This window comes from Peromyscus maniculatus, chromosome 11 (genome assembly GCF_049852395.1).
Source record: "Peromyscus maniculatus bairdii isolate BWxNUB_F1_BW_parent chromosome 11, HU_Pman_BW_mat_3.1, whole genome shotgun sequence".
NCBI classification, from domain to species: Eukaryota; Metazoa; Chordata; class Mammalia; order Rodentia; family Cricetidae; genus Peromyscus; species Peromyscus maniculatus.
This window is the reverse complement of record NC_134862.1, coordinates 12,163,220-12,235,308: the sequence shown is the minus strand read 5'-3', so window position 1 is coordinate 12,235,308 and position 72,089 is coordinate 12,163,220.

Sequence of the window (72,089 nt, the reverse complement as noted above, 5' to 3'; positions counted from 1 at the left end):
CAAAAACAACTTTAAAATATAAAAACAAAACACCATCAATTATCTTGCTATTGACTCACTCTATAATTGTAATGCATACTCTATAAATTTGCTGTTCACTTTTTACTATATTATTTCTCAGGCAATTACATTTTACTGCAAATTGGGAGGATTTACTTGATATAATCATTGAGTACAAGTGTAGTGCTAAGTACTTAAATGAGGATGTTATCAAATGAGGCTAATTTTTCTTGTCCTGTTGCAACCAGATTATTTTTAATATGTAAGACTTATTAAAACATAGTTCAGTTATACTGGGAAATTTAAATCAAGCAAGCTTTCACACATAATATCACCTCCCAATATGGTTGACATTTACAAGATGGTAAGTAACATTTTGTGTGCTTATTACTTAAGCAGTTTTGATTTTGTCAATACAAGATAAATTAGCTAAGATCAGGCAAACTATGTTTAGGTATTTGGATTAATCAGGTGCTCCGTCTTGTCTGCAATATTGATAGGAATGTTTAGCAACTGTACCAAGTAGACTGAGTGGCAAAAATGAATACAGATTTTGCTATAAATTGCAAATAAGTACAAAATTAATCTGGTTGACTTAATCAGAACTACAGAATACTATTAGCATTTCAAATCATTTCATTCTGATTTTCAGAGTTCATTGGTAATGTAAAATAGCAATGTCATAAATCATGTTGAAAAATAGCAAAAACTTAAAAAATATTTACTTATTTATTTATCTTTTGAGTGTGTATATATATGCCAAGATGTGTGTGGAGGTCAGAGGATAACTTGAGGGAGCCTGTTCTCTCCTTTCACCATGTGGGTGCTTAGGGATTGAACTGGGGCCAATAGGCTAGATTGTCTGTGCTTTTAATGACCCTGGCTTATATTTCGGAGACTTATTTCAAACACTACTCATGTAGTTAAAAATAACAATTCATCCATCACAAGGATGGCTTGGTATCTGGATTTACATGTTGGTTGATGAGAAGAGAATTAATGTCATCAACTTTCTTCCTGCAAACTTTATTTATTTACTTTTAGATGGAAATTCATGCATCCTATAGAGGCCTAGAACTCACTAAGTAGCAGAGGATAACCTTGAACTTCTGATGCATCTGCTGCTACCCCCCAAGTGCTAGTACTACAAGTGTTTACTACCATGCTGGATGTGTCATTGGAGGTGGCACCCAGGGCTTCCAGCATGCTTGACAAGGGCTTTAATTAACTGAGCTATATTCTCAGACCAACTTAATATCTCTTGATATACCTTACCAAATTTTCACCTTGTCATCCTGTAGGAAGAATATGTTCCCAAATCACCACACAAATATTTGATATTAATTACAAATGTTCAGCAGATAGCTCAGGCTTATTACTAACTAGTTCTTACAATTTAAATTAACTCATTTATATTAATCTATGTGCTGCCCCAAGGCTCATGGCATTTACCTCTCCAGCATGTCTTGTTTATTCTCCACCTGGCTGGTGATTTTCTCTTTCTGACACTGCCCTTCTTCCCAGCCTCCTCGGTGTTTGGTTGTGCCACCTATACTTCATGTCTAGCTTCTTGTCAGTCAGTTTCTTATTAAACCAATCCAAGTGACAAATCTTCACAGTGTACAAAAGGATTATTCCACAATATCATCCCCCTCCCATGTAGACATTATTCTACCATCAACTTCTATGATGTCTGTTTTTCAGATTCTACATATGAGTGAGCTCATGCAATAAGCTTTCAAATATTTTCAAACAGCAGTTAGCTGAATTTATGGATGGAAAATGTCATAAAGGCCAAGTGTATTTTGAGTTAGGTGTCTCAACAATCAGTATCTGTAGCTACACAAAATAGCTTTAAAAAAAAAAAAGCTCATCAAGTCCTAGCATCAAGCTTTTGTGTTACATTTTTTCATTTCCCTCCAATTAGTTCAGCCTTCTACTTTCTTTCTGTAAATGGATTACTCCAATATATATATATGATCATATTCTTCTCTCTTATCTTCTTCCCTGTGGTAATATATTGTGTACCATAATAAAATTTGCCTGAAGATAAAAGAACAGACAAGTCACTAAATTAAATATAGATGCCAGGCAGTGGTGCCACACACCTTTAATCCTAGCACTCAGGAGGCAGAGATCCATCTGGATCTCTGAGTTCAAAGCCATCCCAGATTACATGAGATTGTTTCAGTCTAGGAGAGAAACAGAGCCAGGCAGTATGTATTAATCTCAATACTTGGGAGTCACACACCTTTAATCTCAACACTTGAAATCTCATGCCTTTGCTTGGGAAGCACACCTGCCTTTAATCCCAGCACTACAAAGGAAGTGATATGGAGAAAGGTATATAAGGCATTAGGAGACAGGAACTAAAGGCTTTTTAGCCAAGGAAGCCCTTTGGCTAGAGGCTTTTAGGCTAGAGAGCTTTTCAGGCTGAGGAGTCCTAGAGCTAAGAGGTGGCAGTGACTTGTTCCTTTGTCTCTCTGATCTTTCAGCATTTACCCCAAAATCTGGCTCCCGAATTTTTATTAAAAGATCATTTAGATTTTTTATTACATTTTCCCCTCACTCAAATGAACCCCTCTTTTTCTTTCCAGCAACCCACTCCAAATGCCATGCCCTTTTTGCTTATTTGAAGCCCACTTCATTTATTTGGTGTTTCTCATGAGCATGAGTAGAGTGGGTCATTTACCTGAGCAATAGCAACTTGTCTATGGCTACACAACTAAGAACATCCCGTATCTCAGCAACCACTAACTACTTATTACAATGTGGGGATTAGGGAGGCTCCTTTACAGATCCCTACTTCCTCATGATGGAGTGCTGATAGGGCCACTCTTTCACTCTTGTAGGGTCTTCTGCACATAACAACAGTTGTGGGTTTATTGTTACCCATTGACTTGTAAATAAACTTTGTAACTAAGCATGGTTTGTATAAACATTCAATTCAAATTTCTCCAATGTCCTTAATTATTTTTCTAATTAGGTCATGATTATTATTCAGCTGATTTCGATTTGATCATTTTTTCCTAATATATTTGTAGGAAGAGACAACTTTAACCAGTTCTTCTCATTTCTAACTCCTAAATTTTTCAAAGAACATATTTGCTTTTGGAATAAAAAACACATCCAGTTTTTACCATCATTTACTTGAAGAGTTACTTAGCTAAATCAAGTGAGAAAAAAAAAATCAGTCCAGCATATATTGCACATGGATTGAGATGGAGAATGCTATTCTCTTCCCAGAACTCTGAGGAAAAAAAATCTGGGAGATCTCAAGAAAGACCAGTTTTTAATCTCTGCATCATTAGGACCACATATGGTATAGGGTAAGTGGTGGATCTCTGATACAATCATAGAGCAAGATTTACTATCTATTATGTAAGAAGTTTTGTTCTGAGAAATGGGACAATTCTGAGAAAAAAGACATGCCTGCCTCAGCCTTGGAATTGATTTGATGGAGAAATATCTCAAGATACACAAAGAAGCACAGACACGGGAACTGGTAAAATGGCTTAGCAGTTAAGAGCATTTGTGGCTCTTGCAGGGGGCACAGGTTTGATTCCTAGGACAAGTATTGATTGTCGTCTTTCTGCCTCCATGAGCACTAGATGTGCACGAGGAAACACACATGTAAAATAAAAATAATTACTTTTTAAATTTATAAAAGAAACAGAAATATATTTCTGGTGAAAATATTGCAAGAATGATTAAACATGGATAGTTATGCCTCTACTTCATAGAGACCAGCAGAGAATGAATGCTCTTACATTTTAAGTTACATTTCATTATTTTTGTGGGGGAGCGGGAGACACATCTCAGGTATGTGTGGAATTTCAAAGCATCAGACCTTAATTCTTAAGTGAGATTTGGCCAGAGGGCAGCAAAGCATGATGGGGAGAGAATAGTCAATAGAGAGAGTATAGCAATGTCCAGGCTCTCTGCTGTCCTGTGTTTAGGAAGAAAGAGATCACTGAAGAAAGCGATGTGAATGGAGCCACAGAAGATCTCACAGCCTACAGGGAGGTGGAGTGTTGAATGTGCCTTTTACAGACTTGCTAGCCCCATCAAAATTCTAATGCCATTGCTCACAGGAATAGAAGTAGGCAACCTTAAAATTCATACAGAAGCCTCAAAGCTCAGAGTCTGATGCCTTTAGTGGCTGACAGCAAATCCCAGGAGAGCTCTGTTTTTTCTAGGCTCACTCAGCTTTCTCACTTCCTGTCCAAGCAGACATGATTACAGGGATGACATGGTATAGGAATTCCTAAACATTATGATGCTCAAGCTGTTTCTACAACAAAGGTATCAGCACCTCTTTACACACAGCTGATATTTCCCACTCTTAGTGACTTAATGTCAAACCATAAGAATGGCTGGAGTAGAACAGCTCAACAACTAAGAGCACTTGCGGCTTTTCCAGAGCACCAGAGTCTAGTTCCCAGCATCCATATCAGATGACTCACAATCTATAGCTCTAGCTCCAGGAGATGCAATGCTCTCTTTGGATCTCCATGATGAACTACAGGCATGTGTACAGCCACACACATAAACATAATTTAAAATAAAGTAAGTCACTTTTGTGAATTGCTTACACCTCCCAGCGACACTAAATAGAACAGGGGTTCAAACTACAGGACCAAGGCAGTTTCTAAGTGATTATTCTTTTTATAACTGTTGGGACAGAACAGAGTTTTACTGTAGTCACTTCTGTACTTAGCTGCTGGAAGTTGGTCTATGGTGATATTTTGAGGAAAGAGGCAGAATGATGTACAGGAGCGGTGATAGTACAACCCAGAGAAGGAGGAAATTAACTCTGTAGGGAGTCAACATGGTGCTGGATCAATGTGGCCACCAAATAGATGTGAGCTGCCAGGGCAACTTTTCATATTCTTCAGGCAATAGAGTCTTTTTCCTTGATGATCATATGATACACAATTTTGGCAGATGCCCAATTCAATTAAACAATTTTTATGGCACCCTATGACATCCAGCATATTTTATGATTCCCCATTTCATCATTCATGTGTCTTTTCCAACATGGAGATTTATATGAACTAAACTGGCTTCAACTTTATCCATTTAATCCAGTAGCAGATTGATTTTTGTAAAAATGACCAGTTCTGTCTGCCAAACTCTATACCAAATTCCCAAGCCAAGGTTTGTTGGAAAATATTTTTTACATTGGCCTTTATTTTCTCTGAAGCAGAAAGCAAGAACTTATAAATTTCTCTCTTTTCTCTGCCTCTACTACCATATCTATGGGTTTCCACCACAACTCTTGCAGTTATTGGGATACCAAGAGTGAAGTGGTGGCCATGTGTTCAGCCATGTGATACTTACTAGCTGAGTTCAGTGTGGCATTTATTGTAGTTGAGGTCCTGTACTAAACCAACTAGAAGTCACTTGGGAGCTGGGGAGATGGCTCAGTTGGTAATATGTTCTACCTTGTAATTTGGAGGAGCTGTGTAGATGTAATAAAATATCACCATAGAGCTGTTTTTATCCCCAGAACTTATGTGAAAAGCCAGTTATGATGAGACATACCTATAATTCTACTATTGGTGAGAGGAGGCAGATATAGGAAGACCCCTGGATGCTGATGGCCAGTTTTCCTAGCCTTCAGCGTGATGAAGTCCTAAGCTATTGAGAGATGCTGTCACAGACAAATAATGAAAGATGCAAGAGAAATGATACCCAAGGTTGTTCTCTAATCTCTCCCATGCACTGTACTATACAGACAGAAACACACACACACACACACACACACACACACACACACACACACACACACCTACCTCTGCTTTTCATTGTCACCCCTGTGGCCAAGCTAACACAGTGCATTAAGACTACAGCACATTGTGCATTTTGACCAAGCAGGTAAAGGACACACACGTGCCCACCTGAGACCACTTGCCCTGGATGGGGAGAATAAACCACAGGCAGTGGGATGCCATTATGATAAGCAAATATATGGTGGGGTATGGGGGAGAGAGAGGCAGAATGGTTTGGGTTCTGTAGAGAGAGGCAAATCTGAAGCAATGAAAGTGGTGAGGAATGGGCTGATATGGATGGCCTGCTTGCCAAGGGCCATGTCTGGGTCTGGGTCTCTGTGGCAGGCATGGTTTGTGTTGATGTCCATAGCTCCTGTTAGCATTGAAGGGCATGAGGATGCCTGGAGTCTCAGCCACCATCCATGGCCATGTTAGGGTCTGAGGGATGAGCTACTGCCAAGGCCATGCCAATCAGGTTGGCCTGCACTGCCACCCACAGCCATGGTTTCATCCCGCCAGCACTACTGTAACACGAAGTGCTGAATGGTCTTCTTAAAATAAATAAATAAATAAATAAACCTCAAGCCAGATATTGGGGTAAAAACCTGAGAGATTAGAGAAGTAGGAAAAGCTACAGACAAACTCACCTCATCAACACCTCAGTCTCCAAAGAGATCTACTTCCTGTGTACCCACACCTATATGCCTTTCTGTTCTGCCATCTCATTTTCTCTCTCTGCTTAGCTACATTACTTCCTGTCTGTCTAGACCTCCAGATCTCTATGGTTAGTGCTGGGAAAAAAAGCAGGTGTCTCCATGCCTGGGTCTGTTCTCCAGTGTGGCCTTGAACTCACAGAGATCCAGATGGATCTCTGCCTCCCAAATGATAGAATTAAAGGCATACGCTACCATTGCCTAACTTCTATGTTTAATATAGTGTCTAGCTTTTTCCTCTGATCCTCAAATAAACTTTATTAGGGTGTACAATATTGGGGACATAATACATCACCACACTTCCCCTATTTTGTCTAAAATAAAAAAATAAAAAATTATAAGTAATATAAGAAAAACTATATACAATAAGTATAATAACCATGTACAATATATACAAGCAATAAATACATCAACAATGTCTAGTCCATTTGCATTTGACAAATTCAGAGAAAATATTCCATTATCTTTCCTAGTTTTGTGAATCTGAAGGATTGTATCTAATTTATCTTCTATCCTAGTTTGCATAGCCAAAATTACTTTCGATGTCTTTCAAAGTTACACAACTTACACCTATTTAGTGAGGGTTTTTTTTCTGAATTTCTTAACAGGGAAAACTGTAACTAGAACTATCTAATCTTCAACTTCCTCAGAGACCCGAGAAGGAAATAATATTAACTGAGTAAGGAGGAAGAGCAAACCAGTGACTTCCAAAAAACTTGAGAAATGGCAGAAACAGCTGGCTGCCTGGACAGTCACCCAAGGATTCCCTGCAACGTTGGGGCATCATCTCCGGCCTACAGGCTTAGCATATCTGACAGACTCATCTGCAAAGCAGGATTTTCTAAAGCGCCTTCCTACCTTGTCTTGGCAACTCCCCGACATCTACCCCACCTATGACCTATTGGAGCACATGAAGGGACTGGTCCTAGCCACTTATCTCCATGACTTAGGGCAACAGCAGGATGTCTGAGAGGAGCTTCAGTGAGGGTCCAATGTTGATGGTGTACCAGAAGCTAGAAGCTTTGAACCTGACCAACAATACATTACACAATGGACAATTGCAAGGAAAGCTGTTTGGAACAAAGGGTGTCCTGCATGATATTCAGCAGCTCCTAAGGCCACTAAAATGAATGAGGAGACGATGAAGAGGCGGGAAACACAGAGGAGCCGAGGGGTGAAGTGGCTTTTTTGTTTATTTGTTGCTTTTCTTTTTGTTTGTTGCTTTTTTGTCTTATGTTTTGTTTTTAGTTTATTTCTTAATATTCTTATTTGTGTCTTTTTTATAATTATTAGTTCTTTTTAAGTTTTCCTTTGGGTGGAAGCTACAAAGGTGAAGGGCAGATACAGAGGGACTGGAAAATGAGTGGGATTAGGGCACATGATGTGAAATTGCCAAAGAATGAATAAAAAATTATGTTTAAAACAAACAAATAAAGACTATAGTACATTAATTCAAAGATAAGCTATCATCTTTTTTTAACTTTCTAAATGCAGTGAAAGAGAAATGATTTTAAAAATCCCAGCCAGGACATTTTATTCCTTTGCTCTAACCTCCACTGTTGCATTCTATGCCACAGAAAAAACACAGCGCCTTTGTTGTCCAGGGTACCACACTCCCTGACACTGATCTCACCTTCTCCTCCTCTATTGTGGGGATCATCCACTCACTGTACCTCGGAGGCCTCCCTGCCACTCATATAATCCCTTCCCATCAGGCAAGCTTTATTCTCTCTTCCCTCTGACTGAATTACTTTTTCCTGTATTGTCCACACAGATTACCTTTTCATTTTCTTCCATTTTCATTCCAGTAATGCTTTCTCATGGGGATAGCCCTGCTCATCAGTCTACAGGGGCAGCGACACTTCAGGGCAGCCAACTTAAAAAAGAGAGATAAAGACACTTACCTCAGAATTTAGTTGTTACTTCATCCATCAGTTTGAGTATTATTATTCTAAATAATACTTACACTAGCATTTCAGACCACAATGAATAAGATAATAGTCTTTCACTAGAAGTCTCTCCTGTACAAGTGCCCGGAAAGGATGTCTTTCATTAAAACCATGGATAAGGCATCTCAGAATGTGTTATTATGAACAAATTATGAGACATAAAAATGTGGAGAGAACAGAATGACATACCCCAATTCTGTTCTCCAGTACCATGTCCCTCCTTTCCGCCTCTCTTTCTTTCATGATAGTTTATTCATCCTTGGGCCATCCTGGAATTATTATGGAAGAGTCAAAATTATATGTTCAGAGATACTGAAGGAACTGGGTCAAAGACAAAAAAATGAGAGAATATATGAAAAAGTGGCACTAGCAATGGAATAGGCTTGAGGACTAGAAGCCATGTGTGAAGTGGAAATAACAATGTTAATATTATCAGGAGGGACACCTAACACCAAGTTTTATGACATGAGTTTGATCCCCAAGGTTCACATGATAGGAGAACTGGCTTCTTCTAGTTGTCTTCTGACTTCCACACATCTGCTGTGCTACACACACACACACACACACACACACACACACACACACACACACACACACACACTAAAAATAATATAAAATAAAAATATTAAAGCAAAGAATTGCCAGAGAAGGACAGGCAGGCTTTCTCCTCCTGTAAGTCAGGCACATTATGCAGCATATAGAGCATGCTCAGGCCAGCTTTCAGAGAATAACTGGATGTCTTTCCTCATCTGGGCTTCCTGTAATGAGTAAAATATGTATAAGAAGGGTAGCAATGTACAAATGTGGGAGAAGCAGGTTTGTGCTCTGTAAATGTCCATAAAGGATCCATTGACTCCTGGCCCACTGCCTTGGTCTGTTTCCCTCAGCTCACCAGCCACCGATCTTCTTAGAAGTGCTGGCCTTTTCTTAGGAAACTGTATCTTGAACTTGTGCAGATAACCAGAGCTGCTGTGTGGTCAGGAGTGCAATGGCCATGTCGCATCCACAAGACAGCATTTCACAGTTCTCCTTCCAATACTCTGACTTTTAAATCCTTTATACCATCTCTTCACTGATGTTCAGTCAGCCTTGGTTTATAACAAAAATGGAGTCATGAATGAGGGGGTGATGTGCTGGGTTAATACTGGGGAGTTGGTGGGAGAAATGGATTATATATGATCATATTTTCATTTTCATATATAAAATTTTCACAGAATAAATAATAATAATAATAACAACAACAACAACTCCCCTGGCCCCTCTGTACATTGTCACACTTTCTCCGAAGCCCCTCTCTTGCTTCTGCTCTCCAGCATCTTTGGGGAGCTTGCTTCCATGGACACTAACTAAAAAGGCTTGATTTTCTTCCCCTTTACCATCTCTTTCCTCCAGGTGGCTGACAAGATTTTGAGCTTACCTGTGCTGTAGTTTTTCTCTCAAACTCTATCAAAATGGTCCTTGACTCAGTTTTTAACTTTGTTTATTACAAGACCAAGCAGCCATGGAAGGGATCCTCAAATTCCCCAGCAAGAGTACCAAGGGCTTTGCTGGCTGGTTTGTTTTGTTAACACAATGTGACAGAGGCTTCACTTTGGAGGCTGAGAGAGCCTGATCAGTCTGCTGTGACCACACAGTGAGTGCAGCCTAGAACTCCAGTATGTTCCCATCTGCCCAAGTCCAGAGCCAGAGTTCTAAACACATGGCTGCTCCATTGAAAGAAAGGAACAGAAGTGAATTGTGTGAGACAGCTGACACATGGTTTCTGTGTCCTCATCATCTGAGTGTTGCCATTTGTTGAGATCAGGCTGCCAAATTTCCAATGTGCTGTATTTTCCGTTGGTGAGACAATCTTTCAAAACATGGACTGATTCTCAGTCTTTTAAGTACAGCCATTTTGTAGAGTAAAATGCTAAATGAGACAGGATGGAAAGGAAGGGAGATTTGGGAACAAGAGGTGAGAAAGGAGCCCAAGTCCCCAGAGTGTTGTGGAAACCCCTTACCAGATAACAGTTCTAGCAGATAAAAGCCTGTCAGGTGACTCAGGAGCCATGCTGTGCTCTCATTAAAATTCCTTAGCAACTTTTTGAAGAAAATGATTTTAAAAATCACACTCCTACTTATATTTAAATACAACAGGGACCCCTCCCTTTGAGAAGCCCACACCCATGCATGAGCTCAGGAGTCTTCCTTTGCAAATGCCTTTGTTACTTACTACTCTCTTAAAAGGTATAATCAAATGTACTTTTATGCAATCTTCAACTCTGCTTCATGCTGTTTATTCCAGACACTACTACTACTACTACTACTACTACTACTACTGCTACTACTGTTAGCATCTTGCTCTCACTCTTCTGGGTCTAATGTCTTACATCATCAAGGTGGTGTGGGTGACTGCGTACAGCTGCATGGTCACACAATCTCTGCCTTAAAAAGCTACACAGACCCCCATGCTCTCTCTCTGCGCCTCTGTTTCTGTGTTACCTCTCCTCTCCGCCAGACCTGGCTCTCTCCCCATCCTTTCCCTCCATTAAAGCTCTAAAAACTAATATTGAGTTCTGCCTTTACCATGACTCTTCCACTGACCAAACAGCGCCGTTTATCCTTTTAACTACTATTACTACTACTGCTACTACTATTATATCATGTGTAAGCCAAAAATCTGGTTCAATCTGAGTCAAGTTTCCTAAAAGATTAAAGAGATTTCTCAGGCAAGTGACAAGTGACACGATAGAGCCCTGTCTCAACTGAATAACTTTGAACTGCAATGTAAGCTTATTGTTCTTATTTCTCTGCACTCACTGTGGCCCTGTGAAAGTATCTGCTACACTCAGTCCAAATCAAGACCAGACTTTTGTTTGAAGATCATCAGCTTCAGAATGCGCCACATCTCTCAATATTCTCCTTATGATCATGAGTTTGGCAGTTGTTTACCCTGAAAGAAACTTTTCTATCAAATACTATGAAACTTATGTGTATGGCAAGGAATTTAAATATTTTTCCTTCCCAACCTGCTGGGGATGACATGTAAAATGGCTCATGTGCTGCCAGTAGAGATTGGAGAAAAGGGGACCCGAGATTGAGGCACATTAACCCTCCGTGTGTTCCCCTTGGGATCTTCTGCTTAGCATGCCTCTAGAGGGCCAAGGCAGAAATGCCTACGTGTTCCAAGGTTATGCTTTATGGTGTGCACATGTCATGGCCTCCTCCATATAAATACTTCTTGTAATATTAGTCTTTTTCTTCTATCTGATCTTCATGTTCTGTGTTCCTAGATCAATGGTGATTTCTGTAATACAGGAAATTAATTCAGGAAATTATACAGAGATGACCATCCAGGCTGGGGTTAAGACAGTTATGCTGTTCATGGAAAAGAACCTGCAGCCTGGGGAAGCTTTTCAGGCATGGATAAACTGTACTGAATGTGTGGTCAACTATAGCACATGGTATGATGTGTATCAACACATTAGACTCAAACTGGCCATGATGAATGATTCAGTTTCTGAGGCTATTCCAAGGGCATTGTATAAAACTTGAGAACCTGAGGGGTATTGGATAGAGTAACATATTGATGGGATGATAAACTAAAGTGTGCGAACCTAGAATAGGAGGAAAATAGTGGCCTCCACCAAGAAAGGAAGATGGCAACTTTAATACAGATATTTTTGATTCTTCCTGAAGGAGTGTGGAGACAATGTGACAAATGATGGAGTGATTGCTACAAGCGTTATTGGATTCCTAGATTTAAAACAGCTGTCAAGAAAGGTGAGCTTCCTTTCATAGAAGCTCTTAAAATTAGATTAAATATTCTTTGGAATTGTTGGGATGTAGAAGGACAGAAGTTGCTGACTTGCAGGGATAGATTTCTTGTCTGAGCTCATTGTGGCTCAGGAGTCATGGGGCTTGGTGTTTGCAGAGGGCTGAGGAGGAACTTAGGCGGCTACAGAGTCTTGAGGTTGGAGCAGGCTGTGTTAGAAGGAAATGACTGTCTGGTTCTTTGACCACTGTTCTTATTTTTACCTTTTTTGCAAAATTGCATGTTGCTAGCCTTTGGATCAAGTGCTCAAAAGATTGTATAATCATTAATAATAAAAATAGACTATGCTTGCTTTGGTGTTAATTCTGGGATAGTTCCTGTGTTTAGTAAAAGATGATGAAGAATATATTGGTGATTTTCTAAGAATAATCTGTGGTATCATGAGAACATTTTGTATTGGCTGATTTCCTTTTCTTCCCGTTCCCCCTTTACTTATGATAATAAAAGACTGAGGCTACCAGGGCAAAAGAGAAGCTAAGAGAAATTAGAGAAGCTGAAATTAGAGAGGCTAAGAGAAGCTTGGGAAGCAAAAGAAACTGTAACAAAGAAGCTACTTAGCAACTGCAGAAGCCCGAAGTGACCTGACAGCTTGCACTGTCTCTGAGTCGTTACTGTGCCTTCCAGGTATCCCATTCTTCAGACCCCGGAAACTGCTGGGGCTGGTCCCAGGCAACAACCTTGTGAGACTTTCATGCAAGTGTTTTAATTAATCCTCACCCAGTGAAACCTTAGTTTGCACAAAGGCCCTGCTGCATTTTCAGATTGCAGTGGCTGGGGACTCTTCCTCCTTCATTGCCTCTGTGCCTATTCTTTGAAGCCTAGTCAATCCCAAAAGACTGTGATGTTGGCCCCCCACCAATGGGAAAAGGACTCAGCCACCATTTGCCCTAGAATAAAATCCAAGAGCATTTCTTGTCCTCCTTGCTAGTTCTTCTGTCCTGGTGAGCAACACCCCTTCTCCATCAACAAGTTCACCTTGTTCAGATACTTCAGTTGAGAGTGGTGGGTCTCTTTCCTTGTGATCTCAATCATATTTCTAACAACCCCTTTGCATTTGCCCATGAGATCTTTTCAAATTTCTATTGCAGTGTCCATTTTCAAGTTTAATTTCGGCCAACCTACTGTGTATCCCTCTAGAATATTGTCTGAGATCCTCTTCCAGGGTCCAGTGGTGTTCATTCCCATGTCTCTCTAGCAGCATGCCAATTGTTGGAAACCTATTCTGTGCCATGTCTGGAATCAGCACTTCACATTTGTCATTTTTATCACTGATTGGCACATATTTCCCATTTTGCCCATGAAAAAAATGACTAAGAGCTCAAGCAATTTCCCTATGATCATTGCTCACTTACCAAACTGTATTGTCACAAGTGATCTCCATTTTCAACTTGATTGTATTTGCATTCATTCACCTAAGAGAGAGATGAAGCATGCCTCTGGACGTCTGTGAGCATGTCTACAGAGGATTAACTGAGCAGGTAAGCACATGTCATGACTGTGAGCAGAATGATTTCCACGGGCTAGAAGCACGTACAAAGATGACTCAGTAGGTAGGAGAGCATATTGCTCTTCTAGGAGACTCGAGCTCAGATTCCAGTGTCCGTGTGACAGAATTTACAATAGTCTGTAGCTTTAGCTCCAGGAGACCCAGTGCCCTTTTCTGGCGTCTGTGGGCACTGAAGTAGACATACTCCTACTCAGACACAGACATATATACACACATAAAAGGTAAGCAACATCTTTTTTATAAGGTGGGAGAGGCAAGGAGAAAGCCAGGTGAATAATAAACTCCTTCCTTTTCAGCTCTGTCCCAATGAGTTCCCTCTGACACCATGAGTCAATATAAATGCCTCCTTACATATATTGCTTCTGATAGGTATTCTGTCACAGCAACAAGAAGGTAACAAAAGCAAATATCAATTGCACAGCTGTATTCTCTATGCGTCAGGACAGAGCCAAGATTTAGAAAGTTGATCTTTCTTCTCCTGTATAGTTTACTTCCAGCTGATACAGGTGATATCCCAGGCACTTGCTTTGATTTTTGTTGAACATCTATGCAGGCCCTCAAACCCTGTTGCCAAGAATCTTTGCTCCATCATATACTCACCTCCAAACATATTTCTTTTTCAAAGGAACCAATCCCCATGCTGGTTAGTTCTCAGTTTGACACAAACATAGACAGACTTGGGAAGTGGGGCTCCATTAGAGCAGCCTATGGCCATTTCTGCAAGGCATTTTCTTAATTGCTATTTGATTTATGAGGGCTAAGATCACTGTGGGTTTCCATCCCTTGGCAGAAAGAACTGGACTACATAAGAAAGGTAGCTGAAGAAAGAGAGTGAGCAGTGTTCCTCCATGGTCTGTGTTTCAGTTCCTTCCTCCGGGTTTCTGCCTTCAGCACCTGCTCTGTCTCCCCTTAGTGATAGAGGTTAACTTGGAAGATAAAATAAACTCTTTCCTTCCAAGCTGCTTTTGGTCAGTGTTTTCTCATAGCAACAGAGATACAAATGAGGACAGACCTCAACTGTAGACATAAATGGTGGTGGGGATAAAATTGTCTCAGCAGGGATTAACATGTGAGCTAACCTGACTATTGACAGAGTTATCATAATTTCTGAAAAGGAAAAGAAGAATTCAAATGTGATTTTAGTTGTGTGGTGCCTATCAGCCTGTTTGTCATCAAATATGTTTTTCTTTGTACATTTTTATTCAAAATTCTTCCATCTCTACTTAGTATTAGTCATCATAAAGTTCATATATCCGTAAAGGTCTTTTATTTTCTGAGCCTGTGAGATGGCTCAGTGGGTAACGGCACTGGCCATTATGCCTAACAGCCAGAGTTTGACCCCCGAGAATCGCATGGTAGATGGAAGAAACTAAATCCCACAATTGTCCTCCAAGTGTTTCATGTCTCCTCATACACAAATAAACAAATACATTTTATTTTTTTTAAAAAAGAGGACCTATCTTTGAATTGCATTTTCATTACCCATAAAATTTCTGATGAGTTAATAACCCAATTTCTGCTCTAATTTTCCATATACCTAATTGCTTTGGGAAATATGAACAAGAGGTTTGCATTTCTTTGTCCATGTGCAAATGAGAACTGATTTTAGCGTTGTGGCTCTTTTAGATTAGCAAAGGCAGGAGAATGCAAATAGTAAAGTTTCTAGTCTTTCCAAAAAGAAATGTTCACGGTTGTTCCAAATGAACTCAATACCCCTTACATCCTATTGTATCACAATCTCACTCACATTGCATTCCACTCCTCGTTAACAATAGGACTTTTTGTTATACTTTCCTCAAAAGCCTCTGTCAAGAAAATGCTCAATAATCTCCAAAATCCTGCCCTTTAATTATCTTATTGGATGAACCAAAAGAAAAATGACTTTTAATGAGAAACCAATAAGATGAATAAATGATCAAGAATTGTATTTCTAAAAGTCTCTCCTCAGCTGTATTTTTCCCCACCTTCCACAAAGGATGTGTGCATTAAAGTTCTCCATCAGCTAAAGAGCACCTGGGATTCAGCTAGTAACCACATCCAATTATCAGTGCAGATGATCAGCATGTCTGTAAAGACGCTGAGTTTCGGAGCTAAAATGATTGACATATATAACCAGTGCACAGTCCCAAGGGAGGAAGTCATGCCCTTCCTATGTTTCACTGGGCCCATCTGTCCATATAGCATGGTGGCTGAACATTGATTCAGCACCATACTAACAAGAGAACTCCCAGTCCATGTACTGCTCCAGGCCCCAGAAAAGTCTCATCTTTGGCTTTGGTTACCTGGATGGTTTAACTTCTGCCTGATGCTCCTGGGACCCACATGTGGGAGGAAAGAATTAACTTTGATAAAGTCTGAATCTCACCATTTAAATGAGTAATTAGCTTTGATAACAAATGAGCAAATGGGAAAATAATTGTAAGGTTCTGGATATGTCCTATAATCCCTTGTTTGAGAACCAAATATTGCTTATGTATTTAGGCAGGAAGTTGATTGAAGTGGGACAGTGACAAGACTCCCTCAAATGGAACATCAGGAATAGTAAGTGCCAGATGGGGCAGCTGAGGAAACCGAGTGTACGGAAAACTAAATAATAACAGTCAACCTCACCAAGTCAGTACAAACCATCTTCAGAGGCTCCTATTTCCTGGGAGTATACACAAAGTGCTGTTATCCTTCACACGAGTGAAATCTTCCATCTTAGAGGTGTTTGAACATGTATGAAACCCTAAATTCCTGCATTTCACGCATCTGCTTATAACAGGCTGAATTCTGTGTACAAATGGCCTTCCAAGATGTGCATGTCCCCTTTGGAACTCAAAAAGACCATTTTATGACATTTTTATTATTATTATTATTTTACATTGGGAGAGAGGTTGTGCACATGCTGCTTCCCTTGTGTCAAGGTCAGAGGACATTTTGAAACTTTCGGGACTCAGTTCTTTCCTTCTACCATGTGAGTCCTGGAAATCAAATTCAGTTCTTCATGCTGGGCAGCAAGTGTCTGTACTCGCTGAGTCCTCTTGCCGGCCCACATGCCTCTTTCCTGGAAGTGCCCACCCTGGCGGAGTTGCAAGAAAGGGTCAAAGGAGGAGAAGAGGGATATATTCCTCACAGCCTCTAGGAGTGGGGCTGTCGCTTCTCCACTCACTCTGATCTTTTCTTATTGAGACTGTTTTTATTCCTTGGTTCTATCTGCTTCAGCATCAAAACCCCTGCTGGGTCCCAGCCAGAGGAAACAGAAGACATCCTCATAACACACCCCAAATGAACTATCTAAGGGACCTAAAAAACTTTAACGTTTTCATCAAGACAGTACAATTTTCTAACCTATGTTTATCCAGCAAGCATGCCATGGGTTCACTGATTCCTCCAGGCTTGAGGAGTCTCAGAGGAACTCTAAACCAAGCAACAGGAAATTAGTGGGGCAGGGTTCAGACCACATTTATCTCACAAGAGATACATCTAAGGGCTGTAGGGTGCTTGGCTATGCACTGCTTCTCATTATTTCTCCAGCAGTTTGCAGAGAAGACACCTTCCTGGCTATTAGCATCTTCTACCCTTGAAAATGACAGGCTGGAGTTCATCCTACCCATATGGAAACAGACTGCCTTTTGACTCCGTTACTTGAATGGCAGCCAGTATAACCCTGGGTTTCTGGTTGAAATTCCAATGCAGAGGCGAAGCTATCAACTGAAAGGCAAAACTCTTATCATCTATCTTATTGGTGCTAATGAGCGGAAAGGATTAACAAAATATCAAAACTATATGTATCAGTACATCTAACTGTTGCCTTACCAAGTTAGGAAAGCTTATTTACTAGGAATTTGAAACATAAAAGTAATTATTATAAAATCTTAGTGAATCTGCCCTGTGTATGTGTGCTTGTATTTGTCAAGGTTCTCTAGAGTAAAAGAACTTATAGAATGAATCTATCCACATATATATATACATAATGCCATATATAAATGATATATGTGATTTATAGGAATGACTTACAGGCTGCAGTCCAGCTAATCCAACAAAGGCTGGCTTGTGAATGAAAAGTCCATGAATTCAGTAGCTGTTCAGTCCACAAGGTTGGATGTCTCAGCTGGTCTTCAGTATATGCTGGAATCCCAAAGTAGGCTCTAATGCCAGTGAAGGAATGGGTGAGCTACCAAAGACAGGGCAAGCAGGACAAGAGCAAAAGCTTCCTTCTTCCATGTCCTTTTATAGACTTCCAGCAGAATGTGTGGCCCAAATTAAAAGCATATCTTTCTGTCTCAAGATCCAGATCAAAGGTGTTTGTCTTCCTACATCAAAGGTCAGGATTAGAAGTGGATTCACTCACTTCAAACCAAGAAAAATCTTTCACAGATGTCTCTCCATTTCTGGATTGTAGTTCAGATGCAGTCAAATTAACAACCAAGAAAGGCATCACAGTGCTTATGCAACAGGTAGGACCATCACAGATGAAGTCAGTTTTAATGATAAGGAAAACCAATTTTTCTTCTTTCTAAAATTAGAAGAGACGATAGCATAGTTTTCCTTTACATGCAACTTTCTGTCTTAGATTCTATGGATGGCTGAATATGATCCTGACAGAGTAAGTACCTCACTGGAACAGACAATCCTGTGGAAATCATGCCAGCACAAGTCTCTCCACTGAGGAGGATGACAGTGTTTTTCAGTGGAGGATGAGCTTCTGCAGCAAAGGGAAAGACTATCAAGAAGGGACAGTGGAAATACAACTGCAGCTTATTACTAAGTGCAGATCACCCTGAAATACAGGCTTACACTTGGTTTGAGTAGCAAGTCAAACCAGAAAGAACTAAAAAGGAGCAGTGGGACCATTCCTCTGTCAGAACCAGCTCTGGGGTGTGTGGAACAGAATTGTTCCAAGGTAAAAAAAAAGAGGCATGATCTTTATTAAACTTACTTTGTGATGCTCATGTAATGTTCTGTCCCTGTAATTTGTTCCATATTCTTCTGCATGTAACTGGCCATGGAAAACAACCATTAAGGAAACAGCTGTACTGAACATATACAGATATTTCCCCCTTGTTATTATTTCCTAAACATTGGAAATTCAAAGACTGTTCTCCCATTAAATACTCAGCAAGCCCCACATTGTCAAGCTAAGATCAGATGAAATCCTGCTCACTCAGAGAGGTGTGGCCATACATAGCATTTCATTGCATCAGCCATTACAAGTAGTTCAGAGAGCCTCACAGTGATGATGTATCTATCAGCATGTGAAAATGTATGTCATTTCATGTAAGGGACTTGTGTATCCCAGGCCAGTTGGTTCCAGGGCACAATTCAATGATGAAATGTCATGAAAGGTGGGGAGGAAAGCTCAAGGGTCCACGAAGAGACAGCTAGTGAAGAGTGGAGCCAGGCAGCAGTATGTGGTGCTCAGTGTTGACAAGGTATAGAAGCACCTTGGAAACAAGTGTCTGGACGTGTCTGTGAAGGAGTTTCTAGATTAAGTTCACTGAGGGAGGAAGATCCACCTTGAATGCGAGTGACAGCACGTAAGGAATGGGGTCTGGAACTGCATAAAAAGGAAAGCAGAGATGAGCAGGGGTGTTCCTTTCCCTCTGCTTCCTGATTGCAGGTCCAAGGTGGCCAGCTGCTTCCTTCTCCTGAGCCTGTGTCTTCCCTGCCATGGTGGACCTTACCTTCACACTGTGAGCCAAAGTAAACCCTCCTTCCTTAAGTTGTGTTTGCTGGGTGTTCTGTCACCACAGTGAAAAAGTCACTAATACACTTGGCAGGGCTAGAGATTCCTCAAGTTGTCTCCTAACTATACGGATCAGACCAAAGAGGGCATTAACCGGAAAAAAACACATCGTTAAGTCTGAATACTCTTCTTTAATTTGTTTAGATCACTTTTGAAGATGCTTTTAAATCGATGGATTAAAGAAGAAAACTAAATTCATTTATTCCAATTTACACCATCCTAATTAATACTAGGTAAATAATTATTAATTCATTAATGAATTAATGAGTATAAGTCAGAACTACTTGTCTTATTTGGCTGTGCTGGTGAAGGAACCTAGGGCCTTGGCAAACCAAGCACACAGAGAAAAAAGCATACAACACACACACACACACACACACACACACACACACACACACCAAATACATATACATACACACCAAACATATACACATATACACAAACATGTACACTCCCCACATACACTGCAATGTTGTGTGTGTGTGATGTCTGAATGTATGCATGTGTTATGTATGTACATGTGCATGTAATACTGGTGTGTCTTCTTTCTCTCTACACCTTATTAGATTTTGAGGACAGGGTTTCTCACTGAATTCATACCTCACTGATTGGTGGCTAGGCTGAAAAGCTTTGAGGTACATGGAGCATTCTCACCCACTCCCCCCAAACATCAGGATTATAGACATGTGCCACCATGCCCAGGGCTGTAGACATGTGCCTACCATGCCCAGCTTTTCTGTGCATCCTGTGGTCTGATTCAGGTCCTCATGCTCATATAACAGATACTTTTGTGACCAAGCCATATCCTCAGATCACAGGGTAATTTTAAAAGCATGCATGCCAATAATATATTTCTTTGCATCTATGATGTAGAAGTGTGAAGTAGTGGTTTGTAGTGTGACAGTGATGTCAGTTTATTGCGCTTTATTTTATCTTGTCTTCTCTTTAATTTTTCTCTGTTTTGAGACTATCAAAACTTGAGAGAATTATTCCTTTTTTAAGTATATGAGTGGTCTATTGATTTTTTTATGCTAGCTAAGACATCAGATCCCACTATAGATGATTGTGAACCACCATGTGGTTGCTGAGAATTGAACTTAGGAACCTCTGGAAGGTCAACCAGTGCTCTTAGCTGCTGAGGCATCTTTCTAGCTCTTCTCTTTCTTAAATTTATTTTACATACAGTCCACAGTTTCCCCTCTCTCCTCTCCTCCTGTTCCCTTCCCTCACCTCACTTCTAATCTTCCTATCCACTCTTCTGTCTCCATTCAGAAAGGGGCAGGCCTCCCATGGGAGTCATCAAAGCATGACGCATCAAGTTGAGGCATTACCAAACACCTATCCATGCATCAAGGTTGGGCTAGGTAACTCAGCATGGGGAATGAGCTCCCAAAAGCCAGCTCAAGCACCAGGGACAGGTCTTGATCCCACTGCTAGAAGCCCCATAAACAGACCAAGTTACATAACTGTCACACACATGCAGAGGGCCTAGGTCAGTCCCATGCAGGATCCCTAGCAGTTGGTCCAGAGTCAGTGAGCTCCCACAAGCTCAGGTCAGCTGTCTCTGTGGGTTCCCCTGTCATGACTTTGAGCCCCCTGGCTCATACCATCCTTCCTCTTTCTCTTCTACAGCATTCCCAGAGCTCAGTCCAGTGCTTGGCTGTGAAGAGAGAATTACATTTTTGAAAACAGGCTCAGATACTTTCTCAAATCTTCTATTCTGGAAAGTCCTAATATCAAACAACAACAATAATGAACAGCACAAAACCTTGCTATCTAGAGAAAATCATGTTTCTTCAGGCCTTTGTGAGAGCAGGCTATTGCCAGCATTATCATCTTATTGCTCAATGAGATATCTCTAAGTAGATAGTCATCTATCTCATAGAATCTTTCTTAAATAACTGTGCTGGCTAGATTTATGTCAACTTGACACAAACTATTGTCATTTGAGAGGAGGAAACTTCAATTGAGAAAATACCCACACAAGATTGGGCTGTGGACCAGCCTATAGAGCACTTTCTTAATTAGTAATTAATATGGGAGAGCCTGGGCTATTGTGCATGCTATCCCTGGGCTGGTAGGTAGTCCTGGGTTCTGTAAGAAAGCAGGCTAAGCAAGCCATGGCAAGCCAGTAAGCAGCACCCCTCCATGGCCTCTGCATCAGCTTCTGCCTCCGGTTTCCTGCCCTGTTTGAGTTTCTGTTCTAGCTTCACAGTGATGAAATACAATAAAGACATTTAAGCCAAAAAACCTTTTCCTTTCCAAATTGCCTTTTGGTCATAGTGTTTGTCACAGCAATAGAAAACTTGATTAAGACAATATCCAACTCAAACAAGGAATCACCATGCCAAATTTAAAGCCCATCCATGAGGCAGAGTGTAGACATAGGTGATTAAATCAGCAGTTAGGATCTATGGGTGTAACAAAAGTCATGATAACTTCAGGTGCTAAAAGAAGTCAGGACAAAGCAGATTGAAGTTAAGAATAGAATGTGGATGGGGCTGGTGGACTATACTCCTATGCAACCCCGGAGTTGGGTGTTCAAAAGGAAGACTACTCTCTCTAATATTTTTTAATTATTGGAGACAGAGGCTCATGTAGCTCAAACTGTCTTCAAACTCTCCATGTAACCCTAGATGACCTTGAACTTCGGATCATCAAGCTTCCATCTCCCAAGTACTGGTATTACTGTCATATACTATCTTTATTTATTTGTTTTTTATTTTTTTAAAGATTTATTTATTTATTTATTTATTTATTTATTTATTTATTTATTTATTTATTTATTTATTTATTATGTATACAGAAGAGGGTGCCAGATCTCATTACAGATGTTTGTGAGCCACCATGTGGTTGCTGGGAATTGAACTCAGGACCTCTGGAAGAGCAGTCAGTGCTCTTAACCTCTGAGCCATCTCTCCAGCCCCCATACTGTCATATACTATTATGCCTAGCATATGTGATGGTGAGGATTCAACCCAGGGCTCTGTGTAAATTAAGAAAGCACTCTACGTAATGAACTACTTACTTCAGTCTTAAGAAATTGTGAAGGTTTTGAAAGACAGGTGATGAATTGATAGTTGACCCCTGAATAACGTTTCATTCTCATACCCTTCTATGAATCTTTTTAAAGACTACCAAAGGCACATTCCTATTTGAAATTTAGGAACATATTGCCTGGCTCTGACTCTTCTCCCAATTCCTGTCCTTCTAAATCATTTTTGAGAGCTAATTAGCCTGAGAGTCATTTTCAACCGCTACTTTGGAAGATAAGGTACATGCCTACATAGTGTGCACTTACTGCTGTGCACATCTGTGCTTGAGATCAATCTGCAGGGAGTTTGAAAATTAGCATCCTTTTAAAGGCAAACAGGGTTATAAGCAAAGCCAAGTGTTTAATTGGTCTTCGGTCTTGCTGATCCTGCCCAACATGCAGTCAAAATGTTGGAATACTGGAATAGGAAAGGTCCTTCCTGGTTTTGCAAGGACTCAACTTGTTCATAAACACATACAAATAGAAAAATATAACAGGAAAATGTGTATGCTAAAAAGAAAGTGTGGTTTGTTTTTCATGCTTTAAATTCACATTTTTCAAAGATGTATAATGTCAACATAAACTACAAATTTATATTGTGAAAGAACTGCAAATTTTTACCAATTTTGAGATACTTGTATAACATAAAACAAGGTAAGACAATTTTTTCGTTTTTTTTTTTTTTGAGATGAATGTGATTCTAACAATACTCCCATCCATTTCTTCCCTCCAAATCCTTCCAAATACCCCTCCCAACTCTCCTTCAAATTCGTAGCCTCTTTTTCATCAATTGTTAATGCATACATGTATGTATTTGTATATCCACATATGTTCCTAAATATATCCCAGTGAGTCCATATAATATTACTTTTACATGTTATCATGGCTGACCTCCTGGTAGCAGACAATCAATTGATGGGGGAAGACGACCCCTCCCCGTCCATGCTCTCCTCAGTTCCCTAAAGCTCTTTGTGTAGGGTGGAGGCCTTACAGGCTTTTCTCTGCTCATTGTGGCATGTTCATTGGTGTCATCCTTGTTCAGCTCACATTTGGGCAGTCATGTTGGTGAGACTTTACAGGTGTTATTTGAGGAGAATCTCCAACCACAAACTTACTAAACCAGCATAATCTCTAGCAGCAATCTATAAACAAAATAGCTTTTTTAAAAAATTACATTTATTTATTTATTTAGTTATTTGCTGGAGGGTGGCACGCGGGCCATCTTAAACATGTGGTGGTCAGAGTGGAGGTAAGATGACATCTCACAGTGACAGTTGTCCCCTCCATCCTGTGGGCTCAGGGTATTGAAGTCAGGTCATGAGGCCTTTACCAGCTGAGCCATCTCCTTGTCCCCACAAGTAAGTTATCAGGGGTTTTTGAGCAGAAAGAAGAGCCAACAGTTTCCTCTCCCTTCCAGGAGCTCGGCTTATTTCCCCGCACTTTGTTGTGCTTTTTCTTCTAGGCCCCCTGTCTCTCTCTGGAATGTGAGATCAGTGGGGAGGAGAGAGGATTTGCCTTGAAGCAGCCTGAAACTGTGACTGAAACTTCCCTGAATGTAAAGCACAACTGTTTCCCAGGAAGAAAAGATCAGATAACAAGGACTAAACCTGCAGCCATTAAAGTGAAGGAGCCGACAGACAGCTTTTACTACTTGTTCAAATGGAGCTTTGATATTTCTAAGTTAGCCAGGGAAGAAGCAAGAGTGTGCCGCATAGGCCTAGAGGAGTGGTCTGAAGGTGCAGCCTGTGCCCCTTCTAAATCTTCTGCAGTCTCTTGAGCTCTGAGAAGACAAGGGAAAGATCTAAACACAGAATTTACACATTTTGATCGTTCTTTCCTGTCCCACACGTGATATACTTAATTGAACTGGCCACCAATGTGACTAATACAGCATAACTGAAATGAAGGAACTAAGCTCCTTGAACTTAAAAGGTAATAGGTGTGCCCAGGCCAAACATGAAGTAGCGCGAGCCAAACAGGAAACAGTATAGGCACTTTCTGGGAGATTCCTGACCTCAGGAAAAAGTTGGCCAACTTTCTTTCAGAGACTGGATAGTAAATACTATATTCATAGACAGTATATTAACTAGTGAGCCAGATTTTGTTCCAAAAGTACTTGATTTATAGAGACTGAAATTGTAATTATATTTTACTTCAAGTGTCATGAAAGCTGCTCTTTCTCTCAACTATTAAACAAATGAAACCAATGAAATTGTTGCTCCAACAGAGGACTGAGGCTCTGTTCCCAACACCCTTGTTGGGCAGCTCACAAAAAACAAGGTAGAGGGTTCCATACACATGTGCTCACATAGGAACACACACACACACACACACACATACACACACACACACACACACACACACGCACATAAATAATTGAATATTAAAACTACAGTCCTTCAGAAAATGCTTTGTTTTCTAAAAAATCTTGCCCACAAATTTAGAGATAAACTGGGCAGTCCAGCAGATGAAAGAGAATAGTGAATTGTTGTTTTCATTTGATGGTTTTAAAAATAAACAAACCCAAGTTTGATTGGCATTGCTGAACACACCAGACTTATTTCTGGCAGATTAAAAAGTCAAGTGCTATTTCCTATGAAATTGAGATTGACATATATATCAGACTAACTTGGTGCTTCTAATGTGGAGAAAATCCAAAGACTCAATAAGACTGATTACTTTATTTCTGTTTGTCTTGGTGGTAGGTCACCTAACTCATGTATCTTCATACAAGCAAATGGATGCCCCGTTGCTTTGTACTAGGGTGGTATTAAGTGTTTCCATTTACTCTTTATTACATTGACAGGAAAACAAAGCAATGTGAAGGTTAAGTAGAAGTCCTTTTTCTCCATTCTGATTTGCAGTGGGGTTCATTTGCACTTCAGTCATCTTCAAAAGAAAGGAGAGTTCATTTTGATATTTTTAAAATTCGCTCATAGGGAGATTTTGTTTAGCATTAGTTATAAGTGAAATAGAAATGTCTATGTGAAAAGAGTTATTCATTCTGTGATGTATACTTATCCAGGCAACAATGAACAACGAGAGACATCTTTGTAAGCCACATACTCATCCAATAGAAAGATAAACAATTGTTGCTTCCACCTTCAAAGTGTATTGCATTACAAGGAATAATAAGCCACCCTCTACCCATTATATAGCTTGGCTCTTGCTTATTTCTCAAAAGCTTGTAGGTTGGGGATCTGCTTATCAGTTAAATACTATAGGGAACTCATGGACCCTCTCAGGGATGGGGTATGATCTGTAGTTCTTGGTTCCTACAGGGGATACACTTGAATGGGATGTAGGTACTTCCTCTGTTTGTTTAGGCAGGTCTGTAGTGAAATATTTTGCTCCTTCCTGCAATCCAAATGCTGTCATTTGAAAAAGCCAGCGGTGGCCCAAAAGAAAGGGTCAACCTCTAAAACTGTAAGCCCAAATAAACCTCTTCTCTGTATAAGTTGATGATTTTTGTCATTTATTATAGTAACAGCACTCTGAGGAACACAATGTCTAATAACCAGATCAGGATAAAGTCTTCTTTTAAATGTTTAATAACATATACTCAAAAATTCCTTAAATAAAGCCTTCATTTTAATAAGATTTTAAATAAATATCTAAACCTTGCTATTTTTTCTCTAACAATAGGACCACAATTATTAAAATATAACTGTTTAGCTTCCACCGTATCATGATATAAATCTGAGTGTGGATGTACATGCAGAGAGATACACAGAGATATTCACTAATATTATTAACCTGTGATTTCTCACCGTATATGCTGAGTCACACCAGAAGCATACAAAGCATACTTCAGATGTTGCAGCATGAAATCCAAGCAAGAAATAAACTGCATTTTAAAGACATACTTTATTTTTCAACTATGTGTACATCTGTATCTATGTGTGAGTATATACATGTGAGTACAGATGCTCGTGGAGGCCAGAGGCATTACATCCCCTGGGGCTGGAGGTAGAGGTGGTTATGAGCTGTCCAACATGTGGGTCAGGAACTGAACTTGGGCCCTCCGCTGTAAGAACAGCAAGTGCTACTAACCACAAAGCTATCAATCTGGCTACTAAGCTGCATCTTTTTGATCAAAGACATTTTCTCTCTTTCCTTTTGGTTTTCTGAGACAGGGTTTCTCTGTGTATAGTTCTGACTGTCCTGGAACTTGGTCTGTAGACCAGACTGATCTCAAACTCACAGAGATCTGCCTGCTTCTGTCTCCCAAGTGCTGGGAGTAAAGGCATGCACCACCACTGTCTGGAAGCTCAAAGACTTTATATAGGATTTGCATTTTGTTTTAAATGCACAATAGGATACAAATCTTTGTATCTTATTATACATATATAATATATTCACATATGTGTAAGTACAATATATATTGTTTTAGAGCTTTGCAGTTACAACATGGTTTATCTATATTGATTCTTTTGGTGAGAACTAAAGTCATTATTGTCTTTTTAAACTGCATAATTATCTTAATGTCTTAACAACATTTATTGATTAGTTTCTCTATTCTCATTAATTTAAGTAGTTTCAACTTTAAAACTTAGTGGTCACATTAATTCCTATCTATTTCTAGCTCTATATTATCGGTGCTGTGCACATGGGAAGTGAAGGTCATAAGGAATCTATTGCAGTATTAGTAAAGTGTCTTGTCTGATCACTTTTGCCTATTAAAGTAAAATAAGAAAGTGAGGAGATCCTCCTGGGTTCCCTGGTCAATACTGATATTCCTCTTGTTCTGCATGACAGGTACCTCCTAGGAGGCAACCTCTGAGCATGTCAGTGAGAGCTTTTCCAGACTGCATTAATACAAGTGGGAAGACCTGTCCTAAATGCGGGCACTACCATCCCATGGGTAGAGTCCTGAACTGAATGAGAAGAGAGCAAGCTGAGCACCAGCGTCCATGTGCCTCTGTTTCCTGGGTGAACATTCAGTGTGAGCAGCTGCCTTATGCTCACTGCCATGACTTCCTCACCACATGACTGTGCCCTAAAAAGGTGAGTCAAAATGAGTCCTTCCTTAATCAGGTGGATTTCTTTGAGGTATTTTGTCAGAGCAATGAGAAAAGTAGCTAACATAACAGACCATCTAGATGAACTCAGTATAATCATATATGTAGATAACATACAAGACTATCTAGATGAGCTCATTATAAGCATATGTATAACTAACACACTGGGCTACTATCTAGATGAACTTATTATAATCATATATGTAGCTAACACACTGGGCAGCTATCTAGGTGACCTCAATATAATCAGATATGTCTTTGAGACTCTTTCTCGGATGAGTGAGAAAATGGGACTGATACTTCGGATGGCCAGAGAAGTATAAGTAAGAAGATTTAAACCCCTACTGACAAGAGATGAACCAGATTGAAAGCCAAGAAATATTTCAGGTTTCCACACCTGAGAATGGTTCTTCGCTCCCAGACAATCTGAAAATTTTGGCTTTTTAGCTGCCAGGACCTGGATTCTACTAACAGTCTACTAACAGATACAAGAAAGCCAGTGTTTTTGTGCATCACCTAGGAAGGACCTCAGCCCTGCCAATGTCCTGAGTTTAGCTTTGTAAACCCTGAGTACATTTCTGATGCCTAAACCCTAAGGCAATCAATTTGTGTTTCTTGACTATTACATGTGATGTCAGCATCTCTCACAGATGTTTACAAGACTTTGCTTTCCACTGTGTGTTTTAAACAGAAACTAAATACAGATGAATAACTAAAGCCGTCTCATTCTCAACAGTTGCAGGACCCTCTTGAAGGAATTTAGGTTTTAGGATCTCTCATCTACTTACTGCCATTTCTGAGACGTGTGCTTGAGTATGTCACTCATACTATAACCCATCCCTCTCATTGCAAGGCTTTGAAATCCACTCATTTGCAACATTCCTTTGCTTAGAGTGAGAGCTGATTATATTGTACTGAGCACTCACTTTTGCAAGCTTTGATGATAGAAGGATGTCTTGAAGTCGTCTAGGCTTGGTTAATTGTTTTCACTCTGTGTTGTGGGTGTGCATATATGTGCTCTTTACTCTTCTTATTGTGTCCAAATCCTTGAGAAACACCTGTAAGGAGGAATAGCTTGTTTGGGTGCACAATTTGGAGCGAACAGTCCATCCTGGCTGAGAAGTGATAGAGGCCTGAGAAGAACATGTGAGGTACCTGGTCACACAGTGACTGTGTTCAGAAAGTTGGAGTAACTGTGACAAAAATGGGTCTGGCTGTCATTCTCAGTGCCTACTCCTATTTGAGAACTATGAGAGCTAGATTTAAAAAGTTCTACAGTCTCTTTAAACAGCACAAGCCACTTGGGACCAAATCTTAAACACATGAGCCTATGGGGGCTTTTATATTCATATCATAAACATGATGTTTGTGGCAATTTCTAATATATATATATATATATATGCAGATATATATATATATATTTAGTATGTATAATATGTATATATACACACAATGGGGGTAATAGTATGGCTGACATACTCAATTATATATATAATTATACATACATATATGTATATCAATCAATAAATAAATCTTACAAATGTATTACTGCATAGTCCAGGAGGTCCTTAAAGCCCATACCTTGCTTCCACCACATGCTCATTTAGACTGCAGGTATAGGCTCCACATGACACTTCCTACTTCACTTTCTAGAACACTTATCATCATTTTATTTTAGAAACACAAAAGGGAGAAACACGAGACTTAGGAGCGACAAGCGGAGGTGCTGCTCACTGGAATTCTCTGTTTGCACACTGGGAGAGTGCATGCTCCAGGTTCAGGTGCCTTAGATCAGCAAGCACACTGGTGAGACACATTTGGGGCTTTCAGTTAGGATGTATTTCCTGAGGTATCTAGATGCTCAGTGGGTAAAGATGCTTGCTGTGCAACCCCAGAAGCCTGAGTTCAGTCTCTGGTAACCGCAGGAAGGTGAACAGAGAGAATCATCTCCACAAAGTTGTCCTCTGACCACTGTATGTTTTCTGTGCTGTGCATGCCCATTTAAACACATTAAAGGGAGACAATAATAATACACAAATAAAAACAATTTAAAAAGAGCTTGGGAAATGCCTCAGTGGTAAGAGCTTGTGCTGTACTCCTAGAGGACTAGGGTTCAGTTCCCAGCACTCACATTGGGTGGCTCACAGCTGCCCATAACTCCAGTTCCAAGGATTCTGCTGCCCTCTTCTGGCCTCTGTGGTCCCTGACTTGACATGCACATACCTACCACAGACACACACATGCATATAATTAAAATTAAAACTATAAATCTTAAAAAGTTTACTTTTCAGACAATGGGGATGGAAGTGAAAGTATCCTCTAAATCTCTTTGGCAGCAAGAAGAAGCACAGGGGGCTGGTGCAGGAGAGCTCTGAGACCCAGGCCAAGTCAGCAGCTTTTGGACTGGGGACCTTCATACTTTCCTTACACTTCCTGATAATATAATGCAGGACATATTTTCTATTATTTTGAGTTTGTATTTGGGTTTTTTATAATTTAATTTTAAAAAATCTTAAAGATTTTCTATATTTTGACTAATTTATTTTAGACAGTGTCTTGTGTATTCCAGGCTAGTATCAAAATATTTCTGTAGAGAAGAATGAGTCTGAAGCCCTTGATCTTCTTGCCCTTACCTCCCAAGCTCTGGGATGATAAACCTGTACCATCATTCCCATTTGTGTGCTGCTGTAATGGAACCCAGGTTTTCAGGCATGCTAGGCAAGCACTTTACCAGCTGAACTAGATCTTCAGCCTGTGCTTTGCTTTATTTTGTTTGGTATAGAGACAGGATTTCATACAGCCTGGTTGGCCTCAAACACCAGATCCTCCTTCCTTTACATCTCAAGTACTGAGATTATAGGTGTGTATCACTGTGCCTGGTTAAATAATCTGACTCAAATGAGCACGGCTAGGGGGTAAAATTGTTGATCCTGAATAACTGAAAACTGTTGCAGTTACTATAAAATAATAGGAGGGACAAATAGAGTAATGAAAGGATGTCATAAAAAGAAACAAGGACTCAAATCTGATAAGTAGCAGTCCACTGTGAAGAAATTAGGGCTGGAGAGATTGCTCATCAGTTAGAGAACTTGCTGCTCTTGCAGAGGATCAGAATTCAGTTCCCATCACCCATGTCAAGTGACTCACAACACTTGTGACTTCAGCTCCATGGGACCTTATGCCTTCTGTTGACCTTCGTGGGCATCTGCACTCAGGCACATGTGCACACGTGCATGCGCGCACACACACACACACACACTAATAATAATAATAATAATAATAATAATAATAATAATTTTAAAAAAGAAAATGAAATGTTAAAAAAAAAGAAGTTTTAGGGAAATTCATTAAAGGTAAATTGAGGAAACACACTCAAGAATATAGGATGGAGTAGACTGCTGAAATAGTCCTCTGATATGACCAGGATCAAATCCACCTCACAAGCAGGAGCAGGGAGGAGGGGCATATGACCTTTCTTCCTCTCCTTTTAAGAGATCATGTATAGTGGCAGGAAGTATCACCTCCTTCAAGCCCTATAGCCCAAGGTCATGGGCAGAGCAAATACCACTACATTTTCCCTTTTTGTCTAAATAAGAAGGTTCTAAACTTAATGCAAACTATATACAATAAGAATGACTATCAAGTATTGTCCAGGAAAAACAAATGGCAATAACATAAAAAAATGGAACTATAACCAACAAGAACAACATCGAACAAGAAAGACATGGTAAATGTACAGAAATGTGCAGATCATAAATAAATGGCAAATTACTGAGATTACTCCAAAAGTTGTCATATCTTGAATATTCTAACTCTAGTACTTAATATGTTCTAGCTAAGATATGAGAAGATTGTAACTGTAACTATCTAGATTTCAACTCCATTAAAGACCTGAGAAGGAACATAATGATACCTGAGAAAATGAAAAGTGCAACCAAGCCATTTCCAAAATTTGTTTCAAGAATAGACAGAGATAGCTGGCAGCCTGGACAGTCACCTAAAGTTTCTCAGCATCACTGGGACATCCAATTTGGCTATAGGCCTAGAATATCTGACAGATCATTTTCAGAAGCAGGAATTTTGAAAGACTATCTTACCCTTTCTTGGGTAAGTAGGTCAGTAGTCAATTTTCCTTGTGTTCTGTTCATACTGTCAGCAGTAGAGGCAAGGGCAGTTCTTTGCCCAGAAGGCCATTTTTTTTTTATGCAGCAGAAGGATGGATCCTGTTTTTGTATCCATTCTTTTAGCCTGTGTCTTTTTATAGACAAATTAAGTCAATTGATATTAAGGGATTTTAGTGACCAGTGATGATTGATTCCTGTTATCTTTTTGTGGTAGTGTGTACATTTCCCTTTTTTGGGATTTACTGCTGTGAGATTATCCATTGCCTGTGTTTTCATGGGTACAGCTAAGTTCCTTAGGTTGGAGTTTTCCTTCTAGTGCTTTCTGTAGTGCTCAATTTGTGGATAGGTATTATTTAAATCTGGTTTTGTCTTGGAATGTCTTGTTCACTCTGTCTATGGAAATTGAAAGTTTTGCTAGGTATAGTAGTCTGGGCTGGCATCCATGGTCAATTAGTGTCTGCATTACATCTGTTCAAGACCTTCTGGCTTTCCGAGTTTCTATTGAGAAGTCAGTGTTATTCTGATGGGTCTGTCTTTATAAGTCACTGTTGCTCTTAATCTTTCTTTAGTCAGTATGTTTAGTGGTTTAATTATTATGTGTTATGGGGACTTTTGGGGGGCGTCTAGTCTATTTGGTGTTCTATAAGCTTCATGCATCTTCATAGGTATTTTCTTCTTTATGTTGCAAAAGCTTTTGTCTATGATTTTGTTAAATTTGTATTTCTTTGAGTTGGTATTCTTCTCATCCTTCTACCCCTATTATTCTTAGGTTTGGCCTCTTCATGGTGTACCAGATTTCCTGGATGCTTTGTGTTATGACTTTTTTGGCTTTGGTGTTTTCTTTGACTGATTAATCTATTTCCTCTACTGATCCTCTATGCCAGAGATTCTCTCTTCCATCTCTTCTATTCTGTTGGTTATGTTTGCATCTGTAGTTCCTGTTTGCTTACTCAGATTTTCTATTTCCAGCATTTCCTCGGTTTGTGTCTTCTTCATTGTTTCTATTTCAATTGTAGGGTCTTGAACTTTTTCCTCACATGTTTAATTGTTTTTTCATCATTTTCTTGGCTTTCTTTAAGGGATTTACTCATTTCTTCCATTTTTTTTGTTTGTCTTTTTCTCAATTTCTTTAAGGGAATTTTTATTTCCTCCTTAAAGGCCTCTATCATCTTCATAAAGTTATTTTTAAGCTTGCTTTCTTCTCCTTTTACATTGGATACTGGGGTCTTGATGTTGTAGAAACTCTAGGATCTAGTGAGGTCATACTGCTGTTCTTTATGTTGTTGTATGTATTTTGCACTGGCGTCTACCTATCTCTTCCTGCAATAGGTGCAAGAGGTGCCTGTGTCTGAGGAATCTGCTCTTAGTCGAATCTATGCTTGCTGTGCCTGTGTCTCAGTGGGCCCTTCTTGGTCTAATAGTAGCTCTTGGTTTAATTGGAGCTGGCAGATTCTGTGTCTCAGGGATCTGCTCTTTGTCCAATCCAATTTGGTGGATTCTGTGTCTCAGGGAGACACTCTTGGTCCAATCAGAGCTGGCGGATTCTGTGTCTCAGGAAGCCTCTGAAGTAGCTAGCAGGGGGTTGGGTGAATTTGGGGTAGGGTACGGGTCTTGTAGATTGCAGGGTCCACTGGGGGGTGTTGGTGGGGAAGCATGACTGCAGAGGTCTTTCCTGATGGCCTGCAACTAGGGCAGAATTGGGTGGGGTTTTCTGGGCATGGGTATGCCCCTAGGTCCTAGAGGCAGGACTCTCTGGGTGGGAGAAGAGTCACTCACCTCCTTCTTTTGTTGGCTTATTGCTCTAACTATAACTTCAAGTACTATATTGATAAGATGTGGGAGAGTGGACAGCTTTGTCTTGTTTCTGATTTTAGTGGAATCACTTTGAATTCCTCTCATTTAATATAATTCTGGCTGTTAGCTTGCTGTAAATTGCCTTTATTATGTTTAGGTTATGTTCCTTGTATCCATAATCTCTTCAAGACCTTTATCATGAAACAATGTTGGATTTTGTTGAAGGCTTTTCAGCATCTAATGAGATGATCATGTGTTTTTTTTATTCAGTTTGTTTATATGGTGGATTACACTGACAGATTTTCATATGTTGAACCGTCCCTGCATCTCTGGGGTGAAGCCTACTTGATTATGGTGGGTGATTTTTTTTTATGTGTTCTTGGATTAGGCTTGCTAGTATTTGATTGAGTACTTTTGCATCAACATTCATGATGGAGATTGGTCTGTAATATTCTTTCTTTGTTACATCTTTGTGTGGTTTGGATATCAGGGTAACTGTAGCTTCATAAAAAGATTTTGACAATGTTCCATTTGTTTCTATTGTGTGGAACAATATGAGGAGTATTGATATTAACTTTTTGAAACTCTGGTAGAACTGTACTGAAACCATCTGGTCCTGGGCTCTTTTTGGTTGGGAGACTTAAAATGACTGCTTCTATTTCCTTAGTGGCTATAGTTCTATTTAAATTGTTTATCTGGTCTTGATTTATTTTTGATATGTGGTACCCATCCAGAAAATTGTCCATTTCTTTTAGATTTTCCAATTTTTTGGAGAACAGGTTTTCAATACAACAATCCCCTGGATTTCCTCATTGTCTGTTATGTCACCCTTTTCACTTCTGATTTTGTGACTTAGGATGTTCTCTCTCTGCCTTCTGGTTAAGTTGGATAATGGTTTGTCTCTCTTGTTGATTTTCTCAAAGAATCAACTCTTTGTTTCATTGATTCTTTGCATTGTTCTCTAGGTTTTTATTTTACTGATTTCAGCTCTCATTTTGATTATTTCCTTTTATCTGCCCCTCTTGGATGAGTTTGCTTCTTTTTGTTCTAGAACTTTAAGGTGTGCTGTTAAGTCATTAGCATGAGCACTTAGTGCTGTGAACTTGCCTTTTAGTACTGCTTTCATAGTGCCCCATAAGTTTGGATATGCTGTACATTCATTTTCACTGAATTATAGGAAGTTTATACTTTCTTTCTTATTTCTTCCTTCATGCAGTGGTGATTCTGTTAAATATTGTTCAGTTTCCATGAGTTCATAGACTTTCTGTAATTTTTGTTGATTTTGAATTCTAACTTTAAGCCATGGTGATCTGGTATGATATAGGTGGTTATTTCAATTTTTGTGTATCTATTGAGATTTGCTTTGTGACTGAGTATGTGGTCTATTTTAGAGAAGGTTCCATGAGGTGCTGAGAAGAAAGTATATTCTTTTGTGTTATTTTGTGAAATGTTCTGTAGATGTTTGTTATGTCCATTTGAGTCGCAACATCTGTTAGTTCCCCTATTTCTTTGTTAAATTTTTGTCTGGCAGACCTATCAATTGATGAGAATGAGGTGTTGAAGTCTCCCACTATTAATGTGTGGGGTCTTGATATGTGATTTAAGTTTTAAAATTTCTTTTATAAATGTGGATTCCCCTGCATTGGGGGCATAAGTATTCAGAATTGAGACTTCATCCTGGTGGATTTTTCCTGTGATGAATTGAAATGTCCTTTTCCATCTTTTGATTAATTTTAGTTTGATGTTTATTTTGTTAGATATTAGGATAGCTACAGCAACTTGTTTCTTAGGTCCATTTGATTGGGAAATCTTTTTCTAATCCTTTACTCTGAGATAATGTCTGTCTTTGAAGTTGAGGTGTGTTTCTTGTATGCAGAAGAAGGATGGATCCTGTTTTTATACATATTCTATTAGCCTGGATCTCTTTATAGGCAAATTGAGTCCATGATATTAAAAGATATTAATGACCAGTGTTTGTTAATTCCTGTTACTTCCTGTTAATATATATATATATATATATATATATATATATATATATATATATATATATATATATATATATTTGTTTTGTTTAGGTGGTGATAGTGTGTACGTTTCTTTCCCTTCTTTGGGACTTGCTGGTGTGAGATTTTCTACTGCCTGTGTTTTCATGGGTGCAGCTAGCTTCCTTGGGTTAGAGCTTTCCTTCTCATACTTTCTGTAGGGCTGGCTTTGTGGAAGGTATTGTATACATTTAGTTTTGTAATAGAGTATCTTGTTTTTTCCATCTATAGTGATTGAAAGTTTTGCTGTGTATGAAAGTCTGAACTGGCATTGGTGGTACTTTCTTAGTGTCTGCAAACTATCTAGGACAATCTGGCTTTCAGAGTCTTCAGTGAGAAGTCGGGTATAATTCTGATAGATCTGCCTTTATATGTTACTTGGCCTTTTTCCTTTGCAGCCCTTAATATTCTTTCTTTTTCTATATGTTTAGTGCTTTTATTATTATGTGACAATGGGACTTTTTTTTAGTTCAGTCTATTTGGTGTTCTGTAAGCTTCTTATACCTTCCTAGGCATGTCCTTCTTTAGGATGGAAAAGTTTCCTTCTATGATTTTGTTGAATCTACTTTTTTTGCCTTTGAGCTGGTATTCTTTTCCTTCTTTGATTCCTATCATTCTTAGGTTAGGTCTTTTCATGATGTTCCAGACTTCCTGGATGTTTTGTGCTAAGAATTTGTTGGATTAAACATTTTCTTTGACTTATGAATCTATTTCCTTTATTGTATCTTCAATGTCTGAGATTCTCTCTTCCATCTCTTCTATCCTGTTGGTTATGCTTGCATCTGTAGTTCCTGCACATTTACCCAGATTTTCCATTTTCAGAATTCTCTTGGTTTATGTTTTCTTTATTGCCTCTATTTCAATTCTTGATCAGTTTCCCTCACCTATTTGATTGTTTTTTCTTGGCTTCATTTAAGTGATTTATTTATTTATTCAATTTTTGTCTTTCCCTTGATTTCTTTTTTCTTTTCTTTTTCTTTTTCTTTTTCTTTCTTTCTTTCTTTCTTTCTTTCTTTCTTTCTTTCTTTCTTTCTTTCTTTCTTTCTTTCTCTCTCTCTCTCTCTCTCTCTCTCTCTCTCTCTCTCTCTCTCTCTCTCTCCTTCCTTCCTTCCTTCCTTCCTTCCTTCTTTCTTTCTTTCTTTTTTTTCAAGATAAAGTTTTGCTGTGTACCCTGGCTGTCCGGGAACTTGCTTTGTAAACCACCAGGCTTGTCTTGAACTCACAGAGATCTGTCTGCCTCTGCCTCCTGAATGCCAGGATTATAGGCATGCATCATTACAACCACCAGGCTCTTCTATTTTTTTTTAAGTAAACTTATTTTACAACATCATTTAGTTCAACATAATAGCCACAGATTCCCCTGTTCTCCCACTCTCGCCCCCCTCCCCCTCCCCCCCCACCCACCATTCAAACCTCCTCCAGATCAAGGTCTCCCCCGAGGACCGGGATCAACCTGGTAGACTCAGTCCAGGGAGGTCCAGTACCCCACTCCCAGACCGAGGCAAGTGTCCCTGCATAGGTCCCAGGATTCAAACAGCCAACTCATGCAACTAGCCCAGGACCCGGCAACAACACACAGCTGCCTCCCAAACAGATCAAGCCAAATGACTGTCTCACCCATTCAGGGGGCCTGATCCAGTTGGGGGCCCCTCAGCCTTTGGTTCATAGATCCTGTGCTTCCATTCATTTGGTTATTTGTCCCTGTGCTTTATCCAACCTTGGCTTCAACAATTCTCGCTCATATAAACCCTCTTCTTTCTCATTAATTAGACTCCCAGTGCTCCACCAAGGGCCCAGCCGTGGATGTCTGCATCCAGATTCCTCAGACCTTCCTTGGATGGGGTTTATGGCACAACTAACAGGGTGTCTGGCCATCCCATCACCAGAGTAGGTCAGTTCCTGCCGTCTCTCGACCATTGCCAGCAGTCTTTTGTGGGGGTATCTTTGTGGATCTCCGTGGGCCTCCCTAGCTCTCTGCTTCCTCTCCTTCTCATGTGGTCTTCATTTACCATGATCTCCTATTCCTTGTTCTCCCTCTCTTTTCTTGATCCAGCTAGGATCTCCCAGTCTCTTTCCCTCGACCGTTGCCCTTCATTGTTCCCACTCATGACCAGGCTGTTCATGTAGATCTCATCCATTTCTCCGTGTCTTTTTTGGGGTCTCGTTTTCCAGGTAGCCTCACTGGTGATGTGAGTAGCAGTCCAGTCATCTTTGTTCCACATCTAGCATCTTACTATGAGTGAGTACATACCATATTTGTCTTTCTGAGTCTGGGTCACCTCACTCAGGATGATTTTTTCAAGATCGATCCATTTGTCTGCAAACCGTATGATGTCATTGTTTTTCTCTGCTGAGTAGTATTCCATTGTGTATATGTGCCACAATTTATTTATCCATTCTTCAGTTGAAGGGCATCTAGGTTGTTTCCAGGTTTTGGCTATTACAAACAATGCTGATATGAACATAGCTGAGCAAGTGCTCTTGTGGTATGATTGAGCATTTCTTGGGTATATGCCCAAAAGTGGTATAGCTGGATCTTGGGGGAGATTGATTCCCAATTTTCTAAGAAAGTGCCATATTGATTTCCAAAGTGGTTGTACAAGCTTGCATTCCCACCAGCAGTGGAGGAGAGTTCCCCTAGTTCCACAACCTCTCCTGCATAAAGTGTATTCAGTGTTTTTGAACTTAGCCACTCTGACAGGCATAAAGTGGTATCTCAGATTTGTTTTGATTTGCATTTCCTTGATGATTAGGGATGTTGAGCAATTCCTAAAATGTCTTTCAGCCATTTGGGTTTCCTCTGTTGAGAATTCTCTGTTTAGTTCTAAAGCCCATTTCTCAGTTGGACTGTTGGTCGTTTTGATGTCTAATTTCTTGAGTTCCTTATATATTCTGGATATCAGTCCTCTGTCACCTGTGGGGTTGGTGAAGATCTTTTCCCATTCTGTAGGCTGTCGCTTTGCCTTGTTGACCTATCCTTTGCTCTACAAAAGCTTCTCAGTTTCAAGAGGTCCCATTGATTGATTGTTTGTCTCAGTGTCTACGCTACTGGTGTTATATTTAGGAAGTGATCTCCTATGCCAATGCGTTCAAGACTACTTCCTACTTTCTCTTCTAGCAGGTTCAGAGTAGCTGGATTTATGTTGAGGTCTTTGATACACTTGGACTTAAGTTTTGTGCACGGTGACAGATATGGATCTATTTGCAGCTTTTTACACGTTGATATCCAGTTATGCCAGTACCATTTGTTGAAGATGCTTTCTTTTTTCCATTGTACACTTTTAGCTTCTTTGTCAAAAATTATATGTCCATAGGTGTATGGGTTAATGTCAGGGTCTTCAATTCGATTCCATTGGTCCACATGTCGGTTTTTATGCCAATACCAAGCTGTTTTTATTACTGTAGCTCTATAGTAGAGCTTGAAGTCAGGGATTGTGATGCCTCCAGATGTTGTTTTATTGTACAGGTTTCTTTTAGCTATCCTGGGTTTTTTGTTTTTCCATATGAAGTTGAGTATTATTCTTTCCAGGTCTGTGAAGAATTGTGTTGGTATTTTGATGGGGATTGCATTGAATCTGTAGATTGCTTTTGGTAAGATTGCCATTTTTACTATGTTAACCCTGCCTATCCATGAGCATGGGAGATCTTTCCATTTTCTGACATCTTCTTCAATTTCTTTTTTCAGGGACTTAAAGTTCTTGTCATATAGGTCCTTCACTTGCTTGGTTAGTGTTACCCCAAGGTATTTTATGTTATTTTTGGCTATTGTAAAGGGTGATGTATCTATAATTGTCTTCTTAGCTTCTTTGTCCATTGTATATAGGAGGGCTACTGATTTTTTTTGAGTTGATCTTGTATCCTGCTATATTGCTGAAGGTGTTTATAAGCTTTATCAATTCCTGGGTGGAATCTTTGGGGTCACTCAAGTATACTATCATGTCATCTGCAAATAGGGAAAGCTTGACTTCTTCCTTTCCAATTTGTATCCCCTTAATCTCCTTATGTTGTCTTATTGCTCTGGCTAGAACTTCAAGTACTATATTGAATAAGTATGGGGAGAGTGGACAGCCTTGCCTCGTTCCTGATTTGAGTGGAATTGCTTTGAGTTTCTCTCCATTTAATTTGATGTTGGCTGTTGGTTTGCTATATATTGCCTTTATTATGTTTAGGTATGTTCCCCGTATTCCTGATCGATCCAAGACTTTTATCATGAAGGGGTGTTGGATTTTGTCAAATGCCTTTTCTGAATCTAGTGAGATGATCATGTGGTTTTTTTCTTTGAGTTTGTTTATATGGTGTATTACGTTGATGGACTTTCGTATGTTGAACCACCCTTGCATCCCTGGAATGAAGCCTACTTGATCATGGTGGATAATTGTTCTGATGTGTTCTTGGAGTCTGTTTGCCAATATTTTATTGAGTATTTTTGCATCAATGTTCATGAGGGAGATCGGTCTGTAGTTCTCTTTCTTTGTTGTATCCTTGTTTGGTTTAGGAATCAGGGTAATTGTAGCCTCATAGAAGGAGTTTGGTAATGTTCCTTCTGTTTCTATTATGTGGAACAATTTAGAGAGTATTGGAATTAACTCTTCTTTGAAGATCTGGTAGAATTCTGCGCTTGAAACCATCTGGTCCTGGGCTTTTTTTGGTTGGGAGACTTTTAATGACTGTTTCTATTTCCTTAGGGGTTATTGGGCTATTTAAATAGGTTATCTGGTCTTGATTTAACTTAGGTATGTGGTACTTATCCAGAAAAATGTCCATTTCTTTTAGGTTTTCCAGTTTTGTGGAGTAGAGGTTTTCAAAATATGACCTTATAATTCTCTGGATTTCCTCAATGTCTGTTGTTATGTCCCCCTTTTCATTTCTGATTTTGTTGATTTGGATTCTCTCTCTCTGTCTTTTGGTTAATTTGCATAAGGGCTTGTCTATCTTGTTGATTTTCTCAAAGAACCAACTCTTTGTTTCATTAATTTTTTGTATTATTCTCTTAGTTTCTAATTTATTAATTTCACCTCTCACTTTGATAATTTCCTGGCATCTATTCTTCCTGGGAGACTTTGCTTCTTCTTGTTCTAGAGCTTTCAGGTGTGCTGTTAAGTCACTAGTGTGAGATTTCTCCAACTTCATTATGTGGGCATTTAGTGCTATGAATTTCCCTCTTAGCACTGCTTTCATAGTGTCCCATAAGTTTGGGTATGTGGTGTCTTCATTTTCATTGATCTCTAGGAAGTCTTTAATTTCTTTCTTTATTTCTTCCTTAACCCATTGGTGATTCAGTTGAGCATTATTCAGTTTCCATGAGATTGTAGGTTTTCTGTAGTTTTTGTTGTTGTTGAAATCTAACTTTAAACCATGGTGGTCTGATAGAACACAGTAGGTTATTCTAATTGTTTTGTATCTGTTGAGATTTGCTTTGTGGCCAAGTATGTGGTCGATTTTAGAGAAAGTTCCATGGGGTGCTGAGAAGAATGTATATTCTTTCTTGTTAGGATGGAATGTTCTGTAGATATCTATTAGGTCCAATTGGGTCATGACATCAGTTAAATCCTTTAATTCTCTGTTAAGTTTCGATTTGGGAGATCTGTCCAGTGGTGAAAGTGGGGTGTTGAGATCTCCCACTATTAATGTGTGGGGTTTTATATGTGGTTTAAGCTTTAGTAATGTTTCTTTTACATACGTGGGTGCCCTTGTGTTTGGGGCATAAATGTTCAGAATTGAAACTTCATCTTGGTGGATCTTTCCTGTGATGAGTATGTAATGTCCTTCTTGATCTCTTTTGATTGATTTTAGTTTGAAGTCTATTTTGTTGGATATCAGGATGGCTACCCCTGCTTGTTTCTTAAGACCATTTGATTGGAAAGTCTTTTCCCAGCCTTTTATTCTTAGGTAGTGTCTGTCTTTGAATTTGAGATGTGTTTCTTGTATGCAGCAGAAAGTTGGGTTCTGCTTTTGTATCCATTCTGTAAGTCTATGTCTCTTTATAGGTGAATTAAGTCCGTTTATATTAAGGGATATTAATGACCAGTGATTCTTCATCCCTGTTATTTTTGGTGGTAGTGTGTGTGCTTCCCTTCTTTGGGGTTTACTGTTGTGGCTTTATCTATTGCCTGTGTTTTCGAGTGTGTATCTGACTTCCTTCGGTTGGAATTTTCCTTCTAGTGCTTTCTGTAGGGCTGGGTTTGTGGATAGGTATTGTTTTAATCTGGCTTTGTCTTCGAATGTCTTGTTCCTTCCGTCTATGATGATTGAAAGTTTTGCTGGGTATATTAGTCTGGGCTGACATCCATGGTCTCTTAGTGTCTGCATTACATCTGACCAGGTCCTTCTGGCTTTCAAAGTCTCCATTGAGAAATCGGGTGTTATTCTGATGGGCTTACCTTTATAGGTCACTTGGCCTTTTTCCTTGGCTGCTCTTAATATTCTTTTTTTATTCTGTACATTTAGTTGTTTAATTATTATGTGTCGAGGGGACTTTTTTGGGGGGTCTAGTCTGTTTGGTGTTCTATAGGCTTCTTGTATCTTCATAGGCATTTCCTTCTTTAAGTTGGGAAAATTTTCTTCTATAATTTTGTTGAATATATTTTCTGTGCCTTTGAGTTGGTATTCTTCACCTTCTTCTATCCCTATAATTCATAGGTTTGGTCTTTTCATGGTGTCCCAGATTTCTTGGACATTTTGGTTCATGACTTTGTTGGCTTTAGTGTTTCCTTCGACTGATGAAACTATTTCTTCTACTGTATCTTCAATGCCAGAGATCCTCTCTTTCACCTCTTGCATTCTGTTGGTTATACTTGCATCCGAAGTTCCTGATCTTTTACTCAGGTTTTCTATTTCCAGCATTCCTTCTGTTTGTGTCTTCTTTATTTTTTCAATTTCCCTTTTCAGTTCTTGGACTGTTTCCTTTGTTTGTTTCATTGCTTTTTCATGATTTTCTTTCAGTGCTTTATTGTTTTCTTCCAGGACTTTATTGTTTTCTTCTAATTTGCTTGCCCTTAACTCTAGTTGTTTACAGCGTTCTTCCAATTTTCTTGTCTTTTCCTCTACATAAGCCTCTACCTTCTTCATGAAGTTACTCATAAGGCTACTTTCTTCTGCTTCTACCAGTTTTTGGTGTTCAGGTCTAGATGTTGGAGGCGGGCTAGGTTCTGGTGATGCTGTATTGCTCTTCGTTTTGTTGTATGTACTTCTGCCTTGACGTCTGCCCATCTCCTTGTGGTTCCTTCTTGGTCTTATCAGTGTACTTGTTTCAGAAAGAGCTGACAGATTCAGGAAGACTCTCTCTCTTGTCCAAAAGGGAGTTCTCTTGTCCAACTCTCTGGTCCAGAAGGGAAGTTGGGGGCAGGCTCTGGTACAGAATGGCAGTCAGGGACAGGCTGGGAGCTGGGGGCCGGTCTCTAAGTCTCAGGAAGTGGCTGGGGTTGGGCAGATGGGCGTGGGGGCAGGGCGCGGAGATTGCAGGGGCTGCCGGGGGCTTGGAAAGGGGGATCCCTCCCGGTGGGGCTAGAAGGGGAGCTGCCCGGTGGCCAGAACCTGGTTCCAAGTAGGGCAGGTCTTCGCGGAGTGGTTGGTGCCCAGGGATGGGGTCCGGGTTGGACCCAGGTACTCACCTCTGGTCCAGAAGGGAAGTCAGGGGCAGGCTGCGAGCTGGGGGCCGGTCTCTAAGTCTCAGGAAGTGGCTGGGGTCTCGGGCAGATGGGCGTGGGGGCAGGGCGCGGAGATTGCAGGGGCTGCCGGGGGGCTTGGAAAAGGGGATCCCTCCCGGTGGGGCTAGAAGGGGAGCTGTCCGGTGGCCAGACCCTGGTGCCAAGTTGGGCAGGTCTTCCCGGAGTGGCTGGTGCCCAGGGATGGGGTCCGTGTTGGACCCGGGTCCTCACCTCTGGTCCAGAAGGGAAGTCGGGGGCGCTCTTCTATTTCTTTAAGGGAATTTTCATGCCCTCTTTAAGGACCCTCATCATCTTCATAAAGTTATTTTTAAGGTCATTTTCTCCTGCTTTATCTTCATTGGGATGTTCAGGTCTTTCTGTTATAGAACCATGAGGTTCTGGTCATGCCATATTGATTTTTATGTTGTTCAATGTATTCTTACACTGCAGTCTACCCATCTGGGTTGGGGTAGTAGGTACAGGTGTTCATTAGTACATATGATGCCTGTGCCTCCAAGGGCCTCTGGTGCAGTGGGGAATGGTTGGCCTGCTGACTGGCTGCTGGGGCTTTGATGAGCAATGGAGGGGCACCAGATGTGTCCTGGAGCCCGGGGCCTAGACCGCAGGACTATCCAACTGGGAAACCAGTCATTCACCTCTTCCTCCAATCAGTGCAGATGGAACCTGTTCCTCTGGGGGCCACTGATGGCAGGTGAGATGGTTGGCTGGGAGGAGGAGGATGGGTTCCATGTGTTTGGGGGCTGGGGTGAGACTTGTAGGTTACAGAGTCTGATGGGTAGCAGGTGTGGTGTAGTGGCCTGGCTTCAGGAGTCTTCCTGATGGCTGGCTTTGGGGGCTGTGATGGATAGGGCCATGTATCACGGTTTTCACAGCTCCTAATTCAAAGTGCTACCAAGTCCGTCTCCCCTCCAAACTCTTTTTCATGTAGACTACCCCAGACTAAACCACATAGTTTAAAGCTTCCTTCCAGCCCCTGAAAGAGAAGAAAAGGCAGATATTTCCCTTTGTTCAAGAGATTTTTCTGAAGTCTCCTCTCTAGGCCTCCTTTTGTCATGCTGCCCATGACATTTCTCTCTTCAACTCTCAAGCAATCCTTATTGATGAAGCTCCCTTCCAGGTTTGTATTGGAAGCTTCCCATTTCCTTTAAGATTTTGTTAGGCAATTTCTGATATGATATTATATTGTTTCCCTCTTGATGCTTTTTCACCTCAAGGTTTGATCATGGTCCTGAGGCTCTTTATCCCAATACACCTCATTCCTAAAGTGTGTCTGTTCCCTTTACAAATCAACTAATACACTATGCCATTCTTCAACCTATTTAAGAAGAAATTCTGATGTGATGAATCTAAGGTAAAAACAGGACTGAGAAATGACTGAATGGCTAGTCCTGAGTGTGGACACAGTTTAATCAAGAAACAAAGACTGAAACAAGTGTGGCTCTGCAGTTTCAATACAAAATGTGAAAGGGATAGACTATGATGGTGAAGCAATTTTATTATATGGCCCATGAGAAGGAGAACATCACTTTCTGTTAAAAACTACTCTGTTGCCAACAATATATCTTAGTTGGAGGTGAGGTAGCATCTTGGGATCCACTGGACAGTCTAGCCTGCTTGGCAAATTGCAGGTCAGAGAAAATCTGTCTAATAAAACAAAATGGATGGCACCTAAGGGGCAAGGGCCAGGGTTTTCCTCTGGTCTGCACATGTACACACATACATGCGCACTGGCATAGGCATACACAGGTGCACCTACAAAGGCATGGGAAAGAAGGAACATGAGTCCTAACACGTTCCCTGGCCATTCGTCAGAACTTGTTTTTTTTTTTTTTTTTTTTTTTTTTAATTAAAAACCACTGCTTCAATCAAGATTGTGCATTGCTCTTCAGAGGACTTGAGTTTGGCTCCATGCTCCTGTGTGTCAGGAGACTCACACCCATCATAATACTCTGACTGACTGCCTAAGTATAATGTTTCCCATGCACCAGCCTCCCATTCTTGATTTTGGTGCCAAACAGGTTCTCTGGAAGCTTTCACTTTCATTTTCATTGTCTGATTTTTTTAAATTAAAGATTTATTTTTTATTTTAAATTATATGTATGCATGTATGCATCTATATCTATGTGTGGGTATCTATCTCTCTCTGTCCTTCTCTGTGTGTGTGTTTGTGTGTGTGCAAACATGTGTGAATTTGTGTATGTGTTTGTGAATGTGCATGCATTTGTGTATGTGTGCAAGTAAAGGCAAGCGAATAGTTTAATGTTACATATTAGGAAACAGCTGCTTTACTCTTTGAGATAGGGTTTCTTTTGGTATTTGGTACACCTTGATCCAGTAAGGCTGGGTGGCTCTGGGAATCCACCTTTCTGTAGCTCCCTAGTACTGGTATTAAAAGTACCACCAATTCAACCAGGTATTTTCTCCAGTGGTTTCTGGGGTTCAAACTCAGGTCTTCATATTTGTAAGCCAAGTACTTTACCTACTAGGCTATCTCCCCAGCCTCAGAAATTCTGACTCTAAGGGGAATTGACATGGTTTAGAAGACTTGGAGATGCCATTTGAGAAGTGTGTTCTGGATGAAACTTAACTACAAGTAACCTTTATACAAAAATTTGAAAGTATTTCCCCAGGTCCATGTGGTACAGAAGAGAAAGTCACCAACTATGCCTGATGAAATCAAGGATCGCAATGACACAGGAGGGTGAGCTATATTTTCTTCTTGTTGTTTGTTGCCATGAGGGTGGTTGTGGAGTGTGTATTGTGTTACACAGTATTTGTACTTTTTAACATAGGTGTGTTCACATGGTTCATACAGGTGTGTGTGTGTGTAAATCTGGAAGTCAGAAGTAGATAGTGGGTGTCTTTTCTTCATCAATTTCCACCCTCATGTTTTGAGTCAGAGTTTCTCTCTGAGTCTGGAGCTCATGAATTCTGATTGGATGGCTCACCTGTCCTGTCTGCTTGACTCCATGCACTTCTCCATGCACTTCTGGGCTTGCAGACATGTGCCACCTGTGCCTGGCTTTTCACAGGAATTCCGAAGATCCAAACCTAGGTTCTTGAACTTTTGCAGCAAGAACTGTTTTCCACCCTCCTCTTTTGTTTTTATGACAGGGCTTTCCTCAAACTTGATACATAGTTGTGGCTAGCCTTGAACTTCTGATGTTTTTACTTTCATCTCAAGTGCTATGATTACAGCCATGTCACTTGAGCTGGCTTCCCAGTCTATTTTTAATATTCCAAAAAATCACAGGCAAACAGACACCTGGGGAAATGTGTGTATATAACAGATGATTCTCTAGTCACCAGCTTCCTTTCTTTCCACCCTACTGATTTAGAATGATTACTCAGTAATCACCCAGAAAATGGAATGAAAGCACAAGAAATGTGAAAATCTCAAGAAACAGCAGAGATTGGAAATGGACAGATTTCTTTATTTCCTCATTTGGGGCTAAAATTTGGAGTTAAAGTTAGTAACTTGAATAGAAGGTATTTCTTAAATACCATGAATGAAATATTTCAGATGAATCAGAGTTATGTCAAAGTAAAATGAAAATGAATTGAAGACTCTGTGGGATTACAGTAGTACTCACACATCTTACAAAAGCTTCAGATATTTAGAAATACATTATGTGTTGGACAAATTAATGAAATAAAAGCTTGAGAGTCATATTAAGTCGTCTGTTAAAAATCAATGATACTCACTTGTGGTGCCCATCAACCTGGCTTTCAACAAAATGATTTCAAAAGTTTCAATAAGATTCTTTGTCATGAACCAGAAATATAGAATGTTTCTTCTTTAATCAATGATACCTACTTGCTCATGTCGTAAATTTCAAGGAAATGCTTGAAAACTGCTCAAAGATGTGGGCATTTTCCTCTGCATTTGTTGTTTAACTGTCTTGGGGGCTTATGTGATAGCTTGATGGGCAAAGTGCTTGCTGCACAAGGACAAGAACCTCAGAATCCATGTTAGAACTAGTCAACCCAGATTTGGAGAGAGAGGGAAGAAAGAAGAGTAACCTAGAGATCAATGGCTAGTTTCAATTTTAGTGAGAAATCCTCTTTCAAAAAATAAGCTACAAAATGGCATCCCAATGTCTGCCTCTGGCTGGGCTCCACAGGCATGCACACATAGGTGAATAAACTAGCAAGCACATGTGCACACACATGCATGCATTATGCACACACCAACACACATGCACCTGTACCCCCCCACACACACACGCATAGTTCAAAGTTGTAGGAACTTTCCCTATTCCTGTCATATTATAAAAGTCCCTGATATAGGGCCTGCAAGATGGCTCAGTGGGAGAAGTTGATTTAACTGAGTCTGACTACTTGAATTGTTCCCTAGAATGCACATGGTGGAAAGAAAGAACTGACTCTGGCAAGTTGCCCCTTGACCTCCACATATACTCCATAGTATGTACCCACCACCACATTAAATGAATAAATAAATAAAGTAAATAAGTAAAAAATAGAAAAATGTAACTGTATCCAATAAAGCAGGAAAACAGACAGAAATAGGATGATAAATTTGTTAAATCCAGATGCTCAAAGGCTAAGGTTAGTTCATTTTAAGGAAACTGCATTTTCTTGCAATTCTTCTGCTTTGATATCTGATTTATACATTTTTTTCTTGTCATAATGTGACTTAGGATTCTATATGAAACTTACTTTCATCTGGAAAAGCAGGATTTGTTCTTAATTTTCAAGGTTATTAGTATTTTTCCCCATCATTAGTTATTTATCCGCCCCCCCCCCAAACACACAGGTATCACAGATATCAGCTTGACTATTTCAGGATGGAGAAAATTATGAATAATATTGCCTGATAAAGAAAACAATGCACATCAACAATAATAATGCATTGAAATTTAATTAGATAAAACATTGTAAGAGGAGAGACATGTGCTATCTTCTCAAGTGGATGCTGGGAAATCACCTCTTCTCTCACCCCTATGAGCTTTGCCCTTAGCAAGCTGCTATGTGATTTTCCAAACTGTTTCATTTGAAATCCTGGAGTTAATATTGAGGCTTTTCAAAGATTCTTGCAGGAGGAGCAGGAATAAACAGGAATCCACAAGATTGTTTCCCCTGTTTGACTTATCCTATTTTTTCTCTGATGAACTTGGGCATAACTTCTTATTTGAAAGAATAACGTTTTGACTTCAGGAGCCTAAGGAGTAGAGGTTAGTTACCCCAAAATTATTTTAAACTTATAATTTTAGTGGTTTTTCTGTTAAATATAAATAATACTTGGAAACACTTTATAATTTAGAAAACCCAAGTTCAAATGTAACTACAGAATTGATAAGCAAAATCAGTAATAAAAACAGAGCAAGAGCCTCTGAAAATTTAGCTTCTTCTTAACAGCCCTGAGAACAGTGAAAACGTGGGAGGATAATCTGCCTTGTGGGCTGAAGAGGTTCATCGGTGGTGTCTTACAAACCCAAGGGATGCAGATAAGAAAGAATAGGAAGTTTCTCTCTCTCTCTCTCTCTCTCTCTCTCTCTCTCTCTCTCTCTCTCTCTCTCTCTCTCATCTCCTCTCCCTCATTTTCCCCTTCCTCCTCTTCTACTCCCCTCCCCTCCTCCACTCTTCCTTCCCTCCCTTCCTCTTCCCTCCCCTCCTCTCCAATCTGTTCACTCATGCATGTGTGTACATATGGAGGTGTACACATGCACACTTGTAAAGGCAGAGATAAACCTAGGGTATCTCTCCTGAGTTGCTATCCACCTTGATCTTTGATACAAGGTCTCTTACTGGGGTGGAGCTAACCTCACAGCCTAGTTTGGCTGGCCAGAAAGCCCTACTTACCTCCATCTACCTGCATTTCACTCCACAGGATGGGGATTATAAGCACACCACCACTCAGGGCTTTTAAGTGGGTTGTGGGCATCAGACTCAAGTCCTCCTGCTAATGTGGCAGGAATTTAACAATGGAGTCATCTTCCAGCCCAGAGGATGCCTTCCAGCAGCCACTTGCTTTTCTCCTGGCCCTCTCTCCAGCTACATCAGAGCCAAGAGCCCATGTTCTGCTATCACAGCAGCTAGCAATGTCACTAGAGGACACAGACATGTTTGGAGGTCCTCAAATGTATCTTTTGTAAAGAATGGTCCCTTTTTAAGGGATGGGATTACATTTCATCCTAACATGCCCAGGTCTTTCTTCTTAAGTATAGAACATTAAATATTAAGTTGTTGAAAGTTAGAGGAGGATGATCATGAGCTTGAGGTCATCTTGGGCTACACAGTGTCAAATAAACTGATAGAAGCAAAATCAATAGACGAAATTTTAAATTAAAAAGCTAAAAGTAGAAAAATGAAGAAAATGAAAAGTGAGTAGAAAAAAATACAGAATATAGTTAAAATCACTGAAATAAAGAGCAGAGTAGATAGACAGAAAAACCACCGAAAGTCACAGTGAGTTCTCTAAAACACTAGCAAAATTTACAAAACTTTTAGTTATTTGGAAACACACAAGAGTCATTTAGCAAAATCAGGAACCAAAAAGAAAATAATACTATTTTCTTTGCAGAAAAAGCAAAATACCCAAGGAAATCATATTGACAATTTTTATTTTTGCCAAGAAATTCACACCTTAGGTAAGTGAACATATTCCCAGACAGATACAAATTAATGAAACTGAGTCCAGAGATATTGTGATTGGAGCATACCTATCACAAATAAAGGGGTTAAATTAATAAGCAGGAAACTTCCCACAGAACTTTACAAGGTCAGAGGTTCCATCGCTTTCATTTACCTACTACACAAAATAGAATTAATATGCATGCTTGCAGTAGACAGAAAGAAAATGGCCCCCAAAGGGAGTTTCACTATTAGGATAAGTGGCTTTGTTGGAGTAGATGTGGTCTTGGAGGAAGTGTGTCAGCTTTGAGGTCTTATATATATGTCCAAACCATACCCAGTAAGACAGACCTCTTCCTGTTGCCTGTCAGACAAGATGTAGGACTCTCAACTATTTCTCCAGCATCATGTCTGCCTGCACACCGCCATGTCTCACCAAAATGAAAATGAACCACCCCAATTGAGTGTTATTCCTTTATAAGAGTTGCTATGGTCATGGTATCTCTTCACAGCAATAGAAATAGAAACCCTAACTATGATAATGCTGCATCAAGCCTTAGAACACACAAGTAGGGGATGTTGGCCAACTGATTCTAACAGGGTACTAATGTCCTGGCTTTGAAAGCAAGAGACCTTATAAGACATCTACAGGTATCCATCAATAATTCCCAAGAATACAATGCACATCCCCATAAAATATTAGCAAAATGATTCTAGCAACATTTCAAACACATTCTGCATCATCACAAGGAAGGGTTTATTTTAGGAACATTTTGACATATGAGAATAAATAAATGCAGTGTTCACCAAAGAATAAACCAATAGGAGTTTGTCGCTACAGGAAAAGGCCTTTGATACATGTAGTATCTTTTTATAAAAATCACCACACTTGATGCTATAAACTGAAATATATCTTTCTGTAATTCCTAAGCCAAATCTTTAACATTGAGATTGGACTGTATTTGAAGATTGAGAGTTGGCTAGGCAGGTAACAGTACCTACTGCAGAAACCTGACAGCCCTAGTTTGGATCCTCAGAAACCATATAAAAGCAAGACAGTGGTTCAAATCCATCATCTCAGTGCTCCTACAACAAGATGAGAAGTAGAGACAAGAAGAATCTTCAGAAGTTCAGGACCCAGCCAGCCTTAATGTACATCACAGTAGCAAACAGAGAGTTATCCTACCTCAAAAAAGGTAAACATGAAGACTGACACCTGAGATTGTCTTCTGAGGTGTACATGTACAGAGTAGCATGCACATACCATTACACACAAATGTGCACACTCTCTCTCACACACACATACACACATATACTCTCACACACTAGCACGTCTCACAAAAAGACACAAAAATAAATAAAATAAATATAACTCTAATTTAATACTTATGAGTGAAAACAAAATTATAAATGTCGTCTTAGAAAAAAACCCCAGAAGCAAACTTTCATGGTATTTCTTAGGCATTATGTTCTTAGAATCTACACAAAGCACAATCAAGAAGAGGAAAAAGAAGACAAAAAATAGTTGAGTAAACATTTCTAGAGTGTGCTCAAAAACAAACTACCAAGTATGTGAAAACATACCCCAGAATGAAGATAAACATTTGCCAACACCAAACAGGAAGAGGTAGAAGATAAATTATCTCCCTAAGATTTTGATGAATAATTTTAATAAAGCATTTGTTCAAAGAAGATGTAAAACTGATTAATAAACATTGAAATATGTTCAACTTCATCAACAATTAAGGAAATGAGAATCAAAACTTCAGTGAATTATTAATTTACAACATCTACAGTGATTAAAAAATTTAAAAATATAAGTATTGGTAGGTATGTGAAGAAACTAAAGTCACAAACATTGTTAATAGCAGTGGGATGTGCTGGAGTTACTATAGTAACCATTCTATGATGCCTCAGAAATTTCATAAAATGGCCTTATCACTCAGCTACTTCATCCCTAGAGGTACACTGAATAGAAGTGAAAATATATTGGGACATGGAACTTATATCGTTTGGGTGCATATGTGTTTATGTGTACATGATGTACATATATGTGCATTTATATATGTGTGCATACATATGGAGGCCACAAGTCCGTACTGGGTATCTCCTGCAAATGCTTTTCACTTTATGGTTTGGGACAAGGCCTCTCACTAACCTTGGAGCTCACTGATTTGGCCAGTCAAGTTGGACAGCAAACTCTAGAGATGTCCCTGTCTCTGCCTCCTTAGCTCTAGATTTACGGGCACTCACTGCCATGATGAGCTATTTTTAATTGGTTTTATTTATTTTATTTTTCATGTATAAGATTTTTGCTTGTATGCATGAAACATGTACCACTTGTGTGCTTGGTGCCCAGAGATGGAAGAAGGTGTTGGTTCCCTTGAAACTAGAATAACAGATGGTTGTGAGCCTCCATGTGGGTGCTGAGAACTGAACAATGGTACCCTGTAAGAACAAGCACTCCTAACATAGGAGCTATCCCTCTAGCCTTCCATACCTAGCTTTTATGTAGAGACTTGGGAACTTAGATCAGGTCCTTGTACCTGTATGTCTAGAATTTTATGGGTTGAACCATTTCCCAAGTCCAAGTACTTGATAATTTTAAAAGGATTATTTGTAACAGTTAAAGTAGAGGTAAAAAGTGACCATTGATTGATAAATGTACAGATATAGGTGAATACCCAACACATGATATGCTATTTAGCTTTAATAAAAAATGCATTCTAAGACATGCACACAGATAAATCTTAAAAATGTGGCAAATAAAGACAGACACAAAAGGTCATGCATTGTATCACACCATTACATGGAAAGTTTAGACTAGAAAAACCCATACAGACAGGAGAGGTGGTGGCTGTTGCCAGGGGCCCGGAAGACCAGAAAGTGGAGAATGACCATTAATGGCATGCAATTTATTTTGAGGGTATGAAAATGTGACATTAGTGACAGTAGAATTATTTCATGACTATGCTAATGACCACTAAATTATATGTATTAAAAAGTGACTTTTACAGTGTATTAATTATATCTCAAATGGTTTTTATAAAGAATTAACAGTATTAATAGGTGTGAACAGAGTTCTAATTACTTCATATCAATTAGCTGATTTAACCATAAAAGCCTATGAAGTAGGAGCTATTTTTAGTGCGTTTTGCAAGTATGCAGTTAGAGACTTGAATAGTTTAACTCTGGGGTCTCTTTAATGGGTGATGATGGGACTGACTTGTAACAACTGAGTTACAGGGCAAATTGTCTTCTTTATTTCCTCCACCACAGTAGGAAGTGAACATAGTGGGTAGGGCGAGGTGACACACAAAAGCCTTTCCACAGCATGATGTTAGGTCTAGTTAATTGCAAGTATAGACTTATGAGGAAAGCAGCGGACAAAAAAAGAAAGAACTGTTTTAGAGTGAGATGGTGTGCTGCTGTGAAGTTCAGGTACATTGTTCAGTGCACTTTCTCTGGGGATACATGAACAAATGTCTATTCACCCCAATACATCACCAAGGAGAGAAATAAAGAATTGTGTCCAGCTACATGCAGTTTGGTGAGCCAATAAGTTTGATTGAGGTTGCTTCCTAAGCATGGGCAACTTTTGAGTGGCCACACTACTAAAGGAAATGAGAATTCTCTCTCCCAGAAGCTGTTAACTGCACGTATATCCCCCAGTGAGATTCAGAGCCCCAGGACCTCTACCCTAGTCTCTGGTGGAAAGTCAACAGCTCCATCTTGTGCAGATCTCCCAAGGGTTGTTACAATAACATTTCAAGAGGGCCATAGGCATGTCCAGATATCACCATTCAATAGCATGCGTGAATCACAGCTGTCTGGGGTCAAGTTAGAACCTCTAGCAAGGTGAGCTTAACTTTTAGGTCTCTGTTTCTCTATATGTAAAACCCATCAAATGGGCATAATAATACCTTCTAGGGTGTAAGGGTTAAATATTATCACAGGGAGACCTCCACATTCAGCCAATGTACTGTGATTTCTGAAAATCTCTCTGACACACTTGCTTCTAATTTTCAGCCCTTGAACAGTTTTGCTCCATCATTCCTCTCCTCTGATGTTGTCTTAAGCAGAAAATATTTCTCTTTTGAAAGTCTCCCCTCTTACTCATGGCTTGATATCTAATAGCACAAGCATCATTTCCACCTGGGTGGCTAATAATTTCCACTTGTGTGGTTCATAAGCCAAATTGTGGGGACGTGAGATGGCTCAGTGGATAAAGGTGCTTTCCACCAAGCCTAACAAGCTGCATTCAATCCCTGGACCCACATGGTGGGAGAATCCCACATGTGATTCTCTTACTTCAGCAAAGAAAAATGCTGTGGCATAGGCATGTCACACACACACACACACACACACACACACACACCTAATGTAATTAGAAAACACATGTGCTCCATTTTCATATTCTCACTTAATGATGAGTTTGAGTCTGCTGCTTTGCCCAAAACCACAGCCTGTCCTCCCAAACACTCCCTCTTTCAAATCCTATATTAGATACACATCACTTCCTTATACTTCCTGAAACCATTTCACTAATCAGCTATTTATTAAAATCCTTTTCAAGTTCTGTTTCTATAGAAGCATGTTCTAAAATAATGATTTGTTTCCAGTAGAAACTTAGTCTGAGCTTAAACTAATTTTAACTCTACTCTGAAATACAAAATTCCAGAAGTTAATACTTGGGCAAGAGTCTATCTAGCACTCTATATCTCAGAGTTCTTGGCATTGTATCTAGTCCAATCAATTCTTCTCCTCACACTTTCTATGTAAATGGACTGTATTCACCACAGATAGACAAACCTGACATGCAGATATTATCTAACATCCAGTTTTTGGCATTAACTTATCCAATTAACTCACAGTTTTAAGTCGCTGAATTCTAAGAACAACTTCTGATCTCCTAAGTAGGCACCGATTATTCTTAGTAAGAAAGAAAAGGAATAAGGAAAGCTCCCATAATTTTGATGAATTGTGTATTATACAGAATTACTCAGAGATTGCTAGAACATGAAATTTTGTTCACTGGTATGTATACCTTCATTGGTACCAAGAGAGACATTGTCACAAACAGAAATCCCATCTCCCATTAAACTATGCCTTAAATGTCAGAGGTTTTTATAGGTGTCTCTTTTCAAATAAACAAGTTCTATTTGTTCACTTTTAAGGCTCTCGGTTTTTGATGAAAATATAGCACTTAGATTTTCTACATTATAGTTACTGTAGACATACAATGCATGCTATTTTTAACTCAACCCAGTCTTTGTCCCTGAAATGTCCTTGGTTTTCAGGCCTTTAACATCTTTTCAGACATCTCTCTATTATTTCTACACAGATACATAACTAACACATTGTCAAACACACATCAAAATTGACAAGGATGCATAGTGAGCTCATCTTCCCACAGTTCTTAGCAGGATATGTCAGTAAAAATGTTCATGGAGATAATATACATAAGTTTGTCAAAAGCCACTGACTTTTTATGCAACATTTTAATTGTATTCCACCATATGGTTCTACATTGACTTTTTCTACCCTGTGAATGCATGCAACATGTGTATATGGTTTTTGTGTTTGAAGGTATAGATAAACATGTACCAGGATATGGAAGTCAGAGGTCAACCTCCATTGCTGGCCTTCACCTTCCATCTTATTTGAGACAGGTCTGTCTTTGTTCACAGCTGCATGTAGCAGTCCAGTTGGTCTGGGAGCTTCTTTTAAATTATATTTAAATTTAGCTCCATATTTTATTTTAATGTAATTTTAAATTTCATATTTAAATATGAAAAATCTATTAAAACATAATTTTAGCTTCCTCCTCATTGCAAGAGTGTTTATGTAGGTTCTGGAATTTGAACTCAGTTCCTCATCATGAATGGCAAGCACTTTACTCTACAGAGCCATCTCCCCAGCCCCTACTTTAACTTTTCAAATGTCTACATGTAGATGAGTTTAAGAATTTAGTTTTATTTTGATTCTTGGTTTTTGAGACAAGGTTTCTCTGTGTAACAGCCCTGGCTGTCCTGGAATTCACTTTGTAGACCAGGCTTGCCTCAAACTCACAGAGATCAACCTGCCTCTGCCTCCCAAGTGCTGGGGTTAAAGTCATGTGCCATCGACGCCCGGCTGATTTTAAGAATTGTTGATTTGTGCTGTATTATAAATGTTGCTTTAGATCATGCAGTCCTGTGCTTGTCATGATTTTTGAAAAGACAGAACATTAGAAGTGGGATTTTGAAGTTTAAAAGTCATGAACTTGCACTTAGACAACAAAGTGCTTGAATACTTGTAACAATGTATAGATACTTTTAATATATTCCGTGATTTGTGTTTCAGGTACTGGATGGACACAATTGTAAATATTTTATTTTTCTATTCTGCTAGATAAACAGGATTTGCAAACTAACATCTTTTCATCACATTTGTTGTTTGTGCTCTCTCAAGAATTCTCTGTTGAGATAATTTGCTCCTTTCATATCATATTATTTATGTATACACTTTTTATTTATAAAAGTGTTCATGCATTATGGATACTAATTTTGGTCACTGTCTTTGAAATCTTTAGCATTTTATTCTCTTATAGGATATCCTATTTGATACACTCAAATTATTGATTTTTTCATTTCATATTTAAAGTTTTCTTGGCTCTATATTTTATTTTAATATAATTTTAAATTTTATATTTAAATTAGATTTATTCATGACATTATTTTTGTTACAAATGATGGACTTAACTATGACAATTTTATACAGGTTTATCATGTTTTCAGATTAATAGTAATTTAAAAATTAATTAATAAGGTATTAATTAGTTTAATACCTTAAATATTAACTTTTCTTCTGAAATACTTGTAAATTATATTTTTATAACTTTAATTGAATAAAGTTAAATGTAGATGTAACCAACCATCTTATTAAAATAAAAAACACAGAACCAATGTAAAAGAGAAAGCCAGGAGGTCAGAGCTCAGAGCTAAAATCTTACCTCCTGCAATGCTCCTAGCGTCCCCGAAAGAGAGCTACTTCTTGTGTGTCTGTCTTTAAATAGTCTTTCTGTTCTGCCTTCTCATTGGTTGTAAACCCAAACACATGACTGCCTCATCACTGCCTGTAAGTACCACCCTCCAGGTCTTAAAGGCATATGTCTCCAATGTTGGCTGTATCCCTGAACACACAGAGATCTACCTAGCTCTTCTACCAAGTGCTGGGATTAAAGGCGTACAGCACCAACACCACACTCTTGCTATGGCTCTAATAGCTCTGACCCCTGGGCAACTTTATTTATTAACATACAATGAAAATCACATTTCAGTACAAATAAAATACCACCATAGTTAAATGTATTCATGTGATATTTTGATATGTGTACACACTGTAGAAATGTTACATATTGTGGATTAAATTAAGCTAGCTAAAATACCCAATTCACATATTTAGCCTCATTAGTGGTGATGCTTTTTTCTTAGAAATTTCCAGGCTTGAGACTGGTAGCTCACAACCACCTGTAGTCCAACTACAGAGAATTCAGTGGTCTCTTCTGGCCTCCATGGCACCTGCAGATATGCACATACAGATACTAAATCTAAAAAATGGTAAGTCCCCAGATATATGCCAGTATCAGCTATGCTCATCCTGCTGAAGAGTTGATGTCTAGAACTCATTTCTTCATCAAAACTTTGTGTTCTCTAACCAATATCTCCTGTCTCTAATATCCACTCTGCACCTGTCTCTAACCTTTTGAATACATCCAGTTCTATTTTCTGCTTCTATGAGTTCTCCATTTTGGAGGCCCTTTGCAAGTGTATCTGGCTTATTTTGCTTACCTTAATATCTTCTAAGGTCATCCACACCGTGACAAATAGTAGGATTGCATTCTTTTACAACATTGAATACTGTTCATTCTATAAGTGTCTGAGAGAGATGGATATATATTTCAAGAACTCAGGAAGAGTTGGCATTTGATCCCTCCCAGAGGCTCTGATTATTTGTATACCTATTTGTTGTTATTTGGGGATGGAGGGAGAGAGCTTGTGTTTCCTCCTCTGCCGTACTTTTTACTAGTATTCTTCTTGTTGTTCTTGTATGTTTGGCTCTGCGCTTGTGTGTGTGTGTGTGTGTGTGTGTGTGTGTGTGTGTGTGTGTGTGTGTCTGTCTGTCTGTCTCTCTGTGTGTGTGTCTGTGTGTGTGTGTATGCACATGTTTGGCTTTGTTATGCATTTGGAACTTAAAAGATGAAACTGAAAGAAACTTTGTCCCTCAAATCTCACCCCTTTTATGAAGGAATAACTTCTTGCAAGTCTCAAAAATTACCCACTTTTCTGATGAATTTTAAGTAAAGAACTATAGATATATACCCCAACAATTAATTTCCTCTGTTCCCTAACCATGTATTTCTTTCTTTTAGTTTTACAATTACAAAACTTGTTCATAACCTATTGTGGCTTTTGTGTGTTTGTTTGTTTTTGTTTTCATTTTGGGAGACAGGGTTTCTCTGTGTAGCCCTGGCTGTCCTGGAACTCTCTCTGTAGACCAGGCTGGCCTTGAACTCATTGAGATCCACCTGCCTCTGCCTCCTGAGTTCTGGGATGAAAGGCACACACCACCACTGTCTATCTGAGACTTTGCTTTATTTACAAAGAATACTTGAATACTGGGTAAGAAAAAAGTTTATTAACTGATTTTTATTCAATGTTTGCTGGGTGATGGCACAGTGGTTAAGCACTTATCACACAATCGTGAGTATCAGAGTTTGGTTCCTTAGCACATACATGTAAATACCAAATGGGCATGGCAACCTGTCTTTAATTCCATCCTTGAAAAGCATAGACAAGCAAGGTGGCTATCAACTAGTCATATCAGTGAGTGCTGGGAGAGACCCTGCCTCAATGAACAAGGTAGAGGGAGATCCAAAATGATTTCTGATATCTACCTGGGGTTTCCACATGCATGCTCACCCATGTGCACATGCATCACCACACACATGCTACAATATGCATATACATGCATATCAAACACACTCCCACGTATAGCAAAACACAAAATGCATGCTTTTCAGAAGTATTCATTTATTTATTTAATTTAAAATTATCCTTTGTTGTTATTTCTGATAAATTGTTTGACTGCAAATATATGAACATTAAAAACTAAATGAGGTTTTAATTAATATATGTATTATTCCATTATTTGCAGTTACCATTAGTCAATGCTTGCACAGCAACCAAATACAGGCACCACTATAAATCAATGACAATAGATCTATGAACAAATAATTGTCATTTTGTTATCTTTGTGGATAATTATTTAGCCCTTAATGTCATTAACTGGTCACATTGTATTTACAGATGAGAAGTGCAGACTAAGCCTCAAAATGAGGTCACCAGGAACCATTCCTCCAGCAAGGCTTCACTTCCTAAAGGTTCCATAACCTCCCAAACAGTGCCATCAGCTGGGGACCAAGGCGGGGACAGTTCACACTAAAACCAAAGCAAGTTTCTTTCCTTGCTCTTTCTCCTTTGAGAAAATGATATTAAGGAACAGTGTTCTGAATCTCTGTGAGTCTAATTTTGTTTCCTCAAATTCTGAAAACTTTCTTTTGTCCAGTTATTTATTTATTTATTTCGTGTGCTTGGAAGCAAAGTTTAATCTTGTGGAGGAGCAGCAAGTGCTCTTATCCACTGAGCCATCTTTCATCCAGCTGCATACATCCAGTTTTAAAAGAAAAATTTGATGATGGAGAAGCACTTCATGCAGAGGGATTCAAAGGTCTTTTAACTCACTTTTACATTTCTCTTTGGGCATAATTTTCTGTGTTCTGTTCTACTCATAATTGTATCAAACTACTTGAAACAGGTTGAGTGGGATCCAGGAATCAGTGAACAAATACACACTAGGATGAGTTTACCCACAAGAACTCCTCAGGGTTAGCATATCCATATGCTATAACATGAAAATTTCTCTTCTGAAAAAAATCACAGACATATCATAGCACAACCTTCTCAACAGACATAGTTTGCTTTATTTTTTTAAAAATATTAACTATAAAGTGAGGTCTGATTGGCATCTCAACAACAACTGCCTATGTAGATGTTATGGTTTTAAAATTGTGTGTGTGTAATTCATGTGTGTCATGGCACACATGTGGAATTTGGAAGACAATTTGAGGGAGTCATTTCTCTCCTGCTATGTTGGTTTCAGGTGGGGACCCCAGGTTGTCAGTCTCAGCCTTGAGTGTCTTTCACCCAATAAGCCATCTCACCAATCCCCTGTAGGGCAAATATGCCTTGTCTTTGTTTTTTACTGTTACAATATATATATATATATATGCAACAGATGAGGTAGTTTATAATGAAAACAGAATTGTTGCTTCATGTAACTGTAAATAGAGAAGTTCAATGCCAGTGTGCCAGCATCTGGTAAGAGTCTTGTTACATCACAGCAGGGTGGACCATATCCTGTAAGGAGAGAGAGAGAGAGAGAGAGAGAGAGAGAGAGAGAGAGAGAGAGAGAGAGAGAGAGAATCCATGGGTGACAGGAAGCAGAGGATAAACAAGGCAGAGAGAGACAGAGGAGAGAGAGAGAGAGAGAGAGAGAGAGAGAGAGAGAGAGAGAGAGAGAGAGAGAGAGAGAGAGAGAGAGAATGTGGGGGAAGGGATCAGACAAAAGAGAGAAGAGAAAGAGAATAGAAGAGAAGGGAAGGGGAGAAAGGAATAGGGAAAGAAAGAATGAGCATGCAAAAAGGTGCAAACTCACTCCCACAATAGAGATATTAGTCCAGATGTCCAAAAGGATGGATGCCTCACATCCCCAATGCTTCTTAAAAGTCATATCTCTTAATGTGATCCTAATGTCAATTAAATTTCAACAGAAGTTTGGGAAAGAACCATTAACACAACCTACAAAGCCCCAAACAGTGTTTCAGAAAATACTTAAACATACTGAATAGTACGTGACATCCAGAGTGGAGGGAATGAGTCTTGTTAGCTTCTAATTGTTTTTTAATCTCCAACACTAATGCACATTAGTTTGTGAAAGAAAATAGCACTTAATGGGTGTCAGAGGACAAATCAAGAAGTTAGCTGGAAGAAGAGAGAAACGACATTGAACATGAGGAGGCTGGGCTTTTCTCAGAAGTAGAGCTATCTGGTTTGGGAAACATTTTTGTAGCAGAGTGACTCTCAATTGCTACATTCATTAGCAGTGGTCTCAGGTGTATTTTTTTCAAACTCTTTCATTCTTCTCCTGACTCTCTTCTCCCCAAGCCTTTGACATATTAGTCAGCTCTTTGCTGGCCATCAGCATTAGCAACTTTATCAAGCATAACATCTATCTCTAATATTCCTCACAGATGGTCTTTCTCTACATGAGCTACTTTGTCAAACATGACATTTACTTACAAGGTTGCAAAGGGGTAGATTAAAAGCTTCCTCATAATTTTTACTGCTACATGTCATTCTTTTTCATATCTCATTGATAACGTATTAGTTACACCATGTTATCCCCCTAGGTATCCAAGCTGAAGCAACTGAAAATTTATGCATCATGATTAGCTTAAATAAACGACTTCTACTTTGATTTCATTTTTCATTATGTCTACAAAGGGATTGGTCTTGCAGATTTTACAAATCAAGTCAAAGGCCCAGCATCTTTTCTGTGTGTTGGTATCTTTGTGTTTTCACAAGTGTTTATTTGTGTGCTTGTTTAATTACACACTTCAAGTATTTGATAGTTAATATTGATTGCTAACAAGATCTATAATCACCTATGAGAAAACAAACAAACAAACAAACAACAAACCTCTGAGCAAGATTGTGAGGGAGTTTCTAGATTGGAGTAACTGTAGTGGTAAGAACCACCTACAGTAGTAGTTTGAATGTGGTTCAGCCTCATAATCTCACAGGGAGTGTCACTATTAGGAGGTGTGGCTTTGTTGGAGTGGGTATGGCCTCCTTGGAGGAAGTATGTCAGTGTGGGGGCAAACTTTGAGGTTTCCTATGCTTAGGATACAACCCAGTGTCTCAGTCGATTTCCTGTTGCCTACAAGATGTAGGACTCTCAGCTACTCCTCCAGCACCACATCTGCCTGCATGTTGTCATGCTTCTCGCCATGATGATAACTGACTGAACCTCTGAAACTGTAAGCAAGCCCCTTCAATTAAATGTGTTCCTTATAAGAGTTGCCGTGGTCATGATGTATCTTCACAGTAGTAGAAACACTAATTAAAACACCACCCTAATTGTGGCACCATCCTGTGGGCTGGGACATGGACTAAATACAGACTAGATCATGGGCTGAACATTAGCTTTCAATTCTCTTTCCCAAATGTGCATGCAATATGGCTAGATGCCTCCTAAAGCTCCTGCTGCCATGATTTATATCATGACAGACTGTAATCTCAAACTATGATCCCAAATAAACCCTTCCTGACTTAAGCTACGTTTGTCAGGCATTGTGTTATAGCAACACAGCCATCAATATATGCTACATGTAAATTGATTATAAGTGTTGAAATTATTAATATAAAAGAAAACTATAACATGGAAAAATCTGAGTATATATGTAATTTAACTAAACAGCATGATGGAAAATATTTAAAAATATTCCATCTGCAATATGTCAACAATGAAGTCATTTGGTGTATCTCACTGAAAAGAAAAAAGTTTTCAGCAGATATTTAAAACTACATGGAGAAAGCTAGTGGGGATGTTAAAGATTTTACAGCTGAATGCTCTGCATGTACCACCAGTCTCTAATCCTTTTTATTTTGTGCTCAGTCCCGACATCAGTAATATATGGAGAAGTTTTTCCATCTTTTGGACTCAGCGTTTTCTATTTACCTTTTATTTACACTGGGGAACAGAAGATTCTAGCCACTGGCCTGATGATTCCTGTTTGTACCAGAATGTCTACTGCAAGTTTCCTCTTACTGCCATTTAAATATGCAGTTGATGCTTCCTTAATACTTTCCTGGATTAAAAATAAGTGGGCTGAACTTTGAGGTATGGCAGTGACTCAGAGTGGGTGTAAAGGCACTCCCTGCCAAGCCTGAGGACATAAGTTCACTTCCTGGCTCCCACATGGTAGAAGCAGGGAACCAACTCAAGTTAATTGCCCTCTGAACTCCACAAAATCTACAGAACGTGTGCAACCCATGGAACTATACACAATAAATTGATAAATAAGACTCATAGTCTAGTAAGCTAAAGTAGTACTTTAGGAACTATTATTTTGGTGAGAAAAATTTGCAAATAAGTTGTGAAAATATTTCCCAACCGAGAGGACCTTCATGCTGGATGGTAAGATTCACTGGGTACTTTTTCCTTGCAAATCCATAGGGAAAGAAGAAGTCTCATATCAAAGAGGACCTAGGAGCTTCAGAGATCAAAATAATATGAAATAAACTGTTATACCATGAAGACAGGGTGTGTTTGCTTCTTAAAAGCAAGAAGAATAATTCCAAATGTTATTAATAATTTAATAGACCTCTACAAAACCCAGTGCAAAAGCAAGTTTAGAAATGATATTGGTCAATTAATTGTATTTTAGAGTTATGCTGATGGTGATGAGAGGCACAAACACTCACAGAACTCACTGCAAATGGGTTTTATATGATAAGTTAGAGCATGCCATTTCAGGATTTGGCCAAGTGCTCTAATTATTATAATATATGAATTTTCTCATGTTCTTGATTTCTTCTTTTGGGCAAGGTTCTAAGGTACGTGTATGTATGAAACCATGTTCAACGTGGCTCAAAGTGATGCTGTCATCACACGTACTTCCTGTGCACCAAGACCCCAGCTGCGAGGCCTGTTTGAGCTTCTCTCCATGGATGAACTTCCCTGTCTCTTTCTCACTGCTGGTGTGTTTATACCACGGGCTGCACAATAGTAATCTCTGTTGGCAAGGGTTAATTTTCTAACTGTTCACAGGGTTGGGGTGTTCTTTTTTAAAACCTTAGCTGTGTATTGGTTTTCTCTCATCATAAAGCCAAGGGAACAGCTTTATCTTGGATAGAAGCTGTGTATGTGCATGTGCGTGGTCGCAGTCGCACACCCACCAACCCATACCCACACATATACACACACAATGGAAATTGCTCAGCAGTGAGAATCACTACTCTTCCACCCTTCCAAAAGACTTAGATTTGATTTCTAATACCCACTTTGGGTGGGTTACAACCACATGCAACTCCAGTTGCAGTCAGGATCTTACTCCCTCTTCTGGCTTCAGTGGATATTTGCACACATTTGTAGACACATGCTCAGATACAGGTGCATACATATAAATAAAAATTAAATAAATCATTATAGAAACTACCACCACCACCAAACACATATGCACATGAAAATTATACTGGGAAATGCAACCTCCATGTCTCAAGCACACAATGTTTAATCTGTCTGCTTGTCTATGTCTGACAAAAAGCAAACAAACAAACAACTTAATACCTTGATCTGCAAGACAGATCATTGCCGATCCCAAAGCTGAGCCATTCACTGCAGCCTCTCGGAGGTCCGCTCAGCAGCTTCTGCCTGCCCTCCCTCATGTCGATATCTCTCTATATAAATAAACACTGACTGGCCAATAGCCAGACAGGAAGTATAGGCGGGACTAACAGAAAGGAGAATTGAGGAAGGAGGAAGGAAAGGACTTCATTTTGGTGGATTTTTTCTGTAATAAATATGTAATGTTCTTCTTGATCTCTTTTGATTGATTTTAATTTGAAGTCTATTTAGTTAGATATTAGGATAATTCCACCAACTTGCTTCTTAAGTCTATTTGATTGAAAAGTCTTTTCCCAGCCTTGTATTCTGAGGTAGTAACTGTCTTTGAAGTTGAGGTGTGTTTCCTGTATGCAGCAGAAGGATGGATCCTGTTTTCATATCCATTCTGTTAGCCTGTGCCTTTTTTTTTTTTTTTTTTTTTTTTGGTTTTTCGAGACAGGGTTTCTCTGTGTAGCTTTGCGCCTTTCCTGGAACTCGCTTTGGAGACCAGGCTGGCCTCGAACTAACAGAGATCCACCTGGCTCTGCCTCCCGAGTGCTGGGATTAAAGGCGTGCGCCACCACCGCCCGGCGCCTGTGCCTTTTTATAGGTGAATTGAGTCCATTGAAATTAAGGATTATTAATGACCAGTGATGGCTGTTTCCTATTATCTTTTATATCTTTTAGTGGTAGTGTGTGTGTGTGTGTGTGTGTGTGTGTGTGTGTGTGTGTGTGTGTGTGTATTTCCCTTCTTTGGGATTTATTTCTGTGGGATTTGGGATTTACTGCTGTGGGGTTATCTGTTGCCTGTGTTTTCAGGGTGCATCTGGTTTCCATAGGTTGGAGTTTTCCTTCTAGTGCTTTCTGTAGAGCTGGACTTGTGGATAGGTATTGTTTAAATACAGTTTTGTCTTGGATTATCTGTGCACTCTGTCTATGGTGATTGAAAGTTTTACTGAGAATAGTAATCTGGACAGGCTTTGGTGATGGTCTTTCAGTGTCTACAAAATGTCACAGTCTCCATTGAGAAGTCAGGTGTTATTCTGATGGGTCTGCCTTTATAAGACACTTGGCCTTTTTCCATTGATGATCTTAATATTCTTTCTTTATTCTGTCTGTTTAGTGGTTTAACTATTATTTGGCAAGGGGACTTTTTGTGGGGGGTCTAGTCTATTTGGTGTTCTTAAGCTTCTTGTATCTTCATAAATATTTCTTTCTTCATGTTGAGAAAGTTTTCTTCTAAGATTTTGTTGAAAATATTTTCTGTGTCTTTGAGTTGATATTCTTCACATTTTTCTATCCCTGTTATTCTTAGGTTTGGCCTTTTCATGGTGTCCCAGATTTCCTGGACATTTTGTTTTATGACTTTTTTGGCATTAGTGGTTTTTTTTGTTGTTGTTTTTTGTTTTGTTTTATTGTGTTTTGTTTTACTGATGTATCTATTTCCTCTATTGTATCTTTCACAACAGAGATTTTCTCTACCATCTCTTGTATTCTGTTGGTTAAGCTTGTTCCTGTTCCTTTACTCAGATTTTCAATTTCTAGCATTCCTTCAGTTTGTGTCTTCTTCGTTGCTTCTGTTTTAATTTTCAAGTCTTGAATTGTTTCTTTCACCTTGGTTTTCTTGGCTTTCTCTAAGGGATTTATTGATTTCTTCCAATTTTTTTTTGTTTGTCCTTTCCTCTATTTTTAAGGGAATTTTTCATTTCCTCTTTAAAGGCCTCTATCATCTTCATAAAGTTATTTTTAAGGTAGTTTTCTCCTATTTCTTGTATGCTGTGATGTTCAGGTCTTATTGTTGTAGAACCGCTAGGTTCTGGTGGTGCCATACTGCTCTTTATGTTGTTGTATGTATTTTTACACTGGTGTCTACCCACCTCTTCTTCCAATAGGTACAAGAGGTTTCTGTGTCTGAGGGAGCTACTCTTGGCCCAATCTGTGCTTGCTGTACCTGTGTGTGAGAGTCCACTCTTTGTCTAATAGTAGCTCTTGGTTTAATTGGAGCTGGCAGATTCTGTGTTTCAAGGAGCCACTGAAGTTGCAGTGGGGTCAATGGGTTTGGGGTAGGAAGAGGGTTTTGTAGATTGCAAGGTCCACTGGGGGCTGTTGGAGGATAATCCTGCCCTAGGGAGTCTTTCATGCTGTCCTGCACCTGGAGTAGTGATCGGTGGGGATGGAGTTGCATAGGTTGTGCCCCTGGGCCTACGTCCTAAAAGCAGTCCACTCTGGTCAGTTCTCATTTCTTTGAAGTTCATTGCTTCAATAGTAAGAATGAGAGACATGGTGTTTCTAATTTTAAATATCTTCATTTCTCTTAGGCTAGTTAAACATCACACACCATACAAAATGCATACTTACCACCATCACCCACCCACGGACAGAGACAGACAGAGAAATTTTAATGGTATAGCTGTGAACATTACAATCCTAAATTTTCAAATCTCAGAAAATTAAAAAAAATACTAAGTTACAGAGTTCCCAAGATCATAATCACAAAGAATTAAAATCCTAACTGTTGAAAGAAAAAAAAATCCTTCAAACTTCAGCTTACACTGGAAGTTGGAAGAATTTAAAGAAAAATGGAGTACCTTTTAAATAGTAACTCTTGGGATCATTTTTGGCACCACAATTTATCTTAGTGCACTTAATTATGTATATTTTTAAAAGATAAAACCTTAACAAAGAAATCTATTCAAGTATCCTCTGCTGACATTAATCTTAGTGGCAATTTTACTATCTCATGTATACACTGATTTCAATTTACTGGAACAAAAGAACTGAAGGAAATGAAGGCAGGAACAACTTATGGAAACACCATATCAATATAATGTCAGAGAGTAGTTCTGCCCTCTCATTTTACAGTTTCCTTATTGGCTCCTCACATGTTATACAAGATGTTCAAGTTTGTCACTGGTTGACCTGCCCTCTGATCTTTCCTTAAAAATGTCAATATCCAAAAAAGGTGAAGGCTTCATTCTGCTCTTTATTTTATTCAGAATGATGATGTTTAACTTCCTAACAAACTTGAGTAAATTTTTTATAAATATGTTTGGATCATTTTTTAAAATATGTAATGTACCAAATAAGCAACCTATCAGTATTTATTAATGCATACAACCCACTACGCTATGTATATCATCTTTGAACTACTTTTAACACCATAGTATGAATTGTATAAAGACTTAGAGAGTCAGTGGGGAAAGTGCCTGCATGTTGTCATGTTCCTTGCCATGATGACAAGGAACTAAATCTCTGTAACTATAAGCAAGCCCCAATAAAATGTTTTTCTTTATAAGAGTTGCTGTGGCCATATTATCTCTTTACAGCAAAAGAACATGTTGAAGACAGTTAACTAGTCTGGTATAGGAAGCAGTGAACAAGGGATCTTGTCTCAAACAAGGGGAGGAAGGGGATTGAGGACTAACACCTAAGGTTGTCCTCTGACCTCTATACATGTGTTTTGACACACCACACACACACACACACACACACACACACACACACACACACACACCATACACATACACAAAGTTTTTTTTTTTCATTTTTTAAATTGTGTTTGTGGAAATGCTGAAAATCCTTCAGCAAATGAAAAGATGTAGTCATCTTTTTCATACCTACATTTATGAAAGATTCTTTTGAAAGATCTCTCTCTGGAGACCAATGAGATGGTGTTGAGGGTAAAGGTGCTTATGATCAAGGCTGATGGCCTGAGTTTGGTCACTAAGATCAGTCTGCTAGAAGGAGAAAGCAGACTCCTGTATGCTGTCCTCTGACCACACTGGTGCTCCAGCACTCCTTCACCCACCCACACATAACACACAAATAAATTGAAATGTAATTTTTTAAAAATTAAAAGCAAGCTCTCCATTTAGGCAACTACACAGGAGGTATAGGTGGTTGGCCTCTTCTACTGACTCATGGTATCCACTAAGGTATTCAGGTTGCAACAGTTTTACAGCTGGGGGAATGAAGTGCCAGCTACAGAGACAGGATCTAGTTATTTCATGTATTTCATTATGCATGCTTTTCATTTGCTCATTAAGGTTACACTTACATGACCATCAAAAATATAACCAATTTCTTATATATGCAAAAATATGATTGTATGTATACCATTGCCTGCTTCAGTATGTAATATGGCCTGGAAATTTTTCTACAATTATTTATAAATTTCTCAAATTCCCTTTATGAACACTACCCTTTCAAATAATGTTTGAAACAACTCTTTCCAAATTAATTTTTTAATTTAACTTTTATTGGTAGGAGTGCAACAAAAATGCTTTGCTCTGTGATAAAATGGTAGAGCATCTGATTCCAAATCAGAAGGTTGCGGGTTCAAACTCTTCCCAAATAAAATTTTTCGTATTTTTGAGAGTTTTCAAATGAAAGACTACACTTCCCAGCTTCCCTTGCAGACTATGGAAGTGGTTTCCATCCCTATTAGGTTGCAGCCAGCTTCTCCCTGTGGGGAATTTTCTCCCACTCACCTGCCTGGTGTGGGTATTTGCTCATTTGCCTGCACAGCACAGGAGGGACAGTCCACCCATTCACATGGGTGAGATCTGAGAGGACCTGCTTGAGGTCTTCCTGCAGATAAGCAGGTCCTGCTTAAAGGTCAGACTCACTCTCTCTTTCTGCCTTTTCTGACTCCTTTTATTTGCCCATTATAATCTAACAATTATCATGTTTCAGTATTTAGATGTTAAGAGTTTTGATCTTGTGAACTTCAGTTCAGGACTCAGTATAATATGATTTGAGATTGTGTCTATCAAGATTAAAGCTGAGATCCCCATTTCAGAGTGATCAGAGAGCTTTACCCACAAGATCTGGGAAATTGGTCTCTGGCTAGGCAGTTGCTTGCCAAAGCTGATACTGTAAGTATGGGGATACTTGATTCAATTGGTATCCAGATTTGGGGAGTATTTTTTGACCCAGAAGAAAGAGATTTTACAGAACTGGTTTTCCATTCTTCTACAGGATATGACTGTGCCAGAGCAATATAGGAATTTTCCCAGACCATGAAGACCCCTGGACCTCCACACAAATGCTTATCAATTGAATATACTTAGCAGGAGGCTCAGTGGCAGGAAAGATGCCACAGAAAAACCCTTTCCTCCCGCTGTTGATGCAAAGCAAAACAACCCATGGTTCTCATATTAAAGAGAATAAAAACTAGTTCATTCAGAAGCAATTTTGAGTAACCGTGGCCTGGGAACACAGATTTAGTTTACCCCGAATTCCATGTCCCAACATGGAAGTGGTTTTAGAAAGTTTTATAGTTTTACAGATCAAAGAAAGTCAAATCAAGACAAGGCATTAGCATTGGTGGGTACATCAGAGAGAGATGTACAGAGAGATGGGGGCAACTTTTTACAGCTTTCAATGCTGGCTAATGATATTTTTAGCTTTGTGTTGGTGGAAGCTAGTGGTCTGCTAGGCTAATACATTCCAAAAGTTTTTTATACGTTAGCCATGACTTGTTAGTTCTGACACAGAGGTGGGTATGGAATGGCTGTTCTGGAGGTCTATACGGATCCCAGGAGAAGGTAACTAGCTACTGGACCTGCATCATTCCAGCTTCTCCACAGTACTGAAAGTCTTATCCCTTAATTATTCTTTGCAGATGCAGCTTCCCACCCTCCTCCTCCCCCTTCCTTCTTCTCTCCCTTCCTTTTCTTCCTTCCTTCCCTTCTTCCTTGCTTCTTTCATTCCTTTCTTCTTTCCTTTCCTTTTTCCTTCCTTTCTGTTTAATCTTCTTCTCTTCTTTTTTTTTCTTTCAGACAAGGTCTCATCTAGCTGAAACTGGCTGTGAACTTTCTCTGTAGCAGGAGATGACTCTAAATTCCTGAACCTTCTCCCTCTACCCTACAAGTCCTGGGTTTTCAGGTGACCAGTACACCACTACAGCTCAAAGAATTGATTTCCAGCATCGTAAATGTTGTCTTTAAATTTTATGTGGAGCCTATTAGAAACAGAAAACTAGAACTGACTGGAAATGGGGTCTTTCATTAAATGCTACTTTTACACCAAGCTTCAAGAATTTAATGTACTGAAAAGTTAGAATGTTCTTTTGAGTGAAGCAAAGACAAAACGTTTGGACAATTAGAATATGTGATTGAATCATATCTATCTCTGTCATATTAGTAACTCTGAAGAGTAGATTTAGTTCTTATATTTGAGGCTCACAGGAAGTTCTCCCTCTGGCCGGCACCAATCTCCAACCATTTCCTTCTGCTTCTATGAGATTCCTGGGGAATTCCATTTTCTTGGGGCCCCTTGTTTCAATAGTCTGATAGCCAGGGGGCAGAACACAGTGTCTCTCACATCCTCATTGCTGCTGATTAGTAACATGCAACACCTTTTCTGGTATTCTCTTTTGTCCAAGAAAGCTTGCTTCACAGATATGTTCACTGTACGTCAGGCAGCGGACACTGTCCACCTGCACTTTGTCTTCAGACAGTGGACACTGCCCACCTGCACTTTGTCCTCAGGCAGTGGACACTGTCCACCTGCACTTTGTCCTCAGACAGTGAACACTGTCCACATGGATTTCATCCTCAGACAGTGGACACTGTCCACCTGCACTTTGTCCTCAGACAGTGAACACTGCCCACCTGCACTTTGTCCTCAGACAGTGAAAACTGCCCACCTGCACTTTGTCCTCAGACAGTGGACAATGTCCACCTGCACTTTGTCCTCAGACAGAGGACACTGTCCACCTGCACTTTGTACTCAGACAGTGGACACTGTCCACCTGCACTTTGTCCTCAGACAGTGGACACTGTCCACCTGTACTTTGTCCTCAGACAGTGGACACTGTCCACCTGTACTTTGTCCTTAGACAGTGGACACTGTCCACCTGTACTTTGTCCTTAGACAGCAGACACTGTCCACCTACACTGTATTTGTTTCTCAGCAGTGGACACAGTCCACCTGCACTCTTTTTCTCAGCAGTGGACACTGTCCATCTGTATCTTATTGCGTGCCTGTAGACAGCAGACTACTCTTATTAAACCAAGCCATTATGGCTGCTGTGTCATCTTCTCAAAGGTGCCCGTGTTTTATTAAGTTTCCCAGAAAGAATTTTGTTAGAACTAAAAGCATGTTTTTATAGTCATGTCTAAGATAGATAATTCTCTTTCCAAAGGCTTAATGTAACTTCATCTCTGAAATGGGAACAATAAAAGTCAATGTCACCTTGAAGGCTGTTAAGAGGATGATATGATTGAAGTAGCTGAAATGTGAGAGTAAAACAGTGTGCGACGGGTCATTCATTTGTCATTGTCCTGTATGACTTGATACACCATAGCAAGCTTGCAGTCCCTGTTCCATAGTGATGGAGACTTCAGAAAAGATGCATCGGTATAGGTTTTCAGGGTGTTAAAATATAAGAAACCAAGTGGCTCTTATATTTCATTGTTGTTTTTCTCATTGTGTGTACAAAGAATGTGCATGTTTATGAGAGTGTGCATTAACGTGTATGTGTGTGCACATGGAAACCAGAGGTTAATCTTGGATGTCAGTCCTCAGGGGGCATCCATGTTGTCTTTTGAGAAGGAATATCTCACTGGGACCTGGTGATGTCTGACTCATCTGTGCTGTGTCTGCTTCCCTAGAGCAGGAATTGTAGCACAGCACCACAGTCAGCTTTTATGCAGCATCTGGACTTGAACTCAGGCCCTCTTGCTTGCATGGTAAACACTTTGAGCCATCTCCACAATCCCTCAGATTTGTATTCAGTGTTGATGTCAAATACTTAGGGATTTTCATTTTATCTGAAGTTATTTTAGATATCTTCTCCACGTCTGCGTGACAAAGTAAAACGAGAAAAAGGA